Source organism: Lepisosteus oculatus, chromosome 6 (genome assembly GCF_040954835.1).
Source record: "Lepisosteus oculatus isolate fLepOcu1 chromosome 6, fLepOcu1.hap2, whole genome shotgun sequence".
In the NCBI taxonomy this organism is placed as follows: domain Eukaryota; kingdom Metazoa; phylum Chordata; class Actinopteri; order Semionotiformes; family Lepisosteidae; genus Lepisosteus; species Lepisosteus oculatus.
In genome coordinates, this window is record NC_090701.1 from 29174810 (window position 1) to 29233125 (window position 58316).

At 38.5% G+C, this 58316-nt stretch overlaps 2 protein-coding genes across 3 annotated transcripts; both read right to left on the reverse strand.

The window, feature by feature from the left end:
- Positions 1-6714: 6714 nt before the first annotated feature.
- On the reverse strand, positions 6715-41001 carry faim2a (Fas apoptotic inhibitory molecule 2a). Of its 2 annotated transcripts, none has more exons than XM_006634175.3 (12): positions 40925-41001; positions 26534-26738; positions 23361-23494; positions 22814-22878; positions 22355-22408; positions 21780-21830; positions 18555-18594; positions 17276-17313; positions 16494-16581; positions 14024-14119; positions 13049-13102; positions 6715-12576 (listed from the first exon to the last, which is right to left on the reverse strand). In XM_006634175.3, exons 2-12 carry the CDS (start codon positions 26688-26690, stop codon positions 12430-12432), a joined length of 924 nt encoding a protein of 307 aa, XP_006634238.2. In that variant the 5' UTR covers positions 26691-26738; positions 40925-41001; the 3' UTR covers positions 6715-12429. The 2 variants fall into 2 exon arrangements, with proteins under 2 accessions (XP_006634238.2, XP_015209704.2); XM_015354218.2 differs by lacking the exon at positions 40925-41001 and adding an exon at positions 28502-28557.
- Positions 41002-43508: 2507 nt separating this feature from the next.
- Positions 43509-50309, reverse strand: LOC107078216 (E3 ubiquitin-protein ligase TRIM39). The gene is made up of 6 exons (XM_015354147.2): positions 49940-50309; positions 47322-47417; positions 46459-46710; positions 46113-46135; positions 45737-45873; positions 43509-45209 (listed from the first exon to the last, which is right to left on the reverse strand). Exons 1-6 carry the CDS (start codon positions 50105-50107, stop codon positions 44584-44586), a joined length of 1302 nt encoding a protein of 433 aa, XP_015209633.2. The 5' UTR covers positions 50108-50309; the 3' UTR covers positions 43509-44583.
- Between the last annotated feature and the right edge of the window lie 8007 nt (positions 50310-58316).

Here is a 58316-nt window from a genome sequence, read left to right on the forward strand (position 1 = left end):
GATAAAGGATGAGATTATATCACAAGAAGTATTTATTTTTACATTTGAAGGAGATGGAAGGATTAAAAAAATCTCCAGGCAGTATGGTAGGAACTGAAGGTACAAGGTGTACCTTCAGATAGTATTTTGAACCAGCTGGAAAGCTGGTACAGATGGAAAGAGTGATTTAGAGGAATACTAGATTTGAATAAGGAGGAGCTGGAGAGGGATACTAGTTGGCAACAGGCCTAAATTCTTGAACCTCTGAAATTGAAAGTGAGAAAGATAGAAATGGCAATATTGTTGGCATGAGGTTTGATGTCAGCTGTAACAATTAGAAATTGTTTTATAATATTTATAAGAGAAAGCCATTGAAATAACTGAGGAATTTCATGATAAAGGGAGAAGATTATCTTCCTTTGTTGATTATAAATGGTGATGCTGTCTGAATGGAATTTTGTTTCTAATTGTGGACCAAAAAGCAGCTGTGACAACTGGAAACAAATAAAGCCAATGATCAGGAGAAGAGATAAAGGTAAACTCAAAAGGACAAGGTGCTGTGAACCACTGGCCTCAATAATAGCCTCTGAAGCCAATGAAAGGGGCTGTGTCTGTGAAATCTGTTTGGACAGAACAAGACTCAAGACTCCAGTTTGTTAAAAATAAGTGCCACAAACACATTTCTTCTTTGCAATTGAATTAAGAGTGGTGGGGTGGTTTAAGAATGATGCTGATGATGCAAGTTCTACATTAAAAGACGTACTGTATGTGAGGGTGAGAAGGGGATTATGTACAGTATTTATAATGTTTTAGGTGAGAAAATGGTATCGGAATGGACCATGAATTATTGACAGCTGAGGCTGATTGAACTTGGTTGTTGTCATCCCTCCCAAACCTTCTTTATGGACACCACTGAATAAACCTTAATAATCAGTCAAAGCCCTAAATAAGGAAAATAGTAAAAGGACCAATGATGGTAAAAGATAGTTGTACAATCCCGATTTATCTTTGGGCATTTGACTTGCTTATGGGCTTTTTCCCACCCAGCACTTCCTGTACAACAGTTTTCCCTAATTGTCTACACAGTCTACATGAAATTGCTAAGCAATTTCTTAAAATTTCCTTTTAAAACTGCATAAGCATCTTGCACAAGTTAAAGTAATTGTTTTTATTTAGTTATTTAGTTTGTTGGGAGTGGAACCTGAAACCAAACCCTCTATTAAAATTAATTCTCATGTGGGATTAGGTTTAAATTGAAGTTTTTCATTTACCTAGGTTTTTCGGGTCCACTTTGCATGTGTAAATCAACTACCTTTATTCCAAAAACGACACTTTCAAATTCAGTTGATATTGAAAACTAAAACATCACATATAATGACAGGCATTTAAATATGTTAAGTTTTGGTTCCTCTCTGTTTCATTTTATATCTTGGTCTTGTTTTATAAACACTTGTATTTTACAGATTTTATTAAATGTTTTTCAGATCCTCTATAAAGTGGCAAAATGTTTGAATATAAAATAATGTACTGTAGTATTATACTGTATTATGTGATACTAGGCAAAAGTAGTATACATACTGTACAAGAATGGCTTAAACACACAATGCCAGTATATCTGCTCCCTGTTTCATTCAGGAATGAAAGACTGACCTGTTTTATAACTTGGGCCTGTTAACTGTTTTTCCACCTGTGTGTAGACTAGCTGGTCATTTTTTCTAATGTGGTTGTTGGAAGGAAATATTTCCATAAGACATAATTTCTTTAGCAATAATAACATTGAACTAAATAGTACAAAGCATAACATTTGTTTTTGGGTTCTGGGTGTGTGGTTTATTAATAATGGAGGTCTGCTCAAAGGAAGCAGAATAACAGCACGAAAAGAAGATTTCTAAGACAGGTGGATCCTGAAGGTAGCTATTGCTTCTGCTGTTGGCTCCCCAAGTGTAGCCGTGTTGGTGGGGTGGGGAGCAGGATGCAATGACGCTGCAGAGTCAGAGCTCCTCAAGTATGAGAGAGACCCTCATTCGCCAGAATTCATGGGTGCACCAGGTGTTCCTCCACTGATATGTCCTGTCACCCCCATGGCAGCTGCATGTACACTGCACCCCCACATTCCTAGGGTCAGCGCGCACAGTGGCTCTACACCCACTCTGCCACGGACACTTAGAACATAAGAAGCACAGGAACTGAGGAACCAGTAATAAAACAGGAGAAATGTGAAACAGATACAATAGGCAACAACAAATCCTTTACATCGTCAGGACTCTTTATCTACTGCAAGTATTTATAACTTCTTGATTATTTTTCTTAACCTGTAAAACATAGACTGAAGTACTTAACAAACGCATCACATCATTCAATTCCTGCTTATCTAACTCAGGGTCACGGTGGCCCAGAGCATATCCTGGGAAGCATTGAGGACAAGGTGGGATAACATCCCTGAGGACGCCAGTCCATCTCAAAGCACATAGCCACACACACTTATGCCAGGGGTAATTTTCTCAATTTTTACATTTAGTAAAGCTCATATTAATAACTGCACAAGGGTATAGAAAAGCAACATTAATAGGAAAATCATATAAGATTTTTGCAGATCTCTGAAGATGTGAATGAAGTAGATCAGGTGTTTTTGGACATGTGAGACAAATCTGGAGTATCCATAGAAAACCCAATTGAACATGGAGAAAACATCCAAACAACATGCAGATATCACCCCGTGCCCCAGTGCCCCCAGCGCTGGAAGGTGCAGATGCTGAACAGTGCATCAGTGTGCCACTCAGGTACATTTTTGAGTTAGTATTTTAAGGTAACGTTTTAAGATAAGTTTAAATAATAAACCTCATTAATCAATAATAAATAATGTATCATGAATACAGAAAATATCAAGTGTTAAGAAACTTGTGACAAAAAATGCATAATCATTAGTCTACAAGTAGAGTACTTGTAAAATGGCATCTGTGAAATGGTTTTACAGAGATTTTACACTGATCAGACAACACAGGTGAGTGTTTGGGGTTCAAAGTACATATTTTATGAAGGTAACATAAGTAGACATAAATAACTGTGTATCTGGATGAGACCCTGACTTCTGTCAAAGAAATATCTGGATGAGCACCTTGGATCAATAAGCTACTATCAGATGGGCTAGATGGACTCTTCTTGTTTGTAACCATTCTCATCTTGTTATTCATTCACCATTTATGAATAGATAATAAGGGACTGATAAAAAAAGTTTATAATTGAACCTTAAGAGAAACTGTTATCTTTGTAACATAGACAGTAGAAGAGTAGTGTTTAGGGCTCCTGGCTCATAACTAGAAAGCTGTCTGTTCAAATATTTGGTAGGCCACTGCTGTTATGCCCTTAGGCAAAGTACAGTATTTACAGTAGATTGTCAACAATTTAGTGATTTGAAATATAGTTACATCCTTAATCCTAATCCTGTTCCGCTGTTAGCAGTTTTTATGATACTGCTAACACTAACCATATATCTTTACGTGTACTATACATGCAGTATGTTATAGCTAGTTTGTATGCAAAGGGAACATTTGCTTACGTCCTGTTGATATTGTTAATTCCAGAGACAAAATAATATTGTTACATGAAGGGGGGTGTTAAAAATCAGGTTCTGATACCAGCTTGCTATGCAAGTTAAACAATTTCACTTGTGTTCTTTTATTCTCCTGCACAGCTCTGCTAATGGAGTAATAACCAGGCCCAGACTTACACAAGACAAAGATTTATTATGATAAATAACACAACCATACAAAAGCTACAAAATACAGATATTTACCAATTCATTTGGTTTCAGGGTCCTACTTTAGACATAGAAAATTTAGAATTCTGCTCCTGTAATCTAAATACACAGCAAAATAATTTAAAGGCCAAAACAAATCATGTGTCCTACCATGGGCTCAATCTCCCTCTCTAAAACACAGATGCTCACAACTGAATGGGAATTATTTTTTTCACATTCTAACAGTACATCACTAACATAGGAGAGATGTTTAAAGCCCGAGGATTCCACAATATAAGAAATTTAGAAATCTTTATAGTATTAATTTTACCTGGTCAGAAACTGGTTCCAAGTCTTATTGACATGAAACTCACCTACAGTATGGAGATTTAGAGGAAGAGGAGGATGAAAATGATGTTTCTTCTTTGGTTTCTGTCTTCTCCCTTCTCTGTTTCTCTCCCTCCCTTTCTTTCTCTGTATCGCTGTTACTGTATATTTTTCTATGGAGACTGGATTAATGCCCTAACTAGGGATCGCCAGCTTCACTGCACTTAGTCTATTGGAGAGAGTTTGTCTTTAAGGGGTGTATCTTCCAACTGCAGAAAGTCCAAAAAGCACAATGCCATGCTCGTCTTCGAGCTGCTCCTGCAAGCACCTATTGCTGGAACTCAGTTCCTTGGTCACAGAAGCTGGTTATATGTGTGCCCGCAGAACCTTTACCCCTGGTCACACAAGTTGCAATACATTTATTGCAAGTGGCAAAACAGTAGTGTAAAACAATCTAAAATTGAAACATACATGCATCCCACTGAGAGACATTCAAATTAAATATTATGCCTCTGAGTAACATTGGACTGCATTGTTGAAAAATAATTGATTGATTCGACTACAATAGTTGAATTTTAGCTATCAGTATAATCTTTTTGATTACAATATGCAGTTTTGAATCCAATCCAATTCATTGTGTCCTCTACTTTCTACCTTTTGGCTTAACAAAGGAGTAGGGTATTGGTTGAGATACAAAAACACGTTTCATTGCTACATGAGGTTTTGCAGGAGATTGAGGGTTAAATTCAACCTTGTGGTACACACTTATGACTGTTCAGAGAAACCGTCTCAGACAGATAGCAGACACAAGCATTCCTGGTGTCAAACCATGAGCCAGAGCGGGTTAGAGGTCAGTTCTGACAAGTCAGAAAATGACCAAATATGGATCTCATTTCCTTACCCACCTTAAGAAATACGGCTTTTCAACAGGATTTCAGATAAACAAGAAATATACATCTGATGCAGAAAACTATTTGGTACAGTTAGTACTGTGCTGCAGTAACTCCCAAGACACTGTAAACCTTCAGGTTTGTAGGCAGGTTGTTACGTAGTAATCACTCCAAGTGAAACCAGAAGTTGAAAGCCACTTAAACTACCACTACAACAACTGCAGTGAATACTATTTTCTGTATCCTTTCCACTACACTACTTTTCTGAACCCTAGCCTTAAAATTAAAAAAAAAGAAAATGTAGATAAAAGTGGAGTGGTAGTATTAACATAAAGGAATACATGTTGTTGGGGTGAATGTGAAACTTGGCATTCCCATTAGTTTCAGCATTGTAGGAGGTCTTCTGTGACTGGGCCAATTCCAAAAAGCATCACAATCCAACAGAAAAAACAACAGCTGTGACACAATTTTTTAATGCTTTGTGTCAAACATTCATTTAAAAACAATACTAATTTCTGCAAGTTATAGCTTTTAAAACGGATCATCACTAAACCTTTATTTTAGGAATAAATCAGATTAATATTTAGGTACCAGATGGAATTTTTGTCAATTGGTGCCACCGATATGAAGGGTTGGGTTGGTCACCCTTGCCGCTCTGTATACCAGAGGAAAGTAAGCAGGGTACTGTTTCACCAAGACTTACTTACACCTGACAAATGTTTGCAAGGAAATTATTTCCAATTTTGGATTAACAAAGTCAATTTGTATTGTTGGCTATTGTACTCTGAATTCTGACCCTGAATTGGATAAAGCAGTTAGAAAATGGATGGACGGTTATTGTTCTGGAACAATCTGGGTGAAGTACAATGCTCAAGGATGCAACAGCAGTACCCCAGCTAGGATTTGAACCACTGCTGCACACCAACTCTAACTAGCATGTAATTAGGAAGACCGCAATAGGAATACAATATTCCGCTTTTGAGACAGCAAACCCAGGGGATTACGTCTGAATTACCCCTGAAAACAGGGACCCGTGGATACTAATGCCAAAAAAGAGGCTGTCCATTAAGGACTGATGATACACAAATTAATAGTTTTTCTGGAAAAAGATTCACAGGCATGAAGCTAAAGCAGATTAACTTGGATCCTTCATGAAATGTTACAACGAGATCTTCATTTGGGTGAACCAGCTTTTCTCCATAAAATGTTCATATGATTAAATTTTTCCATCAGAAAAATACCCACCCATACATCTATACAGACCTTTTACACTGAAGCACTGTCACACAGGAATACAGGAGATCTTGTGTTAATTGTTAATGTGATGTAAGACCATATGATCATTCCTTTTCTTGAACGCCCTTTTTAATGTTTTTTCACCACTGGGATGGTGAGTGTGATTTGTTATAACCTTATACTCATAAAAAGCAAATAATTAAACCAAAAATGTGAATGCAAATGTTTATAAATTTGGATTAAACTTTATATGCTTTATAGCAATATGCTGGAATGGCAAAAATTCCAGAAATGTAGGACAAAGCCCAAATAACTCAGAAAGGGGAAAGACAATTCAAATTTACATAAGATAAGAAACATTTTAAATCCTTCAAATTACCATTTAAACACAACTGTCAAGGTCCTAAAAACAGAGGGTCCCCAACCTTGGTTCTGGTTCTGCAGGGATGGTGTGTCTACAGGTTTTCAGTCCACTTGCACTTAACAGTATGACAACCTGAATCAATAATTGAACCAGTTTCACAGCTTCAAAAAGTAACACCAATGTTGATTCATATTATTTTATTGAACTGACTCATTTTTCAATCAACAGGTTAGGATACATAAAAAAATAATAATCTTGGTGGCAGCCGTTATCATAATCTGGAGGTTGTGAAAACAATACAGAGGGTTGAAATGTCACTGTTTGAAAGCACAGGCCCACAGCACACAGAAGAGAACAGTATGGCTGCCACACCAGTTCATGCACTCATCACTGGTACTGTACATCACTATTTATCGAGGTTTCAGTCATCTTAAAAAGAATGGAAAAAGCAGTCAAGAGTCCCAACTTAATTTACATGGATACATACATTGCAGAACGTGAAATTAAGACTATTTTTAAAAAGCTGAAGTTAAAAACAGACAAAATTAAGAAGTGGATAGTCAAAAAGATTCAGCTCCACGCTGCAAAACGATTTCATTGCTTTGACTTTCGAGTTGTAGAACTGAAAGAAACTTTTATTTATGTCCACTTGTGCCATTCCCATCACTATTTGAGATCAGAACACGTAATACCAGCTCCTGAATTACATGTTTAGTCACAATTCAGGCATTTGGCACCTTTAAAAAATATTTAAAATTTAGCTTCTTGTCTCTCATGTATGCATTTGTTGCAAGTTGACATCATTGTTTAGACACAATATTCTGATTACTCTCTTATCATATTAAAGGTAGGGACAATAAAATGTCACAGAACATCATGCTAATACGCCATCAACACTAGTAGCTCAATTTATTTGATCACAGGAAATGTTACATGTAGGGTTTACTCTTTTGTACATACTGTAGCTGTAACAAAGAACATAGTCTAAACCTTCCAATCTATTCGGAATGAGTAAAATCAAAACAGGAAGCACAGGGCACAAGGTGAGACTACACTCACCTTGTGAGAGACAGGACACACACGCATCCCTACACACCACACAGCCCACACGGGGACAATTTAAGATACCAATTAACCTGGCCAGCATGTCTCTGGATGTTGTGAGAAACTGGAGTCCAACAACTATACCTTGTTCACACAACTACACAATGGTAGTTTTAAAAACTGCCGTTCAATAACTACTGCCAAGATGAGAACAGATAATTTAGGCCTTTTTTCCCCCACTTTGTCACATTTGTAAAATTCTTCATGAATACAACTGACAAATTTTAGTATTCTAATATATTAGGGACTGATGTACTTTAAAGGATATTGTACTTGCTAGTGTCACACTACAAATTAAGTAATTGGATGGAAAAAAATAAGACCTAAAATGCAGTCTATAACACTATAGTTTCCACTTTGAGCTCAGACCTTCATATACAGAAGTGTTTCCATTTAGTAAAGCTCATATTAATAACTGCACAAGGGTATAGAAAAGCAACATTAATAGGAAAATCATATAAGATTTTTGCAGATCTCTGAAGATGTGAATGAAGTAGATCAGGTGTCTCATTTCATTCAAAAATGCGAATTACACTTCTTTTGGGCCTTACCCAAAAGTCTCTGATGCTGGCCGAGAAGTTGAGATAGTGAATAATATGTATGCAAATCTTCACAAAGATTTTCTTCATAAAGTCAGATTGAAATTGGATCATTTTGAGGTTTAAGGAGAAGATTCATTTTCTTTACTTCAGGAATATATTTAAGACGTCATCATATATATTACAGATTCATCGGTGATTATTCAATGAATGCATGTCCTGTGTAAAGCAGAAATGAAAAAAAACAGAACTGTTGTGTAACAGGAAGGCAAAGGCTAGTTTCATTTTTTTTTCTTACAAATATAAATACATTTCAACATTTCCAGTGAAATATCATCAGGACCATATTTCACAAGCAAGGCTACCTTTTAAAGTACTGATAGTAACATCAGAACAGCTCATTATTCTGAATACCCCAGAAATGCATATTTAATATACTGAGATAATATCTCTTTCCAAAATCACCATATTATTACACTAGCAGATTTAACATTTTAAGAGCATGCTAGTCAACTTACTTCATTTTCAAACATCTGCTCTCAACATTGCAATACCCTGGCTGCCCAGACGTAGCGCTATGGTCCAACTTCATAGACTGTATATATATTTTAAATGAACTTGGTAATTATAGTGCCCACCAAAACTATCGGGAAAGCAAAGTGAAAACTTATTATTTTAAAATCAAGCAATTTGTATTTATAACCATGAGACTGATATGAATGTCAAGTACAATTTAATATATGCTATCTAATAATTTCATGCATACACATTAGATCATATTAGAACTACTTTGTGTTCAACCCTATCCTTTAAAAGGGATCATAAGTACTGGGAGACAATTCCTGTATTTTTTAACTTGCAGAGTGTAAAAGGCAGGATTTGACTGCATATCCCTTGCATGATTTACTCGCTTGATGTCCGTGATTCATTGAGCTGTTGTTCTGATTCTTGTGTATTGGCTAAAGTCACTTGGAGTTCCTCGAGCCTATTACTGGGGTGTTCTGACTTATTATTATTTTTGTTAGCATGTGAAATGCATGCTAAACATGCAAAATACATTCACAGAGGGATTGAGATTGACTTGGCCAGTCTAAGGTTTTCCCCTTTTTTCTCCCTTGAAGACCTCCTGTCATTATCATATTGCCTGGTGAACTCAATAAGGTGGGAACAATTATCTTCTACACAAGCAGCAAATTCATTTTGCTGTTGCCATCATTATTTACATCATTAAAGATGAGCGAGACAGTTCCAGAGGCGATCATGCATTACCGGACCATAAAACTTTGCTCAAAACCCTCCTGGTTCATCTTCGTATTTCCAAGCAACTTTTAACCTGGCTTTTCTGTTGTTGGTGCTGATGGGTTTTACACTTTATACTGTTGCCTTTGCAAATCTGCTGTCTCTGTCTGCAGAGTCCCTCTGTACTCTGGAAGTTGCTGGTGATTTCTCTGACAGCTGTTTTAGGTTCTCCTTAACAGTTTTAATCAACTTTCTGTCAACAACTGCAAAGGTGTTCTTGGCCAACGGGGTTAGGGTTAAATTTTGGTAGTTTTTCTTTCAATTTTTAAAATTGCCTGTTTTTCTTTCACACTTATTGCCCTTTTCTCTTTTAAAAAATTCTTTGGTTTTGATGTTATGGTGACTATGGACTCAAAAGACTGAAATCAAAGGAAGGTGGGTTGACAGCATGTTCATAGGTTTTTTTTTATAAGTGCCTAATTAGTCCACTAAATAGCCTAATTACCATCAAGAGACACCTATGTGAGCTAAAATTACAAATACTTTTTGCTAAATCAAAATAAAGTTAACACTATAAATGTGTTGACCCAAGAGACTAGAAATGAATTGACTGTGTAAGAAATAAAATATTCAGGAGATGTGCTTATCTATATTTATATTTCCTGAAAAATTATTCTCAGAGTTCATAATGAAATGCCAGTTTAATCTTCACTGTCCCAATGTTTTACTCCTTGTCAGCAAGGATAGTTGTCAAGGGAAACTATGGGCATCCATAAGTGATCTATATAGTACAGCAGACTGTCAGCAACAGACAACTGGTGTATATTTCAACATTCAGTATATAGTACTTAGATTAATTATTTCTGTAGCATAAAGTAACCAGAGTTTATTCCATTACTTCACCTATTATCCATCAATTATCAGATACAGTAGCTGCTAATTACTGGTAAGGACCGTGGCAACCCAGAGCCTTTCCTAGAAATGGCTTTATACTGTAACACCATCTGAAGACTCTAATGCAAGAGTCACTGTGGCCAATTTGAGACATGAGACATCTCATTAATAATACGAAGAGGGGGAAAAAGGAAAAAGAGCCGTCATTGTGAACCTATATTAAATCATGACCAGTGGCATCACTGGTCATGTCACTATAAGCACACAACTGGCCAAATGTCATCAGGCATGGGGTGAGGTCAATTTGGCCAGGGTATCATCGGCTTCCAACTAAGAGTAAATCCTGCATACAAGGCACCTCGTAAGGCCAATCTGTAGCTCAAAGTGTATAAAAAGTACACTTTCCTATTCCAATTAAAATATAAAAGATGTGTGATTCTGGGAAGTGTATTTTTAACTTTCTTAAAATAAGCCTTAAAATTAGCCTTAGCATCAGCGCTATTAGCGAAGAAATAAAAATACAACTCTACTACAGTACTATGTATAGTCTCTGTATATTTGTGTATAGGGTATATTAAATTAAATTTACCTATCAGGAAATTCCAACTTTTTATAACTACACTCTTTCCTGCAGCTTTCCGTAACGTACTTGCTGAGTCTTAGAAGATTGGCACAAACATTTCTTAAAAACTAAATATGTCAAGTGGATTTAATATCTTTAATCTGGCTTAAAACCACAGTCACTTCAAACATTAAAAATACAATGATGCTAACAATTAACCACTGTCTTGTATCTTAAATTATAATAAGCAGTAAATGGTCAGGTGCCCAGCCCACTGGATAAAAGATTAAATTAGCACCAATTGCTTTGTAAATGCAGGTTCAATCTTTAAGCTGGATGTTTTGTTTATATACTGTGTATCTTATGATTGACTCCTGCTGGCTGCATAGGAACAAGTATTACGACCTGAAAGATGCTTTAAAGCTCTTAAGGCCGTTTTGCTATGAGACTTCAAATCCAACAGTCAGCTGTACTTCTGATGTGCTTTCCAAAGCTTGGGTGACTGCCAGACTAGAAAGTCTGTTGTGGTACTCGCACTACACAAATCATAAAAAAGGGACACCAAGCAATTATTGATATTTTTGTCTGTTTTGATGTTGAGCACTGCGGTTCTTGAGACAGAGAATCATTCAGAAATGTGCCCCCAAACTCAATATCATTCTACTGATGAGGGAGCTGAAGAGAATGGATTTTTCTTCCATAAAGTGGTGAGAGGACCCATGAGTGAATATTCCCTTTGTCAGGACTGTGGCATGTCTGCCTTGGGTACAGAGGCTTTGATGGGCTCTGTGAAGACTAGGGAATTCTTTATGCCATGTATTCACCCAAAGTGAAGCTGTGTAATAAAACAAAAAAAGGAGGAGCCCTCATATCTGCATAGACACTCCTGGCCAGGGGGCCTATTATTGCTTTGAGCATGCAGCATGCTTTTTGGTTTCTAACCTGCCCTTCATGTCACTTTCCTCCTCTCAAGAAGGGAGGCTAGATAAAGAGGGGGATATCAGAGGAGACATTCAGTCACCCTAAAACTGGCAACACTAGGGAGAGATTACCTGTCACACTCAGACAACAGGACAGGCCTGCCTTGCACCACAACAACACAGGACCTTGTTTGTATACGGTGGAAGCTAAGAGTGTCTGCATTACAGCATGTAGCCTGAGTACAAAGAAGAAGTAAAAAACAACAACAAAACACACAAAGTATTAAAACATAAACCTTCCTGCCCCTCTACATCCCCTTCACTCATTTGTCCCATATGGACGGTGTCAAAAGCTGTAGAAAACTACAAGCAAACTATCTGGTAACAAATATTTTAACGTGTGTGTTGTACAATAACAGAAAAAAGAGTCATAAAGTGTTATAAAGTACAAGGGAAGACAGATTGAAAGTTGATACCCCCAGGGGGTGAGAGACCGTCGAGGAGTGGGCGGAGTTTTGTGAGGGCAGGAACTTGTTTCTGTGGCTGCATCTCAGTGTGTGTTTGTGTGTTCGGACGGGTGTGCGGAATGTCAGCGGGAGAAGGTCACGGGTGGGGGAAGAGGGGGGTACTTCTGTGGGTTCACTCGCGACTGCCGAAGAGCTGAAGCAGGAAGAAGAAGATGTAGACGATGTCCATGTAGAGGCACAGCGCTCCGAACACATGCTCTTCGGGGCTCAGGGAGTAACGCCGGTTCCCCATCAGCAGCTGCACATCGAAGGCCAGGAACTGCGCGGACAGACACAGTGAGGCAGGGCCTCCTGTCAGGACAGCCTATCCCACTCAGAGCCACAGCTCGTGTGTGCCCTGTTCCCTTGGTTACATATCCTCCAGGACCAACAAGAGCTGCCAGAGCGGACACCCTTATAAACCAGCTTTTTAACCTGGGGGGGCTTTGCTCTCTAGAAAAATTAAGTATGTAAATGTATTCACACAAAGATCATAAAGGAATTTATTCCAGCTATATCTACATAGCATTACCGTAGACCTCGAGTCTATGTCTTTCACTCACAGTTCACCTCTGGTTATTCCTTGCTGTCTACTTTGTGTTGTTTTTCATCTTACAAGAGTTATATGATATAGTGTGATAATATATAATCAGATAGTTTCACAGTAATACATTTCAATCCTGAGATATTTACAAAGCATAAAAAATAAACAAACAAGATGCAACAATTCATATGACACTTCACATGCTTACCAGAGTGAAGACAAGGGCTCCTAGTCCTGCATAGGCAGTCTGTAACCATGGAATCTGGAGGACAGAAAGCACATTCCCATTCACCACTGTGACTGCTGCCAGTGCTTCTGAAGAACCTCCATCAATATCTTCTTATTCCACAGCATCTTCTGACTGTCCGGTTGTGCTTACCCCAGGCTGTATATTTTATTTTTTATCTGTATTTACTTTTACTCTGACATAGGTACACTAATCAGTGCTTGTGCACATCATGATTTACCTACATGTTTTTGACCCACACTATGTAGCATTATATACTGTACACATACAGCACAACCCCAGATTCAAGATAATTGCTAATTGGGAAAAAAGGTACATTCACTTTTTGGCTGAGAAACTGTTTCATTATCTGTAAGCAATATTACAATAATGTTCTCTTATGTGGTTTAATCATCTTTGCCACAAGTCACACGGTACGTTTAAGTCATTGGTTTCAAGCAAGCTCATAAAATGGTATAAAATGGACTGAAGGAGACATTGCTAACACAGCACAAGGTCCTTTTATAAGGCTCCAGTGCTTGTAACATAAGGTTGTGTTGGAACGGACTGGTTGATTTTTGAGTCTTCCTTTGAAATGTTCTGTACATTTATAACGATGAAAAAAATGGTTTTGAAAAATAAAACACAAAACTACCAAAACAGCTCTGTGTGATACAAATATTAGTAATCTTCAAACCAAAAGAAAGCAATTAGCCTAGTTTAGTAAATAAGATAATGAGATTAAATAGTGCAGTATTCTTTGAGTCCAATAAATAAAGTTAGATGGACAGAATATCCTTTTCCTTTTAGAAAGCTTGCATGAATATTCACTGGTTTATCTTGGGAATATCAGAGTCATGGGCTGTGGGAGAAGACCAGCAGAGGGCAGGAAAATGGATAAAACTCATATTGGGGGGGGCTATCCTGAAAGAGGCAGTGGTTGCCAAGGCTACTCACGTATCCAAAGGGTGCAGTGAAGATGAGCACCAGGCCAGTGAGAAGCAGCACCATCATGAGGGAGAACATTAGGCCATGACACGAGGTGAAGTCAAACTGCAGAGACAGACTCACTGCCATGTAATGATGTACTCACGAAAAAGACTTAGGTGTATATGTTGACACGCCATTTATATCTTTTAGACAATGTGAGGAAGCAATTAAAAAGTTAAAATTCCGCAACACACAAGTAAGACGTCATTAAGAACATTGTGTAGTATATTAGTCACACTAAGATATTACTGCTCTGGAATCTGCAGAGAAGAGCAAACATATGTTCCCTGGCTTCAGGCCAGGAACTGGCTGGCTGACAGGCTGAACCTTTTTAGCCTTGAACAACAAAAACCACAAGTAAGCCAAAGTCAAAGCAGTGTATTCTTTAGAATTAGCAGTGAAACACAAATCAGAGAGCACAACAGGAAACTAGATGGTACATTTAGAACCCAGAACAGGCACTTTTTTACCGAAACCATTGTGGAAGGAAGAAACAAACAGTTCAGCCATGCTGTGGAAGTCAACAACCTGGCTTCTTTCAAAAAGCAGCTGAATCCTTGGTAGATGGCTGAATGGCCTCCTCTCAGCTGTAACATTATGAGTATGTGTTCCAACGCCCATTGACTGCCCTGTCTATTACACTGATGTGAACAAATACTGTATACTTTAAAGAAAATCAACTGGAGTTTTATCCTCTCTTTGGCTAGCATCATTTTTGTAAAAAATTGCCAATAGTTTAACAAATATGTGAGATTAGTTGGGGGGCAGGTATTACCATAACAATAAGAACTAAGTTTAAGAGACTATCTCACAAATACAATAGCTCCTTACAGCAGCTGAATGGAAAAGGTCATCACAAGATAAAAAACAATCTGAATCTTCTTTTAAACCAAAGAGTGCCAAAACTGTTTCTTTCAGGTCTACGTTCAAGTGGACTTTCATTTTGGTGCTGTGATATAAATAAACGAGAAGGAGACATCCACCCAAATAAAAAAAATAAATTTGTATGTGGGCATGCAAGTATTACTAACAACAATTAAAAACAATTTTCTAAAAATAAATTACACACCCCCCAAAAAACTGGGCGTTTCTGTTTTAGTACAAGGGTTTGGCAGAATGGTGTATTCTGCACATGAATGGCGTTATGTATTATGCATTATTATGTATTATTCATGTGAGTTGCAAACTGATTACACACCTAACAACTCAAATTATGGTATGTTGAATCATTGAAAGCTCACACTGTTTTTGAAAATGTGAAATAAGTCTTGCTAATTGACATAATGAATTTTTTTTAGATATTTAGATTTATTTGCTATTTTACACTAAAACTATATTATGCAAGTACTAAGATTTTTTTTTAGAAAAATATTTTAAAGTGAAGACAATTTTGATAATAAAGTGCATTTAATTTTTAACATTCTGATTTCCAGTCTCTTGTGTCCTTCTAACCAGAGGTTTAAGCTACTGACTTACGAACCATGTAAGTGGTGCTCTTACCTTTGGAACTAAACTATTTGAATTTCACTGCATTCTTGTACAATCAGACCTACCTGAAACTGCTCCTCAATTCCAACTAGCAAAACAATTTCTGACTTCTCTACCTGTGTAGTGGGGCTGCTGGTGTTGGATGGCTGCCACAAGTCTTGTACTGAGGTGTCATGTACAGGTACCATTTCAGTGGTAGATGAAGTAGGATCCTTTGAAATCTAAACAGCATTATAATTGTGATCAATTAATCTACTGATCATGAACACAGGCCTTGGATTACAACTGCTTTAGAGGAACTGTGAGATTTAGAACTGGCAATCATTTTGGAAACTTTTTTTTTTGTTTTTTTGGAATTGTTCCTGGACATTAGACAAAACTGGTCTTCAAAACAGGCTGTCTGCAACCTCTTTTCTTTTCCGGAGACTGTTATTTATGTTGTATGAAAATATACATCAAATATGATTTTACCACAGCTCTAGTAATGGGTATGCTTTGAAAGAAATGGCAAGTGGAATGTAATTCCACGACAAGTTATCAGTGGTGAAAAATGTGCTGATGAAAAGAACGTGACAAAATTGCCATCGAGTTGTTAACTCAATGTAATTTTGGTGATGACAATCTGCTGATGAATAGTGCTTGACAAAATGATAGGATGCCATCTGTAACAATCCAAGTGCACTGAAAGCTATGCCTGAGTGTCTGACAAACAGACATGTTCTCTCTATTGTAGTATTCTCTTCCTATTCTCTTTTCCAACTGCTGTAATACAGCATTCTGTACCAGGGAAGATAGTGTTCAGCATGATAAGGTTTCTTTGGCAGAACCAGGCATGTAAACCCCAGGCAGCAAGCCCAGGGGATTCTCAGGGGATCTGCAATGCCATTCAGCACACCCACAGCTCCAATGCACCATATCACAGCATTCAAGACGCACCCAGTCAGCTCACCTTGGTCTGAAAGCAGAAGAGAGTGACTGCCAGGCACACGAGGGCAGTAATACCAACACACAGCATCACCACTTTGGTGTTGTGGTAGCTGCGAAACCAAAACACATGCTTACAAACTGTCAGAACAAAAACAATCCGATAAACAGTTCACAGTCCTTCCCTCAGTGTCTGAGTTCATGAGTTGTCCTACTCATTCACTCTCTTATCTGAACACTTAATCTCATTCACTCTTCCTGTATTACTTAGTCATTCCTTGTAGTAATATTTTAGAATGCTCACAGATTTCTTCTTTCATTTTTTCCCCAAATGAACAACGAAACATGAACCAGAGAGCACAAGGGGGAACAAGGGGGAACTAGGTGGAAATGCATTTAAAACTGAGAAACCTAACTTCTTTACCTATAGAATTGTGGCTGTCTGGGAGAAACTGCCCTGCCTTGTTGAATCCAATACAAGGTTTTTGTTTTTAAGAAAGGGCTGGATGTGATCTTTGAATTAATAAGCCAACTACCAAAGAGGCCAGGTGGGGTGGACAACCTCTTTTAGTTTGTAACAGTTCTTATGCAACTAACTCCCCTTCTCTCATTATCTTGTCACTCATAACTCTCACACTTTGTCTGTCATAATCTTTTAATCACTGCCTTAGCTCTTGCTTTTTTAATTGCTAAGGGACTTTCACACTCCAGCAGCTACAGTAGGTGTTCAGGCACCACCACTCAGTCATTCCTAACTCATTCATTTATATTTAAACCATTTCTTGACTCCCAGGTAGTATATCTTACCTTGCCAGCATTCCTGCCATATAGGACATGGCCAGGGTCTGAAACAAGAAGAAATGGAGTGCACAGTCACTGCATGGAAAGTTAATTTCAGGGTACCTGGGGACTGGAAAACTGTCTTTCTTATTTGCTCTTTTATTTCACTGCTGTTTCGTCTTTGAAAACTTAAGGATCATAGAATTTTCCCCACAAGCAACATGAAATGGTTTAGCATTTCAGTCATAATGAGAGGAATAAAGAAGACTGAAAATGCAGAGCAGGCGTGTCCAGTCCAAGTCCTGGATGTTCGTGAGGCTTAGGGTTTTCAAGGTCTCTTCAAGGCAACAGCACCTGACGAGCTGGGAGCTGCTGTTAAACAGATCCGGTTTAGTACAGTAACCAGCACGTTAAGAGACACATCAGCTCTACAGGACCAAGACTGTACACCCCAGATATAAAAGAATAGTGGATTTATTCTTTTAAAGATAAAGATTAAGTGAACTTTCCTTATGCTAGAGGATGGCATTCCAGCTTTTACTGTATACCAACCACCCTGGTTAGCTGGTTTGCACATTTTTTGCGATGGCTTTTTGAAATGTGCTTTCTGATAGTTAACAAGAAGGAATAATATAGAATGAGATGTATATAGATAATTCTACTTTACAACTCATCAGGACAACTTCAAGACCCTCAAAGCCTTGATATGGTGCATTTTTTGTACCTGAACTGTTACACTTTTCTTCCATTCTCAAGGTGGCCTTGCACATCAGTATTATTTACTTGGATGCTGCTTTTATCTAATGACATTTGCACCCATCAATAAATCTGGGTATTTTACTGGAGCAAATAATACCTGACTCATGGGTACAACAGCATTGGCCAGAACTCTAACAACTACTCCACAGTACTGCCTCTTCAGACCTTTGTCAATCACTAAGTCTGAACTTGCTGCTATTGAGTCAGTGTACGGTACCATTTCCACACTTCAAAATGAACCAGACGACAATTCAGACAAAGCAGAATACGTGACTGGAAGATGACAGAAATAACCAGCCAAATAAAATAAACAGTATATAAGAAGAGAGCAGTTGGTGGATGCCATCATCACCAGTAAAAGAGAGGAAAGAAAAAGACCGCTCTGAAACACAGCTCATTGTCAGTCCAGCAGGTCCACATCCCATTACATAGGACACAGGGAAGCTGAGAGGAAGCTACTCAACTCTCAGTGAAGGCCACTTCTGCATCAAAAAACAGCAGCCCAGGGTGGAGACTGGTGATGCATTTCCCTTCACGGAATACTCACAAAGATGCCCAGCAGGATGAGATTGGTGGGATACCGCCGTCTGAAAAGAGGAGAACAACCATTTATTTATCCTTTAAAAATCAATATCACCAGTCCTGTTGATTTTCAACACCATATCTTCTTGTTATTTATTAAGAAATTGTTTATAATTAGCGTTATTAATAATAGACTTTAGATATGGAAAAAGTATTTGTTTTCCTTTTTTATTGGGTTGAATGTGTTTCAGGGGATTTTTATTGCTGTTCTTTTTTTATTTTATTGCCATTTCAGTATTTCTGTATTCAGGCATTGTGTGAAATTCAGTATATGACTATGCTATTATGTATTCTCATTGTTTGCAAAGGGAGTGAAAATCCTTATTCCAAATATTAAAGTTAAAGGTCTTTACTTGTAATAGCCAAAAGGAAGAAAAAAATATTACATTTTATATGGGTAACTTTTCAGCAACTTATTTAATTAATTCCTCCCAATCAATGAATCAATCCAGCAATTTTAAATTTTGAAAACTCAGCACCTCTTCCTACAGTGCAACACAATGATGAAATCCTGCCTCCAAAAAATTCAGATGCCTGTTTTGCCAGCAGAGGTCACTGTGGCCCAGTTAGGAGTACAAAACCCAAAGCAGCTCTGGCTTCCCCTAGGCAGCCCTGCACAAGGATCATATGAGATCACAGCATTAGCAGCGTGAAGAGTGTTGTGTGCTTGATGTGTCTCTGGTTCACTCATCCCATAGCTGACTCATATAATTACTGGCATCTGTTCAGTGTTTTTCATCCCAAAGGATCCCAATATGTTTTGCATATAAAACAGAACCACTTCATCCATCACTGAATGCAGATCCTGGGTGATACACAGCAGTCATTCCACACCAGCAGGCCCACTGCACAGCACTTCAGGTAAAGAAGTGAGAAATAGCTTCTCTAAGGGAGTTAGGGAGTCCTAAGGGAACAACTTGGGGAGGCCAGACTTTAGTCCAGGGCTCTTAATCACTGGACAGCACCTCCAACACCACTGTGTCTCCAGGGCAACGGATGTGAAATTCAGGGTCAGCACCAGTTCCTGCAGCAGCCTGGTTTTCCTTAGAGGTCTCTAATTCCCCTACCAACAAGCCCCAGGTTTAGCTTCTGAGATGGTAATGTTTAAACTTCTTATAAAGTATTTCAGAACACACAAGGCTAACTTACAAGGCTTAGGATACAGGCCACAGGGCAACATTTCTAGGACTAATTAAACATTTACAAAGTACTTTATTCAAACATTTCAGGGAGCACGTCTGCCACTGTACACTCTGGAAGAGGGTGGCAGTGGTATAAAACTTTAGGCTGAGTGGTGTGACCCTGAAAACTATAACTGATCATTAATCAATGGGAGAAACTAGTATCCCACAATCTGTTGAATTGTATTTGATTCAATGATCTTTTATTTTTATCTCAATTAAAAAAAAAACTAAACACTTGGTTTGATTACAATTTACCTCAATTAAAAATAATTGTTCATTGGTTTGCCCTTTTTGTAAATATATTTTCCTTACTTTACAACTTTACAACTATTGTAGTCACCACGTTTCACATTAATAATAAATGGCATTTTAGAGTAAAAAATATGCACTGGACTAGCAGCCCAAAACATCATGTGCAGAAGTGGTTATTCTCCTTACAAAGCCTCTTGTTTAGGGGAAATGATTTAGTCAAATAAAATGCACCTCTACAATTTTTTTCCTTCATTCCAAGAACACCTACAAGACATTCCTATTAAAACACGCTTCCTTCAACATCAAGATGGCTGGAAATACTTCTGCTCAAAGCCTGGCCGAGATTCAGATTGTGATGTTTCAGAAAAAATATTAGCAGTACCATGAAGCTGTGCTTCCGAGTTTTCATTCTTCAGATTTTGAGCACCTTTCCAACTGTGTGCTTGTGGGACAATTATTTGTGGTCAGGTCAGGAGAGGAGAAGGTGCAACATTAATGGATTTTAACTGCTTCAATGTTTCAAGGATTCTTTAATATGCCACTGTTTTAAGTTGTTGTGCAGAACTTGACCTGGGAATACACTTTACTAGATTCAGAATGTATTGAAGGTCTTTGTGCCATCTTACAATTTAAAAAGATCCTTCTGTTCAGACCTTAGCCAAGATTCAAAATCATACCATAAGAAACTACCATTGAGGGGCACAAGTCATATTGAATCAAGTAAAACGGAAATAATTCATCTTTTATCTGAGGGTTCAGTTGTATGATCTTTTCTGCCTGACACTCACACTTGTTAACAGTGTCATGTCTTGTTAGGTTTTGCCTTGTAATCTGATTTGATATTTACTGTCCTATTCTTTCACTCTTTTATGTCTATAACGCTGATAAGAACATAATAAAGCCATTTGGCCTGTTTGGTACTTCACAGCTAATTGATCCAAGAATCTCATCCAGTCATTTCTTGAAAAAAAGTATCGGCTTTAACCACATTGCTGGGCAGCTTTTTCGGCACTTGTGCCCTCTGGTTCGTGTTTCACTTTTAATTCTGAAGGAATCTGCCCGTTACACTTTGTCAGTGCCATGGAAGATTCTGAATACTTGTAACAGGTCCCATCATACTTTAGGTTCCTGTGTTGAAGATTCAAACCAATTTGATCCTTCAGGCTATCACATGGCTTTGTCCCAAAAATGAATCTGCTTTCTCTTCTCTGGACTGTTTCCCGAGCAGCAATATATGTTCTATAATGTGGTGACACTACTCTAAATTATTCTAAATCCGAAATGACAATATTCTAAATGAGGCCTTACTAGTGCTTTATACAATTCTGACATAACATCCCTTAAATTTAAATTCTCTGATTTAAACTATTAGAGTTTAAATCAAGGGATATTATGTTAAAATTGTATAACTGTACATGTATGCTGTATTCATCTTGGATCTGTTCTCTACTGACTTACCTGGTTACATAAAATAATTCAAGAAAGCAACTAAAACAGTCAAGGAACACCTGAAGAAGGCTCCACGGCCGAAACATTGTGTTTTCTTTCTTCTTTTTTCAGCATGGAATAAACCTATTACTTGCTCCTTTGCAGCCTACGCATGCTGACGCAGCTACCCACCTGAACTAAAACAGTCTCTTTTTTAAAGTGTTGGAATAAGTACAGCTGACATATGGGATTTGGTTAATTACCAAGGCGCTGCACTGTATTCATGCTGTAACCCAGATTGAGTGAAGCCTGACATTTAATCTCACCTGGCACTTGTACTGCACACCAGCACCAGGTATGTTCCCATAAAGGTGATGCTGAAAGGAACAGAGGACAACTTAAACACACACCACAACCAGGAGAAAGTGAAACAGTGAAACCTGCACTGAAGAATTTGAATTTTGTGGTATCGTTATTTTTGCCAGCAGCCCTTTACGAGACTTTGTTGCCAAATAACCATCAAACTGTAGACAGTTCTTTAGGTGCAGCTTCATTTCCAGTTTCAGTTTTGAGTATAATTTTATTCATTTTACAAATACACCAAAATACACAAAGAGGGGGGCAGAAGCTGACAAATTAAACAAGTTCTGAAGATGAGAAGAAATTATCGACACTTGCTATCACAGCTTCTGTGCAGGCAAAATGTAGGCCAGTTGCACAGCTTTGTCTAAGAATAATTTCTACAACTGAGCGCAACCAGTTGCCATTTTAGGGTATCTCAGTCTACAAGCAAAAGATAAGCTTTGTGTTCTCTGTTTTTTTGGCTTTATAAATGCTTTATGAATTATTTTCTACAAATAGCGAGCAGACAGCACTTGATCAGATTGATGTGGTTACTTACTATGAGGCAAGGTAGAGAATACGGTTGTACTGCACAAACTGTCTGACCTGTTCGCTGCAAGAAAAACCACAAAACGATTAGATATGCGTCTTCTGTTCTTTGCAGATGCAGCCACATGTTCCCTCTTGAATTGCACCATGCAGACTCATACACACGAGGAACTGGAACTCTGGAGCTGCTGGCCTGAGGACAGAAAATTCAGACTTTACACTGAACTTAATTGGATGGGGGTCTGAGAGGATTAAACTCCATAAGAGATGACGGACCAAAATGGAAACAAAACAAAAGAAGATGATGAAGCAAAGAATTCTGCATTCATATACCTAATTTCTAAATGAAAGCTGCACTGCGCAACAACTACTGTAACCTCAGAAACACACGACTGAATTATGCCCCCTGATGATCAGCCACAGTGCACAGACAATGGACCTGCCAGGGGGAACAGTCAAGGTTTCTCACCAGAAAGTGAACAGAGCCACAATGCCAAATGTCACCATTAGCTGAACCATCAGAATGGTGAAGACCTGTGAAACAGAGACAACAGTGCTGTCAAAGAGAAACAACTGTGTTCACTGCAATACAGCCATACACTTGCTGTTTTTACTGCAATATACAGTATAGCAAGAAACTATCAGGTTGTGAAAATGCTCGCTTCCAGGACAGAAATTAAATAAAACTTCTTTCTATATATTTGAATTGACCCTTCCCTACAGTTTTACATTCTTTTACAGACTAGGGATTAAGGTTTTTCTTTAGCACAACAGTATCAAACATTTACATTTTCTAAAATATAGTACAGGAGAGGAAAGCCTTTTTACTTTCCGTTTTTAGTTACTGAACTACATTGAGACGTCCAATCATGTCTATTTCTTGTTCATCTCCCGTCTCCACATTTCTCACAGTCTCCAGCTTTTTCCTCTCTTCGTCTCCCTGTACCATCTCCTCTTCCTTCCTCTGTCTCTCTTCCCCTTGTATCAGCTCCAGCTCCTCTCCCTCTCTGTCTCACCTTGCGTATGAACATGCGGCGGATGTTCCTGTCCTCCCAGCCATCTCCGCTGAGGCCGTCACAGCTGCCGGTGGTGCTGGGGTCCGAGAACGGCGAAGACATGTCCGAGGCATAGGGGTTAGTGTAACCTGGACCTGAGTGAGACGGACAGAAAACAGAGGAATTAGTGTTGGTAAGCGACTCACCCAGGTGGACTGGATCTAGTTGGAACACACATTTCAGGCACCATTTCTACCCGCCCTAACCAGACATGGGCTTGAGTGTATTTGCAAACTTTAAAAAACACGGTTTAAAGATTATATTTACCATTCAAATAACGCCTTTCAGTCACACCTCCATAAACTACCATCCATTCAACTCATTCAGACCTACAGTGGCTGTGTATATAACTGGGAGTTTTTGCTATTGATTGACAGAAACCACTCTTTAATGTCAAAGTAAAAACAAAATTCTACAGATCCACCTAAATTAAAAATAAATATAAAATGAAAAATAACTGAATGCATTAGTATTCTCCCCCTTTGAGACACGTTTTGGTAGAGACATATTTGGTAGAAACTACAGTCTTCTTAAATACATTTCTAACAGCTGTTTGGACACATGTTTAGAACTGTCAGTGAACAGCAATTTTAAACTGCTGCTATGGATTCTTGATTGGATTGAGCTCTGGGTTTTGACTGGACCACTCCAGAACACTGACTTTTTTCAATTCCAGCGTGACTTTGGCTTATGTTTTGGGTCATTTTCCTACTGGAAGATGAATCTTCTCTCAGGTCCCATGTCTCTTGCAGGTTGCAACAGGTTTTCCTCCAGGATTTCCCTGTCTTCGTTAAGTCCATTTTTCCTGTTATCTTCACAAGTCTTCCAGGCCCTTATGCAGTGAAGAATCCGCCTATTATAGATGCCAAAAAGCTCAATTTTGATCTTGTCGGACCATAACATCTTGTTCCCCTTGGTCTCAGAATGTCCACTGTGTCTTCTCGAAAAGTGTAGTTGAGTTTTATCATTCGTTTTTTGTCACTCTCCCCTTAAGTCCAAATTTGGATGGCACCCAGTATGCACAGTTTCTCCCATCTCAGCCATTAAAGACTATAATTCCTTTAAAGTTGTCAAAGGCCTCTTGGTGGCCTCCCTGACAAGTGCCCTTCTCGCCTGGGTAGTCAGTTTTTGAGGACACCCTGTTCTTCACAGTTTCACAGTTGTGCTGTATTTTCTACATTTCTTTATAATGGACTTAATTGTGCTTTGGGGGATATGAAATGCCTTGGAAATTTTCTTATACTCTTCCCCTGATTGGTGTTTTTCAATTTCCTTTGTCTTCATGATTTACTTTTTGTTGGGAGCTGTACTAATAGAACGATACAAGTACTTGGGGACTGTTCTGGACTCCAAGCTAAATGTCAAAGCCAATACTGACCCGATCCTCAAAAAAGTGCAACAGCATGTTTTGTTCTTAAGGAAACTTAAGTATTTTAAAGTCGATGATTCATTGTGATTTTGTTCTATCGGCCCTTCCTTGAATCTGGGTATTCTTGTGAAAATGTCAGATGTCATTGCTGTTGATCTTCCTGCCCTCTCCTCCATCTATCATAGACGTGTTTTGCGTAAAGCAAAATCCATCTGTGACGATTCTTCACACCCCTTCTTCAATAATTTCCAGTTACTCCCATCAAAACGCAGATACCGACTCCCCAACTCCAAAACCAACAGATTTAAGTTCTAATTCATATCTGTAGCCATATTGTTACTCAACACTTTGTTTTTCTTCAGTCCGTCTGTACAGCACCACTGCTGCCTAGAGATAGATATATTTATCCTACACTCATGTGAAACGCCCTAATTGGACTCTATTCAACAAATTATATGACTTTGAAAGACATCTGATTACACAAGAGCCTATTTAGGTGTGTCGTAGTAAAGGGCGTGAATACTTACGCAGTCACTAATGTTCTGTTTTATATTTCTAATTAATTTAGGAGGATCTGTAGAATTTTGTTTCACTTTGACACTATAGAGTATTTTGTGTTGAACAATGGCAAAAAAATACCACATACATACAGTATGATTGTATTTTGTAACACAGTGAAATGTGAAAAACCCCAGGGGGGGAATACTTTTGATAGCCACCGGACCTGGACAAGATCTAATCAACCACTTCACTGTGTTATTTTTCAAATTTCCAGTGATCATAAACAGCTAAATTTGAGTTCAGATGAATGGGATCGGGGTGGAGGGTGTGGAGATGAAAGAAAGGGGTGGCTATAGTAGAGGGTTATGCCTGATTTTCAGTCGTAGCCTTCATTTACATAATCGTAACAAAATCACAGCGAGTTGTAGAGTTGCAGCGTGCGCCGGTTACCATCAGTTGTGTAGTGTGACACCCCCAGTGACTCATTCATAGTGCCCTAACTGCCCCTACAACTGGTTTGATTTTCTTGTAGCGAGTCGCAGGTTGTAGGGGCGGGCAGTGAGCCAGATGTGTACTTGTGAGATATATTATATTAAATGTTATAGTGCAATACTCATTTGTTTACAATATTTGTTTTAAAGGTGTTTTATTTTTGTCAATTTAGTCTATATTTATAAAGAAGAATTATATTTTTGAAGATGTTTATTTGTGGATACCAATGTCTGTGTTACACTTTTCAAGATGTTTTACGTGCTTGATCTCCATGTTGTTTGTTTACTGAACTTTCGTTTTCCTCTTGTGCTCCACATTGACTGGCTGCCAAAACGAGGCATCCTTGTGGTACTTTCGTGACGCCATATGAGATTTGGAACCACGATGAAAAGTCATGAGGAAAGGAGTCAGGCTGTAATTAGTCACCTGCTAAGATGAGATTCAGCAACTGCAGACACTTCATTTGACATGCTCTCTGACTAGAAGTCATGTTGAGTCCTGTAGTGTGACGCTGGCTTTAGCTGGACAGAGAATGGGTGACCAGTACTACAGTGGAAAACAGACATGGCTCGAAAAAGAGAGGCAAATATAAGAAAGATACTTTTCACAGAGTGAGCGACACATAGAAAGACATATCCCAAGGGTTAACACAGCACAGCAAAGCCTAATCTTGAAACAGTTTGACGTGGAGTACATTCAAAAACAATATGTGAGTAAAGAATGAAAGAGTTGTTTGACTGAAACAATCTGTAGCAACGGAGTGGCCACTCACTTGGGCTGGGGTGTACATAAGCCCAGCTCGGGTGCATGGGCACAGTAGGGGGCGGCAGAGGGGGTGGCGGGGTGGCGTAGGGGGGGGCTGCAAACCCCGGCTCCTTGTCCCCGGCTGTGGCCTCAGCGTAGCTGGGGGGAGCAGCGGGCAGAGTCATGGTGGCGCCGTTGAGTCCTGTAGTGGGGTTGAGCAGGAGGCTGATGGGCTGGAGGGGAAGAGAAGAGTGCTGTCAGCATCTGAAACACAGGACAGGTGCTGGCTGACAGGCGTAAAGTCACCCCCTCCAAGTGCCTCCAAGTGCCCGATCCCAGCACACTGAAAACCACTGGTGGCAGAGGGTGAGAGTTAAGTTCCCTTGAGCACCCAGAAAAGTGAGTCACTATAACAGACTTGTGATACACATCAGCTCTTTTCCATGGTATTACACAACAAAGTGTCATCGTCCACTGCAGGTACAGATTCCTCTGGCTGAAGAGCTCTCATCGAGAGACTCCTGGAAGGAGGCCAGCAAATCTAATAATAAGGTGACTCTCTGGCCTAATACACACTGACCAGTCAAAAAAGAGTTAGTGCTGAGTTTGAAGTATTTTGGTCCTGATAAATACCTTAAAGAGCTTAGAAGCATTAAATCTGCTGTGAATGATCCTATCCTGTTGCTGGGTTAAAAAAACTGATGTTGCAATGTCACAACACAAGTAACATCAGAAAACAAGAGCAGCAGGTAATGTAAGAATATCACCTTTGTACTGCAAATAGTGTAAATCTTAAATTAAGTTAGAAGATATTTATAAAATACTTAAAAAACAAACAGTATTTATAAAATATCATTTTTTTAACTGCAGTTTTACTACATAGGGCAAAGAGAAACAGATAAATAACCATCTTGCATTGGAAAAACAACCCGGGCCCCATTCTCTCTCTAGAAATCATCTCCCCTCATCTGCCCTTTCCCAAGTCACTTGCTGCTATTTCCAATCCGTCTGCATGTGCAGCATACACTGTTATGTTCTTTCGCATTCTTCTTAACAAATAAGCAATTTAGCCTTGCCTTCGCACATGCTACTTCACTTAAAATTTCCCGAGGGAGATTTGAAGTGACAACACACAGTCAAGGTCACTCGGAACACAATTCTTCGGCTACAGGAACATCAGCGTTCCATTTTCTGCAGAACTAAATTAACAAAAGGCAACTTGCAGCTTGCTTGTTAGACAATAAACATTTATCTGCAGTAATAAGCGCAACACAATAAGGCAATAAGGTGATACACCAATGCCAAGAGCTGAAGCACAGAAAATGACAGCCAAATGGGCTGATTTGATATTTATACGTTAATATAGCATCCTATATACAGTATTTGGTTACAATAGGAACTTTGGAATAGGAATAAGACTTTTTTATTTGACTCGGCCATATCACAATATACTGTATACCATACAACACATATTAAGAGTAAGTTAAACTGAAACCACCATTCATCTAACTTCTAATCTATGTTCTCATGTGACTTTTTAATTTCCTGTACCTAATATGTAGATCTCTCAGTGGTGAATAGTCCCTGGTATTTTCAGGTGAATCAGAAAGCAATAAATTAATTTTTATTTGAACACACCCAGAGATTGGGGTGCAAGCTACTAGCATTTCTTAGGAAAACAGACACACACAGCCACAAGGTCCATAACCAGTGCTCTTTATTTACAGCACTAAAAAAGTCCACAACAAAACATAAAGCAAATCAAAAGTCCAAGTTCTTTCTTGAGCTACTAACTACATTTCTTCTCTTCTCTCAATAAACTGTATGTACCAGGAAGATAAGCTGCTTACAAACTCCACCTTCGCAGTCTTTCTCCAAGAAACCTCCTCGAGAAAACACTCAAAAATTCAAATCTCTCCTTTTTTCTCACTCTCAGAGACTCTCCCAAATAAGAACACCTCCTGGGATCAGGCACTGATTCAGCTCTTTCACTCACTCCAGCAGGGCAGTCAAGTGGTTCTGCCCCTCTCCCCCAGCCAGCAGATTCCGAATGACCACTGGAAGAGTCTGCTTCCTGTTTTATAGTTCATCACCTGACCAGCTGGGACAAGACGATTGGTCAGGTGATGACTGAGTGTAGCAGGACATGGCCCACAGCTTCCTGGGGAATACAGTTCAGACCACAGCTCCCATCCTGACAGGACTTGTTGTCCCTTCACAAATGTCTGACTTTTTATTTTAAAAATACATTGAAGACAGCCTAAATTCAAGAAGACACATATAGAGAGATTTCTACCCTTTATGCTTGATCAGTGTCATTTTTCTACTGTGTATTTTTGATGCACATTTTTATGCTTCTACCAATTTCAAACTTTTGTTCTGATTACTGTTCGTGCTATTTCTTTATTGTAAATAGAATCCTTTTGTGACAGTGTTGGGTCTCAATAAATTAAAACATCTTGATTAAGTGAAAAATAGATAGCAAATAATAATAAGCTAGGATAGTGTGCTCTCTTGGGTTTTTTTCTTTCTGTTTTTTCAAAGTCTGGGCAGGATGTAAAGAAACCATATTTGTCTAGCATCTGAGATGATACATAACACACAAGGAAATAAGAAAAGAATACAGAAATGAAAGTAAAATATTAAAAACATAACTAACATTGAACTTTCACCTGGTTACTTAAGAGATGATGAGTTTAGTTGGGCATGTCAGCTCAGTAGCTTGAGCTGGAACACAAGTTCAAGCAATGATTGAAACCTGTCTACAAAACAATAAAACATAAACCAAAAAGGTTTAAAAAAATTCTGAGGATTCTCTTCTCTGAAAGAAAAGCTGCATCTAGGTGTGCATATCTTTTTCTAGTTCCTGGCATTCATTCAGTTAACTGGTAGTGCAAGTTATACCACAATTTTGTTATTGCCTGACAACCTGCATTTATTTACTTAAACAGTAAAACAATAGTGCACTTTACTATACCTTTAGATATAAAAAAAAGTTGCCAAACACAAACTTGTTTACTGAAAATATGAAATAACTGTCATGTCTGACGGAAATACAACACCAGAGGAATCTGGGCTCTAATAATATTAATAACTCTTATTGTTATCATCTTTTTTAAGGTGACATTGTTGGAAAGAGCAACAGAGTTCTAACCATCTTACACATTCCAGTCAGTCATCTATCCCAAAATGTAATGACTTACTGTATGTTTGCTGAACTGTGATCCTATAAGCAATTATGGACTAAAATGTATAGTAGAAACCTGGAAATCACAGACATTCTAATATCCAAGTGAAAAACCACAAATTAAACTGCGGTTTAAATAGGATAAAAGCACCACATATAGATCAGACAATGAATGCAGCATAGTACAGTAATTATACTAATTATACATAATCACCTGGCCAAGCACTATGTATACTGGAAATTATTAAGATTTGCAGCTTATCTTCCTGGTTAACTCTTTTAACTATTCAAAGACAAAAGTACAACTACAAATACTTTTTGCCATTTTAAGATGTGATATGGAACAAAATCAAATGCTATGGAAGGAATGCATTTTTGCTTGTCACAGATGGTCATGGGGGGATTTCAAATGAACCAATCAGAGAATATGGCTATTCTGAAGCCATGTCCTACAGTCCAGGAATTGACAGCTCAGTCCTGGGCTGCCTTCAGCCAAGCGTGACCAGGATTAACCAATCCATGCCACGCTATTGGCAGAGTGGCACTAGGGTTGGTGCAGTTAGCCTGGCTTACTGGGTTTGGCATGCAAAGACTGACCCTGCGGCTCTCTACCTAGTGTCAGCTGTATCAGAAAAGTCAGATTACTGCAATATGACAGTAATCACTTTCACTGCAAAAAGCCGCTCTTAAAAAAGGCTGCTTTTTTCGATTTCCCCCTCAAACTTGAATAACTTCACATTATTTTTCAAATACGTGGCTACAGGTAAACCTGTTGTTTGTCAGTATATTCCTGTGCCTCTGTGGATTTAAGTTTCTGAACTCAAACCAAATATCCTAGAAATATTAGAAACAGGACATAAGAATTTTGTGTTCAGATATGAAGTTCTTTGAAGAGATCTTCATGAAAGGGGATTCCAAAATCTCAATGCTGCCCAGTGGATTGTGGATCACCAACAGATGTCGGGAAACATCACAACCCTAAGCATGTACACAAATTCTTCAAATAACCTTAGGAAACGGCAACCTATAGTGTAGCACACTGCACAACAAGAAAAGCTGCATGGCCCTATGAGCATTAAACTTTAACATAGTTTTTTATGCTTCCCACTAAGCCCCTTAAATCAAAAACACCTTGCTTAAAGAAGTCTATATTTCACCCCTTTGTTTAAATTGGATAATCTCTTTGTCCATCACGGAGCTGTTCCATTAAGGTTCCCAGCATAACACGAGAGCCCTTTATTACAAACATCTAAAGGTTACAGAAGCTTTTACAGCTTGCTATGGTAAACACGGGGACTGCTGTCAAGACTAGAATTAGAGCCTGTTTCTAGTTTCACATTTACACATTATAGAATTATTAATAACTGATCTGATCACTGATCTTGAGAAAGTGGAATATGTGAAAGAATATTCTTGCACTTGTATTCTGCGATGACAGGACCTAATAACTGGGACTAATAACTGAAATGTTAGTTGAGTAAATCTCCTGTTTTGCAATTGAAAGAAAAAAAAAGCATTATTCAGGACTTTAACAAAACTGTATATTTATCCAATTCAGGATAGTAGGGAAGTCTGAGCCTATCCCAACAAGCAACGGGCACAAGTCAGGATACAACCTGGACGGGACACCAGTCCATCACACAGATTAGTCAAAATTACATGATATCATATTATATTCAAACATCACTATTGTCTCATCTAATACAATGAAGTGAATAAGGCACCTCAGATCGCCCCCACTGCTGTCCACAGAGCTACGCCTAGATGCCAGTTCCCTGTCTAGTCACCAGCAGCCAGAACACACAGCTCAAAGACAAATACTGTGGAAGAGCCTGGTGTGCCCCTCCAATTCCACCTCACACTCCTGTTCTGGCATGGACAGCCAGGCCAAACCAAATACAGTGAAGCTGCGTCATCTGGCAGGCCTGCAAGCTCTGCTTATGCCAAAGCTGTCATCGAGACGCTCAAGGGAAGCAGTAAAAGCCGGGATGAGGTGCTTTTGTGTTGTGAAAAAGGCTGTAAAAACAATTAATAGAAACACTATATGCAACCTGCATATCTCCCACCTGAAACCTGCTCAATAACGATTTACCTTTGCCTGCTGTTTCTGATTGAAACAGCCACTGGAATTTCTGTGATTTTCCAATCTATATTTGTGTTCCTTTGAATAAACAGACCTAATTTTAGGATTTAGTGTGTGTTTACATATCATGCCTTAAATAGCCACACATGTCAAAGGCATAGTTTTTAAGACACCGATAATAAAAAAGGACGACTGCATGACCTTAACAGCTCTGAAACAGAAAATAAAATTACACTTTCTACTCTGCTTGATGTTGACTTTTATGTCAATTACTCTAAAGAATCTAAAAAGCACATCTTCACACTGAGGAAGTCATACTGTATCAACAGGGAAACCATGTCATGCAGTAATCCCACTAAAAAAGCCGTTATTCAGTCTTTTTCAGGTTAAAGCATATTGTGGATTTTGTACAACTAAGCAGACTGAGAGCCAAAGACTTTCTGCTCACTGTCTCTGGGACACTAGTTCATAGCAGGGTTAGCCCAGCAACATGGGTACAGGTCTGAAATCGGTCTTGTCAAGTCTGGTGTCCCCCAGGGCTCAATACTGGGCCCCTTGCTCTTCAGCATTTACATGTTCCCACTTGGTCAGCTTTTAAGATCACATGGCCTCAGCTTTCATTTTTACGCTGACGATACTCAAATATACATCCATACCAAACCCGACACTGACGTGGCTGTCTCTATCCTATCTAATTGCATCTCTGACATAAAAATTTGGATGACTCAAAACTTCCTTCATCTTAACTGTGACAAGACTGAAGTCATGCTTATTGGTACCCCCCATCAACTTCGTAAAGCCAGTCCTGTAACCCTGTCTGTAGATGGCTCTGTACTTGAGCTTCAATCAAAATTGAAAAACCTTGGGGTTATATTCGATTCTGGCTTAACATTCGACCCACATGTACAACAAACTGTCAAAACATCTTTTTTTCACCTTAGAAATATCGCAAGACTACGCCCTATGCTATCATTAACTGTGGCTGAAAAGCTGATCAACATATTTGTATTCTCTCGAATTGACTACTGCAATGCTCTGCTCCCTGGTGTATCTAAATCTACTCTGAACAAGCTGCAGTATGTCCAAAATTCAGCAGCCAGAATCCTGACCAGGTCTAGTACAAGTGTTCACATTACTCCTATCCTGGAGTCCTTGCACTGGCTTCCGGTCAAATTCCGCGTAGACTTTAAAATCCTCATGCTCACCTACAAGGCTTTACATGGCTTGGCACCTCAATACCTGTCTGAACTTTTATCGCCCTACTCCCCACCTCGCAACCTCCGCTCTTCAAATTCTGCCCTCCTTACTGTCCCCCAAGCCCGTCTACATTGTATGGGCGACAGGGCCTTCTCCTGCTATGCCCCCAAGCTCTGGAACTCCTTGCCCAAGGATATTAGAGAGTCACCTTCTCTAAACTCCTTCAAATCCAGACTCAAAACCCTCCTTTTCAGAAAAGCCTTTACTTAACTGGTTCCATTCTTCACCCCTCTGCTCTTCTTAATACCATCTTCCACGGTCTCCTCTATTGTTATTGTTGTATTGTTGTAATTATAATTGTGTCCTGTCTTGTGAAATTTTCTTTTCTTATTTATTGTTGTAGTCTTCTTATTTATTGTTATTGTCATCCTGTAAAGCGCTTTGAGAAGCCACCTTTAAAGGCGCTATATAAAATAAAGTTTATTATTATTATTATTATTAACACTCACACACATTTGTACACGGACCCATTCGGCTGAATGAATGGGACCAACAGGGACGAGGTGCGCACAGTTACAACAACAGATGTGATTATTTCATTTGGTTTATTTATCTGTGCAGTTTGTTTTTCAAAAAGTGCTATTTTGTCATCCCTTTCAAACATACTACATACTGTAGGTGGGGCTTGACATTGTAGAAGAGCGGTTCTTTTTTGATCTGTCAAAATATTTAGCTTCTCCAAAACAGAAAAGATTATCACAATTTTTTTTTTACTTCTCACTGGCGTCAAAGACTCCATGTGTCTTATTCAAGAACATCTTATTGCTGTCGCCTTCTCTGTAAGTGTCTCTGAGGAGCACATAATTGTACAGAAGAAGGATCATTCATTTCAGAAGGATCATTAATAATAATTTAAAGTGTATCTAAGAATACCAACTTTAAAGGCTAATTTGGGCCCAGAGTCAATACAAGGTGTTTTAACCGCAATATAATTTATATGATCTTTTTAAACCTGATTGTTTCGTATTGAACACCAGATTATGTCAAGTTCTTTGGACTGATCGGCACTGTCAGTCTGCCTGGAAATTTTCCTTCCATGACCTTCGGCTACAGGAGCTACCAATGGTTTGTTCGGCTTGGTTCATCTGCCAGTTAGGGGATTTGTTGCTTTTCATACTTGTTTATATGGTCAGCTTTTGAGCTGAGGAAAATCAAAGCAAAACAGCAGGGCTTTAACCCGAGAAATGACAAAATCACTCATCTGTTCGGCAGGACAATGTTTTCATTTCTTATAAAGGGGAAATAAAAAAAAACAAGAGAAGTCAAGCCAGTTTTTGACAACATTATTCCTTTTAAACCGTTTAATCATGCCAAAGTATCTGAGAGATCTTGAGAGAGATAATACAATCTGTCAGCAGAGAGTAACACCACCCATGAACTGGGTGACACTGAGTCACAGGAGAAATGTAACAAATGCCCTACTAGAACTTGCTAGCTGACTAAGAATCCAGGAAACCTACTTTCTACCCTTATCAAGAAGGTTTGCCAAGAGAAGACGAGGGAATAGTCGTAACAGCCTGCAATACATTACTAGCCAGATATGAAGATGGCTAAACGACCTGATGAGAGACTGACCATCTATGAGGACATAAACACTGTCTGTACCGCCACCTGTACATAGGAACTGTTGCAAAATAATACTATATCTTTAACATCCTGTAATCCACTACATTAATCAGAAAGGCCCTTATCAAGAATGGACAATTACAAATAATAATTGCTTACACTTATATAGCTCTTTTCTGGACACTCCACTCAAAGCGCTTTACAGGTAATGGGGACTCCCCTCCACCACCACCAAAGTGCAGCATCCACCTGAATGATGTGACGGCAGCCATAGTGCGCCAGAACGCTCACCACACATCAGCTATCAGTGGGGAGGAGCAGAGTAATGAAGCCAATTCATAGAGGGGGATTAGGAGGCCATGATTGGGAAGGGCCAATGGGAAATTTGGCCAGGATGCTGGGGTTACACCCCTACTCTTTTCCAGAAATGCCCTTGGATTTTTAATGACCACAGAGAGTCAGGACCTCGGTTTTAAATCTCATCCGAAGGACGGCGCCTGTTTACAGTATAGTGTCCCCATCACTATACTGGGGCATTAGGACCCACATGGACCGCAGGGTGAGCGCCCCCTGCTGGCCCCACTAACACCTCTTCCAGCAGCAACCTTAGTTTTCCTCAGGAGGTCTCCCATCCAGGTACTGACCAGGCTCACACCTGCTTAGCTTCAGTGGGTTGCCAGTTGTGAAATTACATTAATTTCAATCTTCAAGATGCTGATGTGATCCTGCTACTAATCCTGCTACTGCACTTTAGAAACAGACAACCCTCATTGTTTCCTGGGTACTGGGTGGATGATCATTTGGATCTTGGCTAATCTACAGAAGTCATAATGTACCTATCATTAGTTCTTCCACCCATCCGTTTTCTAACTGCGTTTCTAATAGAGGGTTGTGGGGGAGCCAAAGCCTATCCCAGCAAGCACTGGGTGCAAGCAGAGTGCACCCTGGACCCGATGCCAGTCTATCACAGGGTGGACACACAGACACACACTCAAACCAGGGCCGCTTTTCCCAGGAATCAATTAACCTACAAGTATGTCTGTAAGAGGAAACCAGACAGGCCAGGGGAAACCCATGCAAACACAGGGAGGACGTACGAACTCCACACAGAGAGCACCTCAGGAATTGAACCCAGGGACCCAGCGCTGTAAGGCAGCAACGCTCCCCACTGCATCACCATGCCGCCCATCATCAATTCGGATAATGCTTTATTCACAGTGATAGTTTATTACATAAAGGTTAAAAGTAAACAATGTTATCTACTATTAAGACATTTAGAGTATTTTATTATGTTGACATTAACATGATCAACTGCAGCAGACTGTGTCAGAATCATGAAAGAAATTGGACACTACAGCACAAAAAAATATATGACTAAATAAATCAAAGAAACTGTTTCTGGACCAGCACATTGATCAACGTCTCCAGAGTCCAATTCAAAAATTACATTTCAGCTGAAATTGTGATTCCCAGCAATGTCATTGTTTTACATTTCTTTAATACCAATGGATGAAATGTCAGTTCAAGAGTACTTATTTATCTTTTTGTTCAGTAAAACAACGCTGTACCACATGCAAATGAATTCCTGAAAAAAGATTTTTCTTTTTTTTCTATTTACAAGAAAATCATGAATACATTCATCTACCAACATAAATTTATAAATCAGACTAGCACTATTCCTTAATAACAAAATAAACACCATGGCCTATAATATAACCTAATTTAAAAAAAATAATAACAATTTGTTATTTAACAGTGATGTTATTATTTGAACAATGCACCACCACATCGAAACATATTATTATATGCACATATTGGTCACAGTTCCACAGTTACCTTTTATGAAATATAAGAAACCATTTTCTCATTTAAAGCTGCATCTCCATACTCCCAAATGTAAAAACAATGCTAATACATTAGCTTTGTTCAAATAAACACTATCATTTAGTTGGATGAGGTATACATATATAGAAACTGTTTAAACTCTACGTTATCTATCAATGCAATTCTCAACACAGACTAAAAAGGCTTAAATAAAGCAGCACCTATCTTAGCTTACAGTAAATGATACCCTGCAGTGTTGACAACTTGAAAAGGATAAATATTATAAGCAATGGAAATCTCTAACTTCCTTGACTTCTTTTGACTTATACTGTTGAAATATCACTGTGCAAAGCTTTATATAAATAAGAGCTGGCAGATTTATTTTACATGATTAGTAACTCCAAGTACAGTACCTCAGTGTCAAATACAACAAGGGAATAACTTCACACACCACTGGCTTTCTCCCAGGATCCTTCATTTCTGCATGGTCTATATTTAAACCCACTGCAGTGTCACAGTTTCTTTGTTCAACACAGGGACACCACAAAAGTTAACTGGCAGCACCACTTAAAACACCTCATAATGTTTGAAGATGAATTCAATGTAACTTTGCCAACATAGAGCTACATACTGCATAAATAGAACACTCAGAAGGATCAAACATTTTTCACCTGCTCAGGTATTACAGATTTAACAGCTTGATTCTATGAATTTAAGTTTTACATTACTTCAGTTACTCCAGCTCAAAAATTACCTTTCAAACTGCTCTGTTTTTAGACATTTACAACAAGCAGATGGGCAGCCTGTGCATCAAGTATAGTTACAGTTCTTGTGCGAAGAAATTATGCCAAAAATGATGTGTGTTGCACTTAGTCCTGGATATAAGCATGATTCAAAACGGCATCAAGCATGTCTGCCTTCCTTGTTTGGTCTTCTTTTTCTGGGAAAGGAGGAGGCCACTGTCCCTCCTATTCAAGTAAATGTTCAGAATCTCTAAGAAATCAACAAAGCAATGGGATGAGGCTTTCCAGAGCCTCCCTGATCAACACAGGAGGGGCGCTGCGAAGAGGAATCCATCTTGGAATCAAAGCTTGAAGGCAAGTTTCAGAACATCCTTGCCACAGTGCATATTGATAAAGCTAATTGACTACATCATGCTTCGCAACAGACAGAACAAAGGCCCTAGGTCACAAGTGGAAATTACAGCTAAATGCATGCAGGTCGAAAAACAAAAGGGACATCTTTATACAACGAGTCATGGAATGTCTGGAACAAACTTCCCAACCACACTTTTCAAGCTGATTCCATGACAATCTTCAAGAAATGGCCAAATGAGACCTTGAGATCGGTAACATTTTAACTAGGTCAAACTTCCCTATGTTCTTAAGCCCACATCAATTAATTAATATGGCACAATGGTGCAGACGTTAGCATTCCTGTTTCACAGCACCAGGGCCCTGGGTTTAATCCAGGACATAGGGTGCTATCTGTGTGGAGTTTGTATGCTCTCCTTGGGTTCACGTGAGTTTCCTCCGGGGACTCCAGGTTTCCTCCCACTGTACAGAAACATACTGGTGGGTTAACTGACATCTGGGAAAACTGGCCCTTGTGTGACTGTGTGAGTCTGCCCTGAGATGGACAGGCAGTGTCTATCCTGCTTTGCACCCCTTGCTTGCCAGGAAAGGCTCCAGCTGCCCCACGACCCTCTATTGGACAAAGGGGCTAGAAAATGAACGGATGGTTAATTAGTTATTTGAATTACTTAGTATCACAAAGGCCAAGAATGATTCCAGGAACGATTGGTTGCACCTTAAAAATAAGAAAAAGCAATAACCACAACTTAACAAAGGTTAGAAATGAGAGGAGGCACTTTAGCCCATCCAGCTTTTATTGACTGTTAGGAGTTAATTAATACAAAGATCTTATCCAGCTATCTTGCAAGGAAGCCAGGGTATCAACTTCAGCAACCAACTGGATAACCTGTTCTGTATTCCCAAAGTTCACTCAGCTTGTCAGTGTAAGACAGTGCCTTAAGCCCCTGAATGTATCTGGTGTCTCTTCTCTGGTGATTACAGGGCTGCAATTACTTTCCTAGCACACGATGACCATAATTGCACAGGATATTCTAAATGAGGCCTTATGAGCGCATTATATAGTTTTAGCACAACATTCCTTGATTAAATCATCTGCATTTTATTGTCTATTTGAATTAAGTTGAACTGATATTTAGGAAATTCATCAAATTATAACTTTAATTGCAATTCTTAGAATATCATAATCATTTAACATGTGACTTAGAAGATTTTAACTAAAACAAAAATGGAAGAATATTTTAACACCAAAAAATAACTGTTGGCTATAGCCCCATGAAAACCAAAAATTCGCTTTTCTCAGAGCTATGACAGAAACATTTTCTGATTCAAATATTAGGGTCACCCAGCAAAATGAATAAACTTTCCTAGAGATAAGGGATGCATGACCAAAGTAACATGAGAAAAATCTGCCTTCCCTGGCTAGCAGAGTTGAGCTTACCTACTGTATTACTCTTAGACCTTGTGCCAGTCAAAATTATTTTGTTCTGGACTGAGGTTGTTACAAAAACTGAGAAGAGAAAAAAAATATTGCTTGTCTGTAATATGGTCATTCACAGGATAGCTGAAGGTCAGAAAGGTGTGCTATCTGTGATGGATATATTTTTGACTGATCAATGCTCTTGTGTCAATCTAATTATAATTATAGCACACTACACAAACTTTATTGATTTAAACTTTCAGAAAAAATGATTGCATAAACACAAAAAAGATGAACAGGATATGAAATCAATCAGACAGTGACACAGAAGTACAAAGGGTAAACTAGAGTCCTCCATCAAACAAAATGCTGTTCTATTACTTCTTCTTTTAGAGCTTTTAAATTATGAAATTACAATAGTGATACTCATTCCTGGGCCTGGAAAGTCACAACTCTGCAGATTTCACGGGAATGTTAAAATTCACTGTGATTGAAGACATGGAAACAAAGACAATATGCATCACTAAGACAATAACTTTTCCAATAGTCATTAAAAGCTTAAACACCAAAAGACTAACTGTTCAATCACAAGTACCACTGATTTAGAATATAGTTTGTGTGTTACATTTTAACTAGCTGATTAAACAACTAATTCAGCTGTCTAGTTGTCTATACACATTACATTACATGTACTGTATGTAAAATATCAAATATCTCCAGTCCTACAGTAGGCTGAGCATTGCAGTAATAAAGTAATTGCACAGGGCCTTCTAACTACAACAAAATGTGGAATACTAAGAATTAGACAAACTATAGAAACCATAAGCATCTTTTAGGACTATGAAGGGGTCTTAACGAGATAACGGGGCCAGCCTGTTCCTACTCTCAATTATTATGTATTTATTAAGACAGAAGTAGTTGCTCACAGTCAAACAGCAGAAGACAACCAGCATATGGTTCTCAGCACTGGAAGATAGGTACCCTTACCTTCTGATTAAACTTTGTATTCCAGAGCTGCAAAGATCACAGGATCAAATGATCACACCAGCATGAATGATGCTGCATGTATTTTAGAGAGTGACATTATTCTCTTAAAAAAAATATTCACATAGGAAATGTTTCTGGCAAAGACAGTTTCAACATCCAGGAAAAATATATGCATGGTGGGCAAGGACGAGTAGGGTGTCAGTGTGAGATTTGGGTACCTGATTAAAAATTTTAAAAAGTCAAAAATAATTTGTTCACCAAAAAATGAACGCCCAGAAGCCCCTCAGTCCTTGACTTGCAAAAGAAAATACAAACAAAACTGCCCTATCAGATCTCACCTGAGAACACTGATCATATCTGTCTTTTTGCAAAGACATGGCTGAAGAGGTGAACTTTCCGATAAACGAATTAAGATGTCACGTTTCCTGACTGTGTCCGTCTTTAAAAAGATCGATTAGGCTACTGTAAGATTTTTTTTTACTAGGTTGCAACATGTCTTTGGCCCTGCCCTAAATAAATAATAATGACAAAGTGTAGCCCGGAGCATTTTAGATAATGGCGCATTCTGCAAGCGGATAAGAAAGATGTCCTGCATGCTACATTACTGCAAAAGCGGACCGAAACAATAGTAGCGTAAGTGTGTGTTGGATATGATGGGCGAACAGCACCTCTCTCTGCGCCATTCTTTTTATTTTGCATGTACCAGGACATGAATCATTTGTTGCTTTAAAACACCGTACTGAGCGCTACAGCCTCACGCTGTCAATTAATAGAGGAAAAGCAACCGATTGGATTGCTGTTTGCTATTGTTTGTTTTACATAAAAATCGCACCGCTCATAACATTTTACACAGAACCACGACATCCGCTTATCTCTTTTCTGCTCTTTTTTTCAATAAAACAGCATAGGATTACGGTCAATAATAAATAAAACGCTGCATAAGTGATGCTGCTCACACAATTATAGCCAAATAAATAATAGCGATTTAAAATAAACGCGCTTACCTGCGATCTACGGATCCGTGACAGTTCTTCAGGTGACTTCTACTCTGAAACCCACAACACAACGAGACCAACCCCCAGCTCTGACGCACATCCTAGCAGCTGAGTCTCACATTTAGTTTATGGGAAATGTAGTGGATTGAATCTGAAGTGGCGTTTTTATGTACAGTATATACACAGTTTATATACACGACCCATTCTCTACTGCTAGGATGTCAAATAGGTTACTGTAGTTCTAGCTCAGATATACCCTGAGAACAAAAGTAACAGAAATAGAATGTGTTGTTCACAAAACTGTTCAAAAGTCAGATAAAATACTGTACTAATGCCAAGTGACATTGTTTTTCACTCCAGTACCTAAACATGAAGCTGCGTGGTCACTTCAGTCCTTCAGGTGTTGTAGTCCTGTAGGGTTTACAGATAATTGCAGGTGAGCAGCTGTTTGTTTGTTTGTTTGTTTGCTTGTTTGTTTGTTAGAAAAAATGTGAGGAAATGACATTTTCACCAGTTCAGTACATAGTTACATCAATTAAATGACTGAGAAGTAAGTTTGATTAAAACCTGATGTAGTCTCTTTTAACACAAGCACCTTGGGATATGAGAGAAATGCAGCTGTGAATCGATGGTGACAGCAGCCAACACAACTGTTGCATCAGTGTGACACCACACACAGGTCCAGCAGCTTCCCTTTGGCCTGAATTACTGACCTTTTTCCACCCAGCTCCAGGCCTGTAAATTCTTAAGCTGTGCTGAAAATCTCATCAGCACTGTGCTAGAAAGGTTTGTGTTTTACTTTACATCCTTTTTGGGGGGTTTTGCATTTCGAGAACATGTGGAGATAAGCCCACATGAAGAATTTTTGAGGTAAAGAAATACAAAATTAATAGCAGTTTAAAATATTTAGGTTGTGATTAGATTGTGATACTATCACATATCACATTAACTATTAAGGGCAGAGAATAAGTGCTCATTTAACAGAGTGAGGGATGCTGTGGGTTTTCTAGTGTGAATTAGAAAACAAATTTGTTTGCAAAAATGTCTCGAAATATTATTATCAAAAGCTTTTTTTTGTCAATTTACTTTGTTAAATTACATTCCATGCATTTTCTAATTTCTTCATCCAATACTGGGTCACAGAGCCTGTACTGGATGCAAGGCAGGATATACCATGGATCCATTGCAGGACACACACAGGCACAACAGACACATATATACCAGGGCCAACTTTCCAGAAGCCAATTAACCTACTAGTATGTCTCTGGACTGTAGGAGGACACTGGAGCACCAAGCACAAACCCACATGAACACAGGGAGAACATCCAAACTCCTCGCAGATAGCATCCCAGGTCTGGAATTGCACCACTTTTTCATTCTTGTCATTGTAAATCATGTTTTCTCTTTCACCCCATAGGAACATCAGAAAGTTTAAAAACAAGAGGAGATTCCTGGCAGTTACTATTTAATTGAAGGATCTCATCTGCTGTTTCTTGAAATAAGGCAGATTCAACAACATGGCTGGGTATCTTGTTCCAAAGTCCCACAACTGTCAGTACTGTGGTGGGAAACTGCCAGGGAAGTACCGGTTGCTGCTGCTACCGGTGTTGGGGACCTGTAGGGGGTGCTCTACTCTCTGAATCAGAATTTCCAAACCAATGAATGAGCATGCTGACTGGGGAAACTATGCTTTAGAAGGCGCCGTCCTCCAGATGAGACATGAATCCAAGGTCCTGACTACTCGGACATTTAGGATCGTATGTTTTTTCAAAAGATCAGGTGTGTTAACACTGGTGACCTGGCTAAATTCAACTCTTACAACTGACGAAGGACTACTGGCATTCAGCTGCAAGAGACTGAGCCATAACAGGCTCTTGATGTCCTGAGATGTCCATAGCTGCTAACACACCATACAGACATACAATCTAGCCTTCCTCAAATCCCCCCTTACCCACCTGGAGATTTTGGAATATGAAGCCTGCTTAAAAATGTAAATTGTGAAATTTCAGAATTATATTTCCATGTGGTGCTTTGTAGTGCATTTACTAGTCATTTTAATTCTTGATAGAATTAAATAACACTGCACTATGTATGGGAAGTTCTGATCTAATCTTTGTTCAGAATTATAAAAGCATCTCCTAGTTTTAATATAATATGATTACTTCCTGCTGTTATCAGATTGATGTCTACTATCTGTAGGATGCAGAAATTAAAAAGTGGATAACAGATATAGCAATATAAGTAAGGGTGTAACTGGGGTCATCAATGTTCTTTGTACAGGAAGATCTTGCTAATAGTGGTATTGCTGACACTTCTCATATCAGCTCCCAGAGCAGTATATTGTACATAGAAAATTATATTGATAAGGATATAATCACTCCTGAATGAGTCTATATACAGTATCATGACATAAAAAAAATGGATAGATGTATCTTTTATAACCACTTCATCCAATTCAGGGAGCCTATCCTAGCAAACAACAGGCACAAGGCAATGTATACCCTGGTTGGGACACCAGTCCATAATAATAATAACTGAAAAACAAGCACAGTGGTGATTTAAATCTTTATTTATTAAATAACTGATATTCGAAAAAATAAATAAAATCAGACAGCAAGTTCTTTTATTTATTTTGACACAGGAGTCATATTGTATTTAAAATAAAACATAGAAAAAAGAAACCACAGAAGAAAAAAGTCAAGAAGTGCAATAAAACATTGTTCATTAACCTTTTCAACAGAGATATTATCAAGTCTTTCATTTTGCAAAATACATTACAAACACTACACTTTACAGTACTTGCTTGCTGTTAATTGGATGGGTGTATTGATACACATTTGTGAATTCAGTCTGTGTCTGTTCACTTCATAGGATCAATTTATACAAGAGTAAAATAAGGAACTATCAGATATTTCTGTACAATCAAATAAGTAGTTTCCATACTTACATATTCCGTAAGGAATTTCCTATGTTGCATACAGTTATGTACTGTATACCTCTGTACAGTCAAGCAACCGTTGGAAAGCTTGGCTAGGCGAGTATGAGAACATCACCCACCAATAAAAACACCTCTCTTCTTGTAGTTATTTCTTTTCAATAAGTCTGTGCTACAGTTTGTTTGCTTGTGTCTGCACTAATGGTGCCAACACCAAGTATTGGTTGTTTATGTAGAGGTACTTCAGTTAAATACACAATGAGACATTGTGTATTTCCATTTTAACTTTCTTGTCTGAGACTCATTCATAAAATTATACAATTTAGCCTGTATGAGTATGATTATATACTGAAAATCAAAACAGTTCTCTCTCTTTACTTCTGCTTTTTTCCCCCAATTTTTCCAAAGTGTTTAAATTTAAAGTAGCGAGTTATAATATCATTACAGCAGGTTACAGTACAATGTTAGGATGATCAGTGATGTTTACACTGGTTATCTACAGTACATCCTGTTCACCTCCCACAACAAAACCAATGACAACCTCCCAGTCCATGTAATAACTTGCAGAAGTCGGCAAATTCTAGAAATGCAGAGTTGACCCCCAGCATACATTTTGCAAACTTCATACCAAGTTGAGAGTACTCAAGTCCACTCAAGTTGGCCTGAGCATGGACGCAGGACATAAGACATCTCATGTCCTTGCATCATGATGCTCTGCTTTGCTGGACTGATGTCATTGGCTACCGGCCATTGAATAGCTAGAGTCATTTGTCTCCTCAAGCTCAGGCATGGATTCTTCAAAGCCCAGATCTGATCCAGCTGGGTCTTCCTCTGGCACAAGGTTACAGAGAAGCAGAGTTGAATTAGAGTTGATGCCAAAGGCTGGGCGCAGAGGCTTTTTGAACTTGGCCCTGAAGGTATGCATGGGCTGTGCTTTATTAATACAGAAGAAGGTCAGGTACCCATTGTTATAGTCAAGGAAGATCCCCACACGGTAACACACATTCCACTTTTCCAGCACGATACTCTCCCCATTGTGCATGGCCAGGAACTCCCCATCAAACATCTGCAAGCCCCAGGAATTCTTGTCAAGACCCAGGGCTGCTTCGCTTCCTTTGCATGTTCTGTGGTCGTACACCACTCCCACACACCAGTTTGCCATGCCCTGCACCTCCACTTCCCAGTAATGCTGCCCACTGGAGAAGGTATTAGTGGCAAGGACGTATGGCCTGATGTCGAACCATTCATCCGTATTTCGGGCCTTCTGGGGCGAAGAGACATTGGAGACCTGTTTTTTATCTTCTGAAACCTGGAGGTTTTTGTGAGCGGTGTTTTCGTCAAACATGAGGTCCACAGCATCTAAAGAAGGTTTATAAATATACAATATAAATTAAAAAACACATTTTTTCTTCCAAGATAGAGTATTCTTACTAGACCTCTGAGAAAATTTTACTTTGCGACTGTCAATAACTAGAAATCTAGACTGCCCATTGTACTTGCATGTTACAAAGCAGCAGTGAACACAAGCACATGGGTATCCTCTGATACCCGCTAGAGATCCTCTAATTTTCCTTCGCAAATTGACACTGGAATGGAAACAGCAGAGCTATACTCTATCAGTGCAAAACTCTTTCAGGAAACGTCCAATCCTCCATCAACTCACTGCTATTTTCACACTGCAGATGGATTTCTGTATTGCGTGACTGATGGTTTCATCCTGCTATTTCCACTTACTAATCCTACAAAAAAATGAATTTACAGCTGTTGCCCAAATCAGATGAAACAACTGATCAACTAGTATCTCTGCAGCAGCTTTGCTAACTAAGGCGACAGTCCTCTGTGTGGTTTTATTATTGGCAGTACTCTCCACTGGGCTCCTTACTTACACTCCCAAGGACGCGGCAGGAGCTCCATATTCTTCCTAACAATGTGCTCCACTGACTTCTCCAGAATTGCCAGCCTGTGGTGGTCAAAGCGCATTTCCTTCTTGAGGCGCTGAATGAAGAACTCCAAAGATTTGACACTGAAGAATGAGAAACAATAAGTCAATATAAGGATACGGAAGATTATATTCTTAACTGCTGTGTTTTTAGAACATTAGTTTTACTTCTGGGCTCCAGTTTGTATACAAAAGCATGTATTATTTACAGGAGTTTGTGTAAAGATGTTAAGATGAATGGGTCATTATCAGCATATTTCAGATTTTCTGATTGAGTTTTAGCCTTTTAGGCATAAGTGTTCAGAGTTGAGGCTGCATCTTACCTTAATTTGAGTGCACTGATGTCCTGCAGAAAAAAAAGAGGATAATATAATTATAAAATACAATTTGCTTCAAGGTAAAGACATTAATATCGAATATAAGGCAGAATAAGAATAAGCTTGTAAGTCTTAAGTGCATATTTATTTTCTAATAATCTAAGATAAAGAAGCACATAAAAACTAATTATAAAATTATTGCTGATCCACACCTAGTTTATGTGAAATTAAGCACAGGCTTTGATTAAGTTTTAAACGGTTTTCTGCACTCATTTCCTCTTACAGAGCATCAGAAGATGAGAGCTGTGGCTCAGTAAGAGAGGAGGGTCTTGATGACCTGAAGAAGCCTTACCATCAGCTCAGTGACAATGGAGCAGTCATTGCTTTTCTCTGCCAATTGGCTCTTTTGTTCGGCACTCTCTGCAATTTCTGTGGCATTGTTCTGATAGGCATTACAGTCCGTTTTCCATCTTTCCAGCTGCAGCCGAATGCTCTTGTGCTCGGCTGCTATTAGCTGAAAGGCCTTCTTCTCATTGTTGTCAATCAACTTCCGCAGCTCCAGATATTTATTGGCCACAGACTCTCTCACCTTCGTCACCATGTCCTGTGAATATAAAGCACAGCAGGCCATCAGAACACCCCCAATGACATTACCAATGTGCCAGGCACAGAGGAACACCTACAGTGTATAATACAGACGTGTACATTCAGTCTTCTGTCATCTCTGATAGTAAACACATCTAGGAAAATTTTAAAATTTGATATTTTTTCCTATTTTTTTTTCATGTGTAGAAACAGATTTAACAAAATTACATTTAAATAAATCAATAATGTTAGTCATGCATTCATCTCAAAATGTGTATATTTTACCAAATACCTACAGTATATACACAATTTAAAATCCCATCCTCCTGAATTCAGGTGTCTTCTGTTTTTCACTTACGGTATACGACATCTCAATATATTAACCAGTCCATCCCCCCTTCAACATAACCACAGCCTGCAAGCTCTTTGATACTGGTCACTTATCAATACCTGTAACACTATAATGCTTGTGATTATCTGCAGACTTTGTCAGTCTGTTCTTGTTACTATATGTTGTTTCTATATCCACTCTCAGGAATGAATATGTTTTCCTAGTTAAGTTCCATCAGTATGGGAGGTGACACATTTCAAAATTCATGACATGCTACAACTTTTAGGCCTCCCACCTACCTCTACATCATTCTCTGCCTTGACAATTTGTGCCTCGACATCTCCCGTGATCCTCAGGTCAGTCTTCAGCTGCTTGGTGGTTTTCTTCAACTCATTCTACAAAAAGATCACATTATAGAAATTACTGTTCCCATCACTGTCACCAGTCATATCAGAATATCGGCAATATCATTTACCTTACAACCTTACAAGTCCATAAGTACCTTTACCTATCATGGCCTCCTAATAATCCCTATCTATAAATTAGCTTCATCACTCTGTTCTCCTCTCCACCGATAGCTGATCTGTGGTGAGTGTACTGGTGCACTATGGCTGCTTGTCGCATCATCCAGGTGGGGAAGCACATAGGTGGTGATGGAGGGGTGTCCCTGTTATCTATAAAGCACTTTGTGGAGGGTCCAGAAAAGCGCTATACAAGTGTAAGGAATTAATACAGAAAGACTAATGTTTATCCCACACAAAGACCCACAGCTTGTATTGATTTCCTTTGCAGTGCCTTAATGAAATCGGAAGAAATTCTTTGATGGAGTGGATTCCGAGAATTACCGGTTGAGTAGCCCCACCCTCAGTTGTAGTACTTGGGTTATTTAAATTACTTAACTTCAGAAAAATATTCTGTATGTCATTCACACAAACGATGAACCAAAATGCAAATTCCTGGACTTGAGCACAGGGATTTAGTCTTCATCTGATGGGAGAATCTAGCATTCCTTTCTCATGCCTATAGGAGGCAAATCAAATTCTGTAGCTTCCAAGTGCTAATGACCTGTATTTGCAGCCTCAATAGGCCCTCTCAGCAGAATCAACAAGATTGATCTGTTCCTACCGCACCATACACCAGGTGTGCTATAATTCTGTCCCCAATGTGTCCGCTTTTCATAACTACCTATCACCTTAAACTTAATTGTCCTGCTTATGGAAAATGGTGTTTGCAAATATCTCTCTTTCTCTCTCTCCCCTAGTAGCATGCCCACTCTACTACTATACTAGAAGAGGGCAATAAACCTCTTTATGTTGCAACTGATCTTCTCAGTCTAGCCTCCTCTGCCATCCAGCTGCTGAAAGGGAGTGCAGGGCAGTTCACTGCATTGCTACCAATGGAATTATAGAACTACTATGGCACTACAATATTGTGATCAATATAATATTGCTAGGGATTGACTATATAGACCAGTCTGTGCTTTACTCTGGTGTGAACTAGTGAGGACTCTTTCCCTTTCCAGCAAAAGAGAACAGGTCTTTAAACTCTCTAGAAGAATGTCACGGTTCAGGTATTGAACTGTTATAAATCTGTGATCATACCACTGATGTGCTTATTAATGGTTCACGATTTCATGAAAGCAGACTGTAAAGAAATGATTCTTCATAATCAGGTTCTTCTGATGGGAATGTTTCATTTAAAAAAAAACGTTGGTATAGGTCAAGCGCAGACAACTTTGACTCTTCTATGATATTAAATGATCTTCAGCAGTAGCATCAACTAAGTGATTGAAGTTCAATTGCAATACTGAAGTGCTAGCTAGGTCACCTTATATTGCAATATATTTAGCAATATAAGAAGGAACACTGCCTACCCATGGCTTTAAACAGGACTCTTCAGCATAGCAAATTTTACAAAATAAGCTACCATTGTCCTCTGGCTTGGGTTGGAGCCAAAACCACTGTGACTTCATTTCTGATCCACTCTGATCCATTTATTTTAAGTGGGCAAATTATATGACTATGACAGTAACAATTTAACACTTGCATTTGAGCCTAAAAAAGATTTACATCTTGTCCTATTGCATGAGATATAAAATTGTATAAACTCTCTTCACCTGAGACAATATTTAGATCAGTTATAGGAGGTGAGAGATCAAGAGATTTCTGTTTCTGTGCTGCGCTATTGAAACTGACACCCATGTTATATTACACACTGCTTTCCTCTTTACATAATGAACCATGTTAAGTTGGTTAAGTAAACAGGTCAATTATGGAATGAAGAGGACTGGCATATCTTCCCTGGGTGTGAACAAGTCATTCTACCTAAGAGTTTACAGAGATTTAAAAAAAACATTTAAAAACTTTCATCATCATGCTATTTCAGTTCTAACACTGACCAACCCACCCACTAGCTTTCTCAAAAACATCCAATGCCAATGAAACAGAAAGCTTCCATTTAGTTTGGATTTTAACCAGTGCCTTTAGAAAAGCACGTATCTTGAATAGTTAACATGAAAAGTGTTTTTCTATGAGGTAACTGCAGGCTGAGGTGGAACAAAAATCAGAAACTACCCACATTAGCCACTGTGTGCTTCTGATTCTACGCATTCCTGTTGATGTTCTATATTGTAAGGCTTTGAAGATTCAACAGACGCTATTGTTTTCAATAATCATTGAATTTCTCATTTCTCAGTCTGGTTCATTAATATTTGGGATTAATGAAACCACGTAAAACGCCCTACTCAATGGACACTGCGGAGCCACGGAGGTGAGAAAAGCAAAATCAAGAACCCCTCTGTCAGACAATTGCTCAAATCACCAACAGAATGTAACAACAACAACAACAACAACAACAACAACAACAACAACAACAACAACAATAATAATAATAATAATAATAATAATAATAATAATACCATTTGTTGTTTGTAGCCATCCAAGAGGGACTTTAATTCGTGTTCACGGTGTTCCGCACTGACTAGACAGTCCGCACAGACACAGTAATCACAAGTCCGGCAGTAGATTATCAGACCTTTGTTGTGTGCCGTGCAAGCCACCGAGTTATCCGGGGTAGTGTAGCTCATCGTACCCGGTATTACACAGTCCTCTGCGAATGAAATCGGAAAGTCAAAATAAAAAAATAAAACTCTCGACTTCTCTTACCAGGGCAAAATACCTGGTAGGAGTATTTTTTAGTTGTTTTCAACTTTTAAAGTTCTGTGGGCCAAATAACAGCAGAATCAAACTAAAGTTGACCTTGGCTCGCCAAGAACCTGGTACACTCGTTAGCCAGTGCCAGTTTGGCTGACTCATATATACTGACGCGTATTTAACAGGAATTCAAGCAGGTGTGTCAGAACTCCTCCTTCTGCTACATAAAAATTAATTTCACTTCGACATTCATAAGACATTTCTGTTCTTCATACCACTTACTTGTTCATTAATTCTAAACCTAAGGTTTTCAATTCATTTTTTCCCTTATATTCATATTTTTTTTTAACAAATCGTAGATGAAAACCGTGTGTAACAAATTATGAGAAAGAATCATAACGTTTCTACATAGGTAATTACAAAAATATTGTTATACGTTTGACAAAGAATTAATGTCACAGGTATATAGATTGTGCAACCAAAATGCATGATACTTTGTAGCCGACTAAATAATACTTACACTTACAGTATATGGCGTTTTTCTGGACACTGCACTCAAAGTGCTTTACAGGTAAAGAGGACTCTTCTCCACCCCCATCAGTGTATAACCCCACCCAATGATACTTTATATCTAGAAGTCTTTTTGTTAAAATACAATTTTTACATTATCAGCAATTATGGACATTGTATAACTAAAATTAAAAAGCAGATATACTGAGATGGAACCTACCCCCCCTTCAGGAGTTTTAGTTCTAGAATTGAATCGTTTGAAATTAATGTATACTACACTCTGATCATTCTTAATTCCTGTAATCCAGATGATCAAATCAGGTGGAAAGACATTGAATCATCCCTTATTATTCAGGCATTATTAGGTAACAAGAATTTAGATAAATTTACTGAACAAATAAATAGTGCATGGATAAAGCTCCAACTAAAGGTATGGAATACAGGTATAAAAGAGTATCACTTAAGAGATGTAGTGAAGGTACTCAGATGGTGCACCTATGATACAGAGTTTATACCAAATAGAATGGATAATAGATTTAAAGTGTGGATAGCAAAAGTAATAGCGGTATTTTGTACCATAATGGATAAGAATCAGTTACAAATTTGGCAGTTTTTAAAAGACACCATTTGGAGAATCATAATTCTTATAGATGTCTTGAACAGCACTACTATTTCAACAGTAATATTAAGAAGGGAGAACTAGAAATTGTTGATGGTGTGGTGGAGAAAATAGTTATGGAAGCCCACAAATCAGAATCACATGAGGGTATTATATGTAGACTGTTTAATGATTTTATGGAAAATAAATCACATTCTATGGAGAATATAAAAGATAAATGGGTGAAAGAAAGTAAAGTTAGGATTTCAAAAAAAGAGAGTTTTGCTGGAAAAATATTGTTCAATTGTTTATTACTCCAGGGCAGTAGGCACACCATACTGGGGGAAACTCTAAATGTAGGAAACAAAGAAGGTAATCATTGGTATTTATTCTGGGAGAGCCCTAAAATAAGGCTCTTCGGAAAAGATTTACATGTAATCCTGGAGAACATATTTCAAAGGTATTTACCCTTTACATCTGGCAATTTGTATTTTTACTTGAGTAGTACTGATGAATATCTGTTTGGAATTATTTTTTTATATTTTCTTATAGACTATAGTCTTTTTACCTGCAAAATCTGAGAGAAGAAAGTGGCTTCTCCTGGATTTACCAGCAACGAAGGATTGTATTTAGTTAATGAAATATATATAATGAAAAAATTAACATTTTCACTTAAATTACAGATGAATAAATTTGTCAAATATTGGTCTAGATGGCTTAAGTACATTAAACCTTTAAAGTCTGGATTTGTCGAGAGACAAAATAAATCCAGCTTGAATTAAGAATGTACATTTGCCTACCTTTTTCCTTCTCTATAGTTATAAAAACTTTTACATCTAATTTCGGATGAATATCTTTTGGTAAGAAGCAAGTAAAATACTTGCCCTACCCCCACTTTTGTCACTGTGTGACACACCCTTTAACCACAGTAGTGCTTGTCCTTAACACACTCTCTTCCTGGTTCCCAGGTAATCCTATTCTCCTTAGCCGACCTGTGCAGGTAACCCTCACCCTCTACCTGCCTGTATGTCTGTTAACCTAAACTTCCCTCAGTCTCCGAAAATGTACTAGATTCTGGTTACAATAGAGACTAAGTCATGTTTGAGCTCGCACCCTGCAGATCTCCAAAACCCATCTGACTAGCAGTATCACGGGTCTCCAAAACAAATCCGTCTGCCATTGCAGTTTCAAAGGACTCCCTAGCTCATCTGTCCCTATAGTGTGAAAGGCTTTCCCAGGTAGTGAGCCAGAGCAGTATCACGGGACCCAACACTTATATTTGCTCCTTGCCTTCCTTGCAGCATTTAACCCCCGTAACTGGTGTGTGTGGGAGATTCTGCCAACTTATGGGTATATAAATAGATAGTGACCCCAATCCGCAGGATACTTTAACTTTTAGTCAACTATACAACCTAGCAATTTAAAGTGCTAGGACCACCCCCCACCAACAGGAACCACCAGAGCACCCACAGACCAGTCAATTTATCCTTCATATTTATAGTTTTTATTCTACTGTCAACTACAATCAGTTACTGTATCTCATTCTGCACCCCAAACATCTGAACACCATGGACCACAGTTGCCCAAAAACAATATATCCCAAAAGAGAAATCCTGCAATGTTATTATCTGAAAACAGCTCTGGCTGTGAAAAAGCCACAGTGCAGAAAGGAACATAATTCCATCTAGTGCTTTGATCAACAAAGCGTTAGATTATCTGACTCGATTAAATCAAATTAAATATGCCTCCAAAAACAAATCCTGTCTGCCATTGCAGTTTCACAGGACTCCCTAGCTCACCTGTCCCTATAGTGTGAAAGGCTTTCCCAGGTAGTGTGCCAGAGCAGTATCAAGGGACCAAACACACACATTTGCTCCTTGCCTTCCTTGCAGCACATGGGACTGTCCCTGGCTATATAACTCCACAGGATCGTGGGCCCCCAAAAAGCCTACTTTCCTTTTTGAATTCTGGCTAATTTTGTTAGCCACTCTCTTTAAGCTAGATGGTCCACTAATCTGCTTACCACCTTTAAAACACTCTTTTTATAGAGCACATTTTAAAGAACAAAGAAGCAGGACGACCCACCGATACCAACAACAACAATGGTCACTATATGCAAATTAAATAATAAAGTCAAATAAGGTCAGTTTTGTCACTCCATGACACATTCCCCAAGCCACTGCTCTACTCCCACTTTTGTCACTGCAATACCCGCAAACATTCTTTGCTCAAATTTATTTTCTTAAGTATATAATGACTTTAGCAGTGACAGTAAAAGATGAAATGTCAATGTCCCAGCTTAAGATGAGAGAATCTCCCCCTTATAAAGACAAGCAGGGCCCAAGTAAGTTTCAGACTGAGGGATTGATGATAGAAAACGCATTACCATTTGTCATAACACTTAGTGCAAATTCAGAAAAGAAAGAAAACGTATCTGATAATTGTCAAGTTAAGACCAAGATAGATCTAAGTTAAGGCAACGACTATATTGTGAACCAGTTGAGTGGTGTTGTTTCATAACATGGATCCAAAACTAGAATGGCTTACATACATTACATGTAAACACAGGAAAAACAAACCTAACTTTACATCATATACTTTACTTTATATTTATTCAGTGTGATCTCAGTTATGTTACCTTTTTGCATTCTTAAGAGCACACTAAAAGTACTGTAAATCATAAAATAAAGGCAGGGCAGCTAACTTTAAATTAAGTTAGAAGGAGTAAGCTTCTTCAGTATCACGAATGACACACGCAGCAGTTGACACAGCACAAGTGCAAACTGTGTGAGAGTGTATTTAAAAGCGAGAACAGGAAACATTTTTATGCAAAGGTTTGAAGGAGTGTCCCTTTCTGTCGAAGCTTGCTTCTTTAAAAAAATGTTGTGATCCTAGAATTAATTAGCTTCTAACTACCAAATGGGCTGGACTGGTCTTCCCCCTCATTTGCAACCATTCTTGTGTTGTTCCGTTCTAAGAGGGCATTTTCAGGAAGAAGATTAAGAAAGAGGTTTCTCTTTCAGGTTGTGTTTCTTCAGGATTAAACAAAGTTGAACATAATCCACACCTGACACACGCAGACTTAGAAACACACCTACATGCTATATACAAATAGAATGAGCTGGGTCATTGCACTCTTTCTTTTCATTGGCTGATTGATCATTAAAAACACATCTGCATTCTCTATGTGTAAAAATAATGTCATTCCCTTTAACTGAAATCAGTATCACTGTGCATGAACCTCATAGTTATGTCATCAAGGAAACAGCAACTAAAATGATTTAGGTCTTCTGTCTGTGAGCACTAGCTCCAGTTTCTGTCTTACTAGTATGTAAAAAGCAAGATGAAAATGTAAATATAAATATAAGAAAGGTGCAATACATTGTGCAATATATATTTTTCCATACAAATACTCTTTTAGTACTCATAATTTAAATTCTACATAAAGACTAAATATATTCTGAGTAAATCATTTAGTAAATCAGAATTGAAATAGAATAAATAGTGCTTTGTTGCACAACACAACCTTAAACGTGCTGCCTAGTCAAATAAAAACAATTCCTTACTCTTACAAAGCACTTTACAGGTGTTGGGGACCAATGTGCACCTAGATAATGCGACAGCAGGGAAAGTGTGCCAGTACAATCGCCACACACCAGCTATCAGTGGGGAGGAGAACAGTGTGATGACACCAGTTAGATGGAGATTATTAGGAGGCCATGATTGGTAAAGCCAGGGGGAACATTTTGACCAGGACACCGGGGTAACACCCCTATTCTTTTTGAGAAATTCCCTGGGATTTTTAATGACCACAGAGAATTAGGACCTCAGTTTTACTTCTCATCTGAAGGATGGCACCTTTTTTACAGTATATTGTCCTCATCACAAGACTGAGGCATGAAGACCTACACAGACTGCAGGGTGAGCAGTCCCCCTCACAGCTCTTCCTGCAACAACCTTAGCTTTTCCAGGAGGTGTCCCATCCACATACCAGCCAGGCTCATACCTGCTGAGCTTCAGTGGGCTGCCAGTTGTGAGCTGCAGGGTGATGTGGCTGCTGGCCTTTGTTTTGACTCAGAAACGTTGATAGTATAAAGGTGCCAGGTGCTGAGTCTGGCCAGTACTGCTGAGAAAGAAAATGACCATCCTACTTGTCTATGCAAAACTGCTCTTTCATGTCTATGAAGACGATGTGGTGGTGCCTGTATCAGTCTGGCCTGGCAAAGTTGGTACCATTGTAGACAGGCACCGGTTTCTGATGTGTTAGTGGTCTGACTAGTTGTTGTCAGGATTGTCAGAAAAATCACGTAAAAGAGTTAAGGATGGTTTGTGATGTGATACATAAAGCAGTTTTGGGGCAGTCCACGGTGCTGTTGATTTGTTGTTGGAGATAAACTGTGGAATGAATTTCAGGAGCTCTGTCCACTCCGGAATAATTTCCTTTTCTGTTTTTCTTCAAAGCACTCTATCACCCATCGTAACCAAGGCATGGTGCATTTGCTCTAAAATCATGAGCATTCTGTGATGCTCACATATTTGACTGTTCTGAAAGCTGCTGGCATTTGATAAATTCACAATCAATTTAGGATTAATTTATCCACCATGTATTTTACAAAAGGTAAAGTTAAATACAAGTTTACAAAGGTCAGTGAAGCAGATTATGTTTTGTGTGTCCTTGGAGATGCAAGTGATTTAACATTATAAAGAATAAAATGTAAAGAATAGTGACATTTCGCAATGGTCTCACTATACCTAGCCATTGAAGAGATTGCTCATGTGATAAGAATGCTTTCTTTTCTTTTCTGAAGTGTTTGCCCTGGGTGTGTTGATTTTCCCTTCTTGTAAATTTGTATCTGTCTTCCTTATTTTCTCATGTTTCATCATTTCATATGAACTTCTGGCTTTCTGAGTAGAACACACCTAGTTATTTGGAAATGTAATGTCATAGACCTTCATTCTTGCCAAGCCTGGAGTCTTGTGGTTTGTTCCCTATGGTATAAAATTGCAATGATTCAAAAATGATTGATCTCCAGCCTTTAAGGAAATCAGAAGAAATGTGTGCTTTTAACTTTCAAATCCTTTCAAAAGAAGAGATTGGCACAAACTATCAGACAGGTTAATGGTCTTTAATCTCTATACAACATAATGGCTCACTGGGGGAACAATTAATGATATACTGCACCATTATTATTATTATTACTACTGATAATAATAATATTTACATACTTCCTGTACTCTGGTATATGCTTCAAATTATATATAGAAAGTACAGTATATAGGCAAAGTCCAAAACAAAGGTAATGCACAGTGGATGGAAATGGATAAAAGACATTCAGCTTGAATCACAGAAGAGATTCATCCCAACAGTTAGGTAAAGCAAAGCCTAGGAAATAGTGAATAGAAAATAACAATGAAGAAAAAGGTTTTGCTGAAAAAAAGCACTTGATTAAAAGTGCATTAAATGATTAAAAGAGAACAGAATCCAGGTAAAGAAAAGGGTTGCAATGAATTGTTAGCACAGGTAAAATGGGTGTTAGAAAGGTCTTGCTCTGCTATCTTTGCTGATATTGGTGGTTGATATGATGTGGTGGCTGATATGATAATAATAAAACAGTATAGTATAGCAACAGCAAACAGCAAAAGAAATGTAAAGGATGAAGAAAAGACTCCCAGAGATATTAATGGGAAACATCAAGAAAATGAAAGGGAAACGATTCGTTAAATTAATATTTTAGTCAGTAGACTACCAGGGAAGAAACATACTACATTAACTAATATCATAAAAGATACAGAAATAACACAGGTACTAGAAGCAGTTCAGATAAATCTCCAATACCTGATGTGTGACAGAACTGTGCCAACTGCTATGGTGAATAAAATTCACAGCAGTTTTGGAAACAGCTGCATGGGTAAGCTAACCAAAATTCCATGAGTAATTAATTTCTAATGCAAATTGTTGATATTTGTTCTTATATTTAAAGACAATGTTTCTGCTATCTTTAAAACTTTTAGGAAAATAACTGTAAATGTAAAATGTTTTAAAACACTGAACATGAAGAAGATACTGTATTTATTATATTTATGTGAATGGATCATTTGTTTTGTCTAGACAATATGAGATAGCAGTTAAAAAAGGCTAACAGAATGTTAGAAAGTTGAGTCACTATAGATTTAAATTGAGAAATGTTAATGCGAAAATTGTACAGTGTAGTCCCAAGATAGCATTTAAAATGTTGTGTACAATTTTGGTCACCATGCTCAGGAATCAGTTCAGAGAAGAGTGACCAGTTAAATTCTGGAGTTCACATAAATTCCTCACACTGATAGGCAAAAAGAACTACATCTCTTTGGTCTTGAACAGAGAGGACTACAAGTTGATCTGATTCAAGTATTCATGTCAATCCAATGGACAAAATCAACAAACATATACAAACCGAGCCACCTGGATGGAAACTGTAGAGCAGTTAAATTAAAACTGAGAACAAGAGGCACTAATGCAAAGAGACTAGCCTTGTTGTCGAAGCTGGTACTGGCTTCTATCAAAAAATGGTTCTTTGAGATCCTCAGGTCAGCTACTATGAGCAACAATGTAAATGGATTGAATGGCTACTTATTTGTAACCTTTTCTATAATTAATAATTCTTCACATTTTAAGTCCCTAAGGATCCCAAAATGCATTACATGTTTGAAGGAACCTGCTTCATCCACTACTGCATCTCTGCAGTGCTTTCACCAACTGAATTAAGAGGGAACAATATATTAGGTTGTTCACATTGCATAAGCCCACAATGGTATTTAACCAGGATGCTGGGGTGTCTTATTAATTTCTATTTTCTTCAAAAAAGGGATGTGGCACAGTGGCAAGGTCGCCAGCATTGTTAGCTTGCAGCACTGGAGCTCTGTCTTCAATTCCGGGGGTGATAATTACATAGAGTTGTATTTTCTCCCGGTGGTCATGTGGGTTTCTTCCAGGTGCTTCTGTTTCCTCCTACAGCCCAGAAATACTGGTAGGCTAATTGGCTTCCGACAAAATT

Bases quoted from the DNA above. Each gene is read 5' to 3' on its own strand.
- faim2a (XM_006634175.3), bottom strand. From the start codon at position 26,690: ATGACTCTGCCCGCTGCTCCCCCCAGCTACGCTGAGGCCACAGCCGGG. The intron at 21,831-22,354 runs GTAAGTAACCAC...TGTTCCTTTCAG, and splicing joins ATTCTCTACCTTGCCTCATA to CATCACCTTTATGGGAACAT. The intron at 13,103-14,023 runs GTGAGTAGCCTT...TCTGTCCTCCAG, and splicing joins TCACTGCACCCTTTGGATAC to ATTCCATGGTTACAGACTGC.
- LOC107078216 (XM_015354147.2), bottom strand. From the start codon at position 50,107: ATGAGCTACACTACCCCGGATAACTCGGTGGCTTGCACGGCACACAAC. The intron at 46,711-47,321 runs GTAGGTGGGAGG...TTATATTCACAG, and splicing joins AGGCAGAGAATGATGTAGAG to GACATGGTGACGAAGGTGAG. The intron at 46,136-46,458 runs GTAAGGCTTCTT...TTTTTTCTGCAG, and splicing joins CCATTGTCACTGAGCTGATG to GACATCAGTGCACTCAAATT.